Genomic DNA, 72,089 nt, shown 5'->3' with positions numbered 1-72,089 from the left:
AGATTCTATATGGCCTATCTATGGGCTAATCTGTGGAGAATAAGGTAAGTGTTGATGAACCCAAAGAAAGTAGTCCAGTAGAGTCTGAGAAGCTGGATGTTTTTGCTAATATTTCAGAAAAAAAGGATGAGAAAGATGAGGAAGTGGTGTTAAAGAATATCCCTAGACCACCACCTCCCTTTCCTCAATGATGGAGGAAAAAGGTTGATGATGCAAAATTTGGCAAGTTCATGGCTATGCTCAAGCAGTTGACAATTAATGTGCCTTTGGTTGAGGCACTTGAGAAAATGCTAGGCTATGCCAAGTTCATGAAAGAACTCATCATAAAGAAGAGAACGGTCAGCAGGGAGTAGGTGGACAATCTCCACCATTATAGCGCGGTTTCCACATAATTCTTAATGCAAAAGAAGGCTGACCCAGGTGCATTCACTATTCCATGCAAAGTTCGTTCTCTAGATGTTGCAAAGGCATTATGTGATTTAGGTGCCAGCGTGAATCTAATGCCACTGGCTGTATGTAAGATACTGGGCTTAGAAGATCCAACACCTACTAACATGCGACTGGTGCTGGCAGATAGGTCAAAAAAGTAGCCTGTTGGAATTTTGCATGATGTATTGGTGAAAGTACCAAACTTTATTCTTCCTGCTGATTTTGTGGTGCTGGATTGTGATGTGAACTTTGAGGTACCCATTATCTTGGGAAGACCATTCTTTGCAATAGGAAGGGTAATAGTTAACATGGAGTTGAATGAGCTTAAGTTTAGGCTCGGTAAAAACGAGACAAAATTCAAAATGCATCAACCCATGTCACAGAAAAATGATATGAATGTCTTCTTAGTCATTGACGTCTTCTATGAGGATGAAAAAGGTGTGTCAACAGGTTATCTTGGCGAATTCTGAGTAGTCAAGAGAACCCAGTCATGCTGCGATAGTAAAACAGGCGCTAATGGGAGGCAACCCAGAATTTTTATGTTTGAGAAAGTGTTTTATTTTTAAAATTAGGATTTAGCATAGAGAAGGTAGAAAAATGAAAAGGGTTAGCTGGAAGGTCATGACGACATCCGTGACAAACCGTCACAATTATGACAAGCTATCACGAATGCCGTCAGGTAGATCAGACTTGAGAAATTCTCTGCCTACTATTGACGACAATCGTGATGGGCTATCATAACCATGACAAGCCATCACAAATTGTCATCAGCACAAAGCCTAAAATATGAAAATTGGGCCTAATTTTAATCAGATCCAACCCGGCTTAAATTGTGAGTCTTTTCAAATTTCTGCTGATTTCCACTTCTTTTTCTTTAGTTATTTCTTTCCGTAGTAAAAATAGTTTCCATTCTTAGAAAAAATTCTCCAACAAATACAATATTCCTTTGTGTGTGGGTTGCATAAAAAAATTCAAGAAAATCTTTCTCCTTCACTCTTCCTTTGGTGTGTGACTTTAGTTTAAGAGCTCCATCAGGTATACTCTACTCTAAATCTTATTTTCTTATAATATATGATGAATGAAAGTTAACCCAAGTCCCAAAGATGCTTAAACCAAGATCAAGGTGAAAAAGATCTAGAATCGCACCTAGGATTTGCTGTGCAAGCCCAAGGTTTGAAAAATTAGCTCATAATTCAAATTGAAGTGAATCTTGAGCAAAAATTTGATTAAAGGTAAAACTGAGTTCTGGTAAGTGTGATGACATCCATGACAAGCTATCACAATCATGATGGCCTATCAGGAATGTCGTCAAGCTCTAAACAAATTAAAGTTGGTTCTGTCTAGAGCTGACGACATTCGTTATAGGTTATCACGGTTGTGACAGACTATAATGAATTTCGTCACAAAATGGCAAAAATTTGATGGGTTCTTTCTGAGGTTGATGGAAATTATGACAAGCTGTCACAGTCGTGATGGCTTATTAAGAATTGGCTCACACCTGGATCCTGAAACATAAGTGAGCTTAAATGATTAATGTACTTGTGTTGGTGATCTTTAGGATTGACTAACATTCTTGTAATGTCTCCAGGTACTCTAAAATGGCACCTAAAAGAAAGAGTCCTACAGAACCAAAGAAAACGGCCAAAGATAATGTACGTCATAAGATCTTCAATGAGGAATTTGACTACGAGAAGGAGGAACCCTTGCTCAGAAAGATAAAGAAGAAGCAGAGTCCAAAGTAGCAGATCAACCTCTTCTTGTGAGAGTTCAAGTGAGGGGTGTAAGCATTGATATCTCGACTAGAACCATCAACAGGTTCTTGCACGACGTCGACTTTATTTTTCAGGCCACCACACCATTATTTTATGCTCGGATAAAGAATATAGAAAAATAACATCCTTGGTTTGCCAACATCATCGCTGACAGAGAACCGTCTTGGGTGAAAAACCTAAATGAGAGAATTTGTAAGTCCTCGTTAACTCAGGATACAATATTTTGGTGGGGCATAATGCGATTTTGGCTAATGCCTACTGAGGGAGACAATATTCTGGGTCATGAACGTGCTATTTTTGTAGCAATATTTATGGACAAGCTTCCCTTGAACTTCGGTGAAATCATTGCAGATGAGATAAAGATCAGGATGTCGAGGATCGACACTACTTATCCTTTTTCGTGTCTTAATACAGATCCATGCAGAGCTGCTGAGGTGCCAAAGATTATAGTAGTTGATGAAGACATCCGTGCTTGAAAGACTCACAACCCTATTCGGTTTGATGAGATTCAGCTAGGACCTAGACTTGACAGTGGTACAGAGATAGCAGCAGACCCTCCGATTATAGAGACAGGTGTAGCACCTCATATAAATATGCAGAATTCTTCAACACAGGTAACTTCTGTGCCTGAGACTGAAGCCAACCCATTAGTTCCTCCAGCAGTAGCAGGTTCTGCATTTCAGCTGATTGATATTAGGAAAGTGGCTAAGCAAGCCAAGTGGTGTAAGGCATCGCTACATGCCTTCGCCAAATAGGTTGCTGTTGCAATGGACAAAAGAACCAAGGATGCACTAGAGCATTTTGTGACATTGTTTGTGAGAGTTACAGATTTGAAGAATAAATTTGATGCTCGGGCAAAGAAGATGACAAGTGTTAATCTTGTTTCATTCAGGGCTACGTTGAATAAAGTAAAGACAGATTTTGGGGTGCAACAGCAGCACCAAATTATGATGCCAACAGGTCCGGCTGTGGAAAAATTGGAGGAATAAATTCCTATATGTGATCTCACTGCAGACACCTCAAAGAAAAAAAGGAAAAAGAGGAAAAGAAAAGCAAGAATAAGAGAGAAGAGCAGGATAGGGAAAAAGAAAGAAAAGTATAAAAGAAGGAAAAGAAGAAGGCAAAAAAGAAAGAGTTGAAAAAGGCAAGATTGGAGTTCCTGGCTGATAATGATAAATAGGAAGAAGCCATCATAGCTAGGGCTGCAAGTCCTTCATCTATCTAGGTTCCAACCACCGCAAAGCCAGATGCTTTGAGTGGAGAAAAGACTACAGATGAGATAGAAGAAGGGTCAAAGACCCAAGATCCAAGTGCTTGGTTGTCTTCAGGTATACCCCAACCCTTAGTACATTTTATTTTTGATTCTTAAGTTGAGGGTGTAAGGTAAATTATTGTTGTAACATCTTCTGTAGATAATTAGGAGTCGTACAAGCACTTGAGGCAGTTAGCTTATTTTGTGATTTTTGAGTGCCTCTCTAGTGATCTGATCTAATGTGTATTTTGTAAATTGCATCCATTGTGACCACTGTGTATCATTTTTTGGCATTAGTATTGCAAATGAATGGATTATGTTAAGCAAGTGCATGAACCAGATAAGTAGTGATATGCGATATACTTTTGTGCCATGTGCGTGTAAGGTCTTACTCAGTTCTTGTTGTGTGTTGAATCTTAATTTTTCCCTGTTAGTCATTCCATAGTCATCGGATAGGCGTTAGGAAAGGATCATAGGCCATTTTTGCATGTTAGCCCATTTTAGCCCAAATGACCATCCCAATGTGAATAATATCCCTTGATCCCTATTTGAGCCTAAATAGCCTATTTCTTTGTTTTACACCTTTCACCTTCCCGTTACATCACAATGAACCTGTCTTGGCCATAATCCTCCTTAGACACTATGCACCTTGACTTAGGCAAATAACCTAAGTTGAGGGTGGCTATTATAGGGGTGCTTGATGCAATATGTGTATGAAGAGAGGTAGAATAATAAGAATGAATAAAAAGTTGGGTGCGGCGAAAAAGAAAGGAGGAAAGAGAAATCTGTGTGAAAAATGATAAAAATAAAATAGTGACCTGATAATTGAAGCGACAACACCCATCTTAAGTATGCATGACCAATAAAAGAGGGAAGAAAAGAAGGTTAAAAGTTGAAACCCTAAGAGTTAAGGTAGTGCCAAGGAGGCTTAGTCACTCTGAAATACCCATGAATATCATACCAGCCCCTAGCCTATGTTACAAGGTTGACATTAGTCCTATAGTGATCCTAATTGACCTCTCTGAAGACTTAGGTACTGACTATAAGTGTAATCCTATGGAATTTAATGTGCAAGGCTGGAATTTTGTTCTGAGATTGAGTCTTGTATTTATTCATGTGTTTATAAATTCTGATATGAGTGAAAAAGGGATTTCTTCGTTGCGAGGGCACACTAAGTATGTTGCTAATCACTGTCTTGTTCAGGTAATGTGATTTGTGTATATGTTGGGTTGTTATTGCTGAAATTTTTTCCATATCTTAATCCTTGTGAGTTGCATGGGTGTTTTTAAATAATAGACAAAGTTGGTCTTAATTTGACTAATCGTGGAGATAGGGCATGTATTCTGAACTGATATGAGTAGTTAGCTGCCAAATTATACTTTGTATAATCTTAGTTATGTTATGGTTGCTTGAGGACAAGCAATTGTTTAAGTTGAGGGTATTGATGTGTGAGCTCATGCTAACACATTTGAAGCTTTTAACTCTAAGTAATTGCAAAGTCTTGAGCAACTTTAGTCGATTTTGATTATTTTACTTTGATCTTGCAGCAAAAGTAGAAAAGAGGGGGAACCACAAATAAAGGAAAGAAAAATCATAAAATCAGAATCAAATAGAGAGCTAAGTGTAGTCAACGACATCCACGACACACTATCAACTTGGTGATAGGCTGTCACGGAGGCCGTCAACCTCAAACAAAGGATGTAAAGATACAGTACTTTTTATGGTGGCAATCATGAAACGCCATCCAGATGATGATAGGGCGTCACAACGGTCATCAAACTTTGGTAGTAGGAGTTGAATTTGCAGAGAAGTTAACGACGTCTGTGATAGGCCGTCAAGATCATGATAGGTGATCACGGGCGCCGTCATCTAATCCGAAACCTTAATTTTATTTCCTTATTTAGGGTTGACTATTTAAGGGTTTTTTAGGCTTTTTATTATTATTTATTCAAGAATCCATTATCCATCTATCTTACAACATACAACTTTTCTCTCTATCAATCTCAAGAACAATATTTTTGAGTTTAGCCTTGTGATTCAAATACAAGTTCACTTTTTATTTCATTCATCTTTGTAAGTTAATCCTTTCAATTTTGAATTCAACTTATGTGCTTATCTCTTGCATCATGAGTGGCTAAACATCTTTAACCTGGATTGTGGGATCTAGGGTTAGGTCATATAAGGTGTTAATTAATTACTCAAGGTTTAATTGGTGTTAGGATTTCTTTGTAATTCTGATATTATAACTTATGTCTGTTGGTTGCAAACAATAGGCGTACCTAATTTGGTTTGCTTGAGAAAGAAATCATAAATAATAGGAAGTGAATTATCGACAGAGACTCAGAAAGGCTTCGTTTAATAATCAACATTGTAACAAGGTTGATTAACCTGAGGTAAAATCTAGGCAGTGAGTTGTGATTCCCTAAGTTCGAGAGAATTAAGAAATTAGATGCTTGAATAGGTCAAGAGAAATTTGATCATACCATCGATAGAGATAGCTTATCATCCTAACCAGCGTGAGAACCTTAAGTTATTTGTAGCATCTATCATGTACCATAAACCCTAGTTAACATAATCCCAGTTATTTCATAAAATATTGGTTACAAACATTAATTTTAAAGTGACTAACAATTGTATGAGAAATTTAAACCCCCATTTCAGGAAACAGTAAACTACCAGTGAATTATTTCGTAAGCAACTTGAGTTCATATCTATTCCTTGTGTGATTCAACCCCAACCTAGTTGGGTTTTATATTGACAACGATTGCTTACACCCATTCAAGAGTGTAGTTTGAGCGTTATCAATTATGAGGAACATGTCCAAGTAATTCTTGAACAAACATTTCATCAAGTCCATGAAAGCTGCAGGGGCATTGGTAAGACCAAAAGACATCACTAGAAATTCAAAGTGACCATACTGAGTACGGACTACTGTCTTCAGAAAGTTATACTCTCTAACTAGAAGATGATGGTAGCTTGATCTGAGGTCTATCTTGGCGAAATAACTGGCACCCTGAAGTTGGTCAAACAAGTCCTCTATTATAGGAAGTAGATACCTATTCTTGACCATAACTTTGTTGAGCTGACGGTAATCGATACACATCCTAAGAGAATAGTCTTTCTTGTACATGAATAAGACTGGTGCACCCCATAGGGATATACTAGGCCTAATGAATCCCTTATCTAAGAGATCCTTCAACTAATCTTTCAGTTCCTTGAGTACTACTAGTGCTATCTATATGGCGGAAAAAAAATAGGCTGAGTATCTGGGAGAAGGTCTATGCCAAAGTCTGTTTTCTTTTTGGGAGGAATGCCTGGAAGATCTTTGGGAACGACATCTGAATATTAATTAACCATTGGGACTAATTCAAAACTAGGAGATTCAGAACTGGAATCTTTAGCATGCACGAGATGATACACACACCCCTTAGTAATTATTTTCCTTGCCCGAAGGTAGGAAACAAGTTAACCCCTGAAAGATAAAGTACTACCCTTCCACTCTAGGAAGGGCTCATTCAGGAATTGAAACTGGACTATCCTATTTCTACAGTCGACTGTGGCATAGCAGGAATGAAGCCAATCCGTGCCTAGAGTAATATCAAAATCAGTCATCTCTAACTCGACTAAATCTGCTGATATGGCTTTCTAAAACTCATAACCAGACAGTTCCTGTATACTCACTGAGCAATGATGGTTTTACCCACTGGGGTAGAGACTGAAAAGGGCTCTGCTAAAATTTTGAGATTGATTCTGAAATTGCCAGCTATGTAAGGAGTAACAAAACACAAGGATGCACCTAGTTCTAGCAAAGAATAAACATAAACATAGAAAATCTGTAATGTACAATTAATGACATCAAGAGAATTTTCCTGATCCTGTCGGGTCTGAAGAACATAGAGTCTGTTTGGGGGTTGGCCATCAGTAGCATTGGAACTGAGACCCTGCTGATTTGGTCAACCGAACTGGGCTATAGAACAATTTTGCTGACCTTGTAGACCTGAATGTGGAAACTCTCTAATCCTATGTCCTGGCTTGACATAACCAAAATATACATCACTACAGACTTTGTAAATACCCTTATGGTTCTTACCACAAGTCTGACATAGTGGATTAGTTCAGGCACTGCTAACACTGCCCTAAGACTTAGAGCCTGGTGCTCTATCTATGTTTCTATCTCTAAATTTTGGTACTGGGGCACTGGCGAAGAAAGGATCTAGAACTATTGGCTTAGGATGAACCTGTGAACGGTTTTCTCCCTCGTATTTGGATTGAGAAAAACTAAAATTGCCTGATCTTGCTCTCTTGTTCTGCCTCTCCCTATTCCTAACCTTTAGCTCCTCTATTTGCTGAGCATGGATCATCAGCCTAGCTAAAGTCATATCGTTTTTCAGCATTGCAGACCTACACTTATGTACCACGCTATCATTCACCCCTGATACTAACTTGCTCATCTTAGCCCTGTTGTTTGCAACCACATGAGGGGCATATCTAAATAAATGAGTAAATCTGAGAAAATACTCTTTAAAAGTCATATTTCCCTACCTGAGGTTGATGAACTCAAGAACTTTGGCCTCCCTCAGCTCTTGGGGAAAGAATCTGTCTATGGAAGCTGTGACAAATTCCTCCCTCTTTATAGGACATGCATCCTCTAACCTCTCAGACTTCCACTATTTGTACCAAGTGTGACCAATATATTGTAACGTGTATGCGGCTAACTCGGTGCTCTAAACAATAGTAACTCCCATGATGTCTATGACCTTCTGAACTTGGTTAACAAATTCTTGAGGGTCTTCATTAGACTTAGACCCAAAGAAAGATGGAGGGTTCATTCGGGTAAAGTACCGAATCCTAGTTGCTGCGAAATTGGCCAGTGGATTGGTTGAAATAACTAGTGGCCATTCATTTTGGGCTACCACAGACTGAGAAAGTGTGGTGAATACGGCTCTAAACTCTGCATGAGAAACATGCTCTCCCAAAGGATCTTCGGGCTGAGGAGCTAGCTGGTTTCTTCTCACTATCATGACATAAATACTAAAAAAAGGGAAATTGTTCCTAAAACATCTTGTAGCCTCCTACACATAAATATGGCACGCAACACACCCATGTACAAGACTCTACTAGATACGACTTTCAGACTTCCTAGGACTCTATTGAACCTTAGGGTATGATACCAAGTTTGTAACATCTTGATTTTCTAGACCTGAATACTACACGGTGCTTATGACCCCGAAGGACGACAAGCTACCCCATGACTGATATTTGTACCTGTACACTATAATATATGACATAATAATGTAGAAAATATGAACAGTAGGACATAAGGTTCAACTGAATAAAATATCTGACAAAACATAACATCCATATGGGTGACAAGTACCTAAAACAACTGAAATCTAATAAATGTAAAATCCTCTAAATACTTTTTGAAATAAGGAGTTGAAGGAACATGTCTCCAACTAACTTCGTTTAGGAAAACTGAATAGAAAAATGAATGAAATAAAATAGTATCGTCCTCGAATGGATGAGGACTCACTGCAACTCTACGAATTGAATGATACTGATGATCTGGGGCTCGTATCTCTGAACCTATGTTGTAACATAACAAAAGCACCATAGCGTAAATGTGTCAGTACAAATGGAAGTACTGATTATACGAGTGGGGTAGGCTAAATACAAAAGGGTTTACATGCATAAAAATGCTAATTGACTGACTAATATGAACATAAGAGTGCAAGCATGCATACATGATAACTTAGATTGTGATTACGTGATATCTAGGTATGAACACTAATACATGGTTTATTTATAAGTGACATGACTGATTCTATAGTTCTGATAACCTAGGTGACTGTGCCTGACAGTCCTGAATCTGATGGAAATACTTAAGTTCTTTTACTAAGACTTAGTCTAAAACCATGGGAGGTAGTTACTTAATTGACATACCCCAATAATTTATATAGCTAAGTTGGGGTTCATTCTCGTCCCCAACTGAAGGGATGTCAATATCACGCTACTGGTAAGGACAATTGTGAGTGACCCTTCTCTAGTAGGTACTCAAATGAGAACGGTGGAAAATCCAAACTGATAGGTTAAGACACGTCATCAACCCTAATCTGAAAGGTTAAGATGTCTCAACCTACGCTGGCTACGTAGTTCTAGAACGCAAGGATGACTTCTAAGAATCATACCCTAAACTGGCAGGTGAGTTCCCATCCTTGGGTTCACTCGGAGTAAACTTCTAATCCCATATGAAGAGAGTGAACATAATTTAACTAACTGTACATATACTGATTAACTGAATTCTGTTGACTGATGGAATAGTACTACTATCTAAAAATTTACTAAGATCATGAGATTTCTAAGGTTTTCTGAGTCACATGACTGACTGAGTTCTATATATCATGGCTTGACTGATATTATCATGATAACATAACATGGCTCTAGGCACACAGCTATATTTTTTGGGTACGAATACCCCCAGGACTCAATAGAAGGAAACTAACACGACATGACTGACTTGAATACATGACCAACATCAACAATCCATAATATCATAACTTAGGAAATTTCATGAAGTACATGGCTATCATACATCTTGTACATAAGTAGTATTTGCAATAAAGCATAGAATAATATCATAAGACTAGGTCATAAATAATCCAACAATATTTACAAGACACAATATCAACATGAAATTCATTGGAACATAGGGACATCTCATGAATCGTTCATTTAGTCACAATTTAGTTATATTGCATGATTGCTAGTTCCTTAGGAATTTTATCAAACGCCTTGCACGCACTCCTTAAGGCATAGGTGTGTTTCATAAATTTACACTATATTAAGCAACCCAATTCATGTGTTCCAACTAACATGATCATAACCTTCATGAAATCCAATCAAAATACTATTCTATAGAACAAATAGCAAACACCAACATGAGAATGATCATATCACCATAAACAAAACATAATTTAATATTTAAAGATTGGTTCTGAACTCCCCGGACGAAAGAAATCCATGGATGAACACTACACATACCTTAGATTAAGAATCCATGAAAGTTAGTAGTGATAAAGACTTAGAATTTGAAGCCCTTAATTAAACCCTTGACTTGTTCTTGAGAGAAATTCAGCAAAAGCACTATATTTTGGTATTTTGGAGGCTAAATCCCATGTTAAGAAGCTTTTATAGGGGTGGAAAAGGACCAAAATGCACTTAAGAACACGGAGGTGGGATGCTGAAAAACTGGGTACCCACTGGAGTTGCCAGGTGGCGCCTGCTAAGTCCACCATACTAGACTAGGCGGTGCCTACCTTAGAGAACTACTCTAGTTGTAGGCTCGCCTATCGCCCAGAGCTTCTATTTTGGAAACCCAAACACACCCTTACGCTATCCAAAAAATTTTAAAACTTACCCGGGATGTACTATGACCTTGCCCCATCGCAACGCAACTTGAAAATTCAAAAATGAAGATCAGGAAGGTCGTCAAGTAAATCCCCAAAGTTTGGAGGTCTAACATGAGTCTAAGTGTTGAACACTTATAAAAATTTTCTAAGTCTTGAGACTTGTAAAGGAAAATGAGCTGAATTTCGTACTTAGGACTTCACGGGGTATTACACCATCTGAGTATGTTATTTGAATTTTAATATTTGTTTTCATTTGTTTGTCCTACTTACCTTTTTAGTTTGTTTCCAAAAGAATGCCTCTTTCTCCTTTCTGGCTACACTTTAGTTCCAACTTACCATATGATAATTAGTATCATAAGATTAAAGGAAATCTTTAGCTTAAGAAAATAGGATTCCAGAGTCTTCTCTAGTTTCTTAAAATCTATGCCAAATCTAAAATAGAAAAACATATTGAAATTGAGAGAGTAGTTTTTTGTTATTCCTTGTCTTTATCTTGCAAGATATTTTTGTTTTATACAATAAATATGCTTGTGAGAATACATTAATATCATTTAGCAGTTAGTTTTGACTAAAGTGAAATCTCACTTTGTAAATTAGTAAATATAAAAAGAGGAAAAATGTGTTGTAAGAGAAGAATCTTGATCAGTATTCTTATAATGCAAGTCCTGCACATCACAAATATCTTTTGTTCCATCAATTAATTCCAGTGACTCAGAAAGATTCTGCTTCTTTTGTAGGTTTGATTTCCCTGCTATTAACACCTCATACTATGACCTGAGCTTTCATTCGATGAGTTTCATCAGACACTATGAGCTTTACAAGAATTCTAAGAAATTCAAGGGCTATAACTGTGATTCTTTCAAGTAATAGACATCTCTATTATTATTATTTTTGCTTTATCTCTAGGTTATGTAGGTCGTGGCTTTTATCCTACTATATTTTAGGGCTGGTGTTGCACAATATATGGAAATCTAATGGATAGTGGTTAATAACAAAAATCAAAAGACAGTAACATAAAGAAAAAAGACTATGATACGAGCATGGTTAACTTGGAGAATATTAGGAGGAACTTCCATATATGGATAATATCTTGGATCCCAGAGAAAGAACTGAAGAAATAGATACACAAGGTCATAGGGAATAGTTGAGCTAAGAGAGTTTGTTTTCAAGTTGATTGGAGTCGAAGCTTGTTAGTTCACACTATAAGTGTGTGTTTGTGTTAGCTAGTTAGAGGTGACAGCTGTTATTGTACATCTTTCACACGAAGCCAAATTAGTCTATAAATAGCCTGTAGTAGCAGTCAATGTACTTAACAGATTTAGTTATTAAAACTGCTTCTTTCTAGATTCTTCTTCTATCTCTCAGAGTTCTTAGCTCATGTAGCAGATTAATGTTGTGATTAATGCTCAATATCATTAATCACACGTAATCAGTAGAGAAATCTAAAGAAGTTTCGCTCATCTTCTTTTAGAGGCTCTAACCATGGAGATCACACATAATTCTACTACAGAAGCTACACAAACAGTAGCCACACCTGCAACTGTGGATGTACGATTTAGTACAATTGAGATTGAATATGATCATACTTTATATTTGTATCCTAATAACACTCCAAGTAGCTCCCTAATTTCTATTCAACTTACTATTTTTTTAAAATTATTCTCTGTGCAGTTGATTTATGATTCTTAGTCTTGTAGGGAAAAATAAGGTTGAGATAATTGATAGTCGTGATCCTAAGTTTCACTTTGATGAGTCCTTACATGAGAAGTGGGAAAGAGTGAATCCCGTGGTGTTTTCATGGGTCATGAATGCAGTAGGGAATGGCCTTTTAAGCAGCATTATCTGTACTTTTAATGCTATAGCATATGGATAGATTTGAGGAGAGATTTGACAAAGTGAATGGTTCTAGAGTGTTTGTTTTACATAGGGAAATTTTTACTCTTACATAGCAAACTTTATCTCTATAATTATTTTTCTTGATTGAGAACACTTTGGGATAAATTTTATGACCTTATGCCTTCTCTTAGATGCAATTGCTCTTATGGTTCTTAATGAGTCATATTCTCAGTGTAGAAGTCAAATTCTACTGATGTAACCTGTTCATTCTATTAACAAGGTGTACTCAATAATTTTAGGTCATGAGAGTAAAAAAATTATATCTAGTGGTTCTTCCATTTGGAACACAGCTGAAAATTTAGAGTTAGTAGCTTGTTTCACTCACACGTTAGGTGTTAAAGGGAAGGGAGTGTATTTGGGAACTGAAAGTTCTAATGGTGGTTATTCAGCAACTAGTTTGAAGTCCATAGAACGTTAAGAGGGGATATCATCCACTTCTAAGTACAGAAGTACCATACGAAAGAAACCTTTAGTGGTGTGTGAGTTATGTAGTTGTAATGGTCGTATAAGAGACCAGTGTTTTAAGGTCATTGGCTATCCCATAGACTGGCCTAAAACAAAAAGGAAAAAAGGAGGTCAGTATGCACATCAAGTAGGTTATGTTGCTCCATCTTCTAATCATGTTACTGAATACTCTACAGACTTCAAGTCTACTAGTGATCAGGTTTCTCAATCTAGAGTGTCTTCTACTGTACAACATTTTACAAAAGAATAATATAATCAGATTGTCATAATGCTCAACAAAAAGAATGATAAGAAGGACTTTAGTCCACCAATAGTAAATGCTGGTACTACTCTATCTCAAACTATTACAGCTGTAAGTAATAGTTAGATTATTGACACTGGTGTTACAAACCATATAGTTTCTAATCCTGATCTACTACATATTCATGTAATGTCTAACTCTTCACAGAACGAGGTACATATTCAAAATCAGTAGCCAGTATCATCACGAGTTCAGTTACAGATTCTTATGCATGTATGTATTCACACATTTATATCATTTAGCATTGTTCATGCATATAAACCCTTTGCATTTACCCTATTTGTACCCTATGGTGTTTTATGTTATGCCATAGGTTTAGAGGCATGAGTTCCAAAGCAGAAGTAGCACTACAAATTTCAATATTTAGAGTTAGACGTGAGTCGTCATCCTTAAAGGACATTATTATTTCCCTGTTGTCTCACTGATTTGTTTATTAGTTGGAGTTAGCTAGGTACATGTCCCATCAGCTCCTTATTCAGATTGTTCAGATAGTAGAGGCTTTTAGACTAGACGCAAACTAGATTACAGACTAGGTTCGTACTTCAGTATTTCAGTTTTATTTTGGTATTGTGATACAACTTTATTCAGACATTTTTTTTACTCAGATTATGTTCCGTATTGAACCTTATAGCCTTTATTTCATGTTTTCGCATTTATATTCATATATTATGCATTGTACAGGTACAAATATCAGTCATGGGTTAGCTTGTAGTCCTTCAAGGTCATAGCACCGTGTAATATTCTAGTTCAAAAAATTAGGGCATTACATCTTAAGGCCAGGAAATTAATTTCAAAAGGGTGTATTTACCATTTAGTTTGAGTCAAAGATATTAAGTTTGAGGCCTCAATAGTTTAATCAGTCTGGGTAGTCAATGAGTTTACGGAGGTTTTTCCCAAAGATCTGCCAAGGGTACCTCTAGACAAAGAAATTGAGTTATGTATTAATATTCTTCCTAATACTTAGCCCATCTCTATCCCTCTATATTGTGTGGCTCCAGCCAAACATAAAGAGTTATAGGAGAAGCTTAGAGATCTCTGCGATAAGGGTTTCATCAAAGCTAGTGTTTCCCTATGGGGTGCTCTAATTCTATTCAGGCATAATAAGAATGGCACTCTCAGAATGTCCATAGACTATAGATAACAAAACAAGGTTACCATCAAGAATAAGTTCCCCATTCCTAGAATCAACAATCTATTTGATCAGCTTCAAAGTGCCCGATGGTTTTTCTAGATTCACCTTAGGTCTGGGTAGCACTAGTTGAAAGTCAGGGAGCACAACATTCTAAAAACATCTTTCCAAATAAGGTACAGTCATTTTTAGTTTGGGGTTATGTCATTTGCACTAACAAATGCTCCTGCAACCTTTATGGACTTGATGAACAGGGTCTTTAAGCAATACAAGGATATATTCATCATTGTTTTCATACATGACATACTGGTATATTCTTAAAGTGAGAAGGACCATGCGGATTATTTGAGGATAGTGCTACAAACCCTTAAGGATCGTTAGTTATATGCAAAGTTTAGTAAGTAAGAATTTTTGTTAGAGTCTATTACCATCTTATGGCACACCATTTCATGGGCTAGGATTCATATGGATCCTTATATGACTAATGTAGTAAAGCACTGGCCTAGAACCATCACTTATCCGACATCTGGAGTTTTTTGGGTTTGGCTCGGTATTATAAAATATTTTTTGATGGATTTTTCTTCATAGCCACGCCATTGACTAAGCTGATACAAAAGAAGGTGAAGTTTATATGGTTGAAAATATGATAACGGTTTCCAAGAATTGAAGTAAAGAATGACTTTGAAACTAATGGTATCCCTTCTAGAGGTTTTAGATGGATTCGTGGTGTATTTTAATGTTTCTAGGGTCTGATTAGGTTGTGTGTTGATTCAAAAAGGGAGAGTAATAGCTTTGGCCTCTAGGTAACTGAAGGATCACAAAAAAAACTATGCAACTCATGATTTAGCATTAGCTTCTATGGTGTTTGCTCTGAATATATGGAGGCACTACCTTTTTGGTGTGCATGTTGATGTTTTCACTGACCACAAAAATCTTTAGTAAGTATTTTTCAAAGTGAGATAACTCTTTGTGAAAGAAGGTGGTTGGAGTTATTGAAAGATTATGATATGGATGTGCTTTATTATTTGAGTAAGGCTAATATGGTGCTAGATGCACTGAGTAGGCTATCTATGGTTAGTGTGTCTCACGTGATAGAGGAAGAATGGGATTTGGCCAAAGAAGTGCATAGGTTGTCCCATTTGGGAGTATGCTTACTCAACAAGGATGATAGGGTTGTAATGGTTCAAAAGGTTTCTTAATCATCTCTAGTGGTGGAAATAAAGGAGAAGTAATGTAATGATACCATACTTAGCCAAGTATTAGAAGTAGTCCAGCAGTAAAAGGTTGAGGTTATCTCCTAAAGGGGAGATTGTGTACTTTCTACTAAGGTAGTCTTTATGTTCCCATTGTAGATAGATTGAGGGAATGGATACTAGACAAGGATCATGTTTTGAAGTATCTATTTATCCTAGTGCTACTAAGATGTATTGTAATTTGTGAGAATTTTATTGGTGGAATGGTATTAAAAGGGACTTAGTCAAGTTTGTAGCTAGGTCTGCCAATTGCCTGCAAGTTAAGCTCGAACACTAGAGATCGGGTGGTACGCTTCAAAAGATCAGCATCCCTACTTGGAATTAGGAAGTATTGAATACAAATTTCATCAAAGGCTTTCCTCATACAAGACATCAACATAATTTAATTTGGGTTATACTTGATTGAATGACTAAATCAGCTCATTTCCTACTTGTTCGGACTTTAGATACGGTGGAAAATTATGCAAAAATATACCTTCTTGAGTTAGTAAGGTTTTAGGGGATACCCTTGTCCATCATTTCAAACAAAGGCATGCAATTCACTTCTCTTTTTTGGCAATCATTTCAGAAATGACTTGGTACGAAGGTTAAGCTTAGTACTTCTTTTCATCCGCAGACCGATGATTAGGCTGAATGCATAATTCAGACTTTGGAAGACATAATGAGAGCTTGTTTTTTCGAATTTAAAGATAGTTGGGATGATCATCTACCTTTGATAGAGTTTTCTTATAATAATAGTTACCATGTCAGCATCCAGATGGCTCCATTTAAAGCATTGTATAGGCGTAGGTGCGTATCACCCATAGGATAGTTTGAGGTTCATAAAGCGGTGTTTATTGGGAAAAACTTTATTTTTGAAGCTATGGAAAAAGTTTATTTGATTCGTGAAAGATTAAAGACTGATCAGAGCCATTATAAATAGTATGCAGATGTATGAAGCAGAGAGATCAAGTTTGAAGTGGAATATTAGGTATAGTCATAGTGACATCTTACGAGTTGTAGGGTATGACTCGTATCCAAACCAGGGCATACTTTCTTTGTTTCTGCCAAGGTTATTAGTCACTAGGTCAACTTGTAAACAGATGCTATGAGTCATGAATTGACTTATTATGATTAGTGGTGAAGTTTCTATAAGCTCAGATGAGGGACCTTTTAGTCTTTTCCCTCTTAGAATATCTAACCCACAACTTATAACCTAATAATAGGCATTATTTTCCCCTACTTTCAATAGATTAACAAAACTTTTTCTCCATCCATCTTCAAGAACAACAAGACTTGGGTTTTCTTCTAGAAAGACATCTCTCAAGTCTCTAAGTTTAGGTCCTCATCATAAGTCATGTAAATCCAGGTCTGTGGGATTTTGAACAAGGATATTCATTCATCCTTGTGACCAAAAATCTTGATCTTTAAAGTGAATTTATATGTTATATTTAGGGTTCATACCAGTTCTCATATTTTGAAGCATAACATTATCATATGATTTAAGGATTTAAGTGCATAAGAGTTGTCATCTATTCATGTTTTGACTTGCAAGATTGCTATTATGATATGAATTTCATTAGTGTATTTAAAATTCGATGAAAGATTTGCAATGTAAGTATTATTTATGATTCTTTGTCTTAAGTTCTATGTAAGAAAGTATGAATTTCTAAGACTTAAGCATATGCACTGAGTTTACAATAAAGCAAAGTTTTAAGCTTCAGTTACACACATTTCAGCAAGATTAAAGTTTAGCTTGATCTTTTGATACATGACAAGACATGAAATCCATAAGTATTCCTTTTGATTATGATGTAAGTAAAGAGGAGCATGATTGGTTTTCAGTCTATAAACCCTAAAGCTATTTTAGGGTGGATTTCTAAAGTATGAGCCTATATATATTTTTTTGGGGAGTAGCATTTAGTATCGATAAGGGAATGTGGATGAACGTATCCTAAATTCGTAGAAACTACGAGCCACTGTAGGTTTAAGAGACGTCATCCATGAGTGTCTACATTCTCAATATGGATGAAGTATAGTAATCACTTAAGTTATGGTTCTAGTCCAATGGCATGGGTATAACAGCCCTCCCCAATATGGATATGACGTTGGACTCCATGATAGTTTACATGGTTTATTTCGGTTAGAAGAATCTCCCACAAGAAAGACTAAAAGCAAAGATTTTAGAAACTAAGCATAATATCTCATTAAGCTTATTTAGTATGCTTTATTATTCTTGTTTTATCATCTTACAGTTTTCAATTTATTTCATGTCCAAGGTGAGTCATTTACGCTTATCATGCATGATTTTAGAATATATTAAGTTCTTGTTTCCTTATGCATTCACCCCCATATACTCAGTACATTCCAAAGTACTAACCCATACATGTATGTCTATGTGCTACATTGTCTTATAATGTAGGTTGTGGTTCTTGTTTCCAGCAACATGATTAATCACGGGCACCACTTCCTGCATCCCGACATATGGTGAGTCCTCATAGTTTGATGGCACAGTTTATCAGACTCTTAATCTTATACAAAAGTTACTTTTGTTAGTTGATTTCAGTTTATATTCGGGTCAGCTGGGATCTATCCCAGTGGCTCTTTTAATTAGTAGTAGAGGCTTGTCAGGCTACGTATCTTTCATTTAAAGAGTTTATTTTAGATTTCAAAGGTTGAAGTTGAGAATAAGATTTTAAGTGGTTTCTTTCTATATTTATGTATATGTGTTTGTGATACCCCCAAATTTCTTCCTCTCTTACGAGAGAGTAAGCGGTCATTGTCAAATATAGAACCCAACTGGGTTAGGTGTTGAGTCCCATAGGGAATACTATGTTCACTAAGTATGGTGACTGTTATGATGTTGCTGATCTAAGGTTCCTGAGTAAAAAGGGGTTTGGTATGTTAACAATATTCTTTCGTATTTGTATCACACAAATTTCCAGCTAAGATAGTTAATGTAGATGTAATTTCAGTGAGAATGAATTAACCAGAGTTATGCTCACCAAGATGGTCAAATAGTTACGGTTATAAATTTGTGCTCGAATTCTAACTTATGTATTCAATTACAAGATTTATTGAATTCTAAGAATTACCCACGAGTTTCTCAACCTATTGGGTGTTTCACCTTTTAGTTCTCTCAAACTTAAAGGATTTATGCATTATTCAATAACACTCTCATGAGGACTAATCTTTTAAAGGCATCAACTCATTAACCCAAAGGGTAAACCTATGGATTTCATGTGAAACACTTTTTTTCCCAGCATCCATTTTCTTGTCAGACAAGTGGTGTTCAAAGGATCACTTCAAAAGTTTGCAACCAAGAGATGTCATTATAATGAAGAAAGATTCATTACAATTTTGATAGATGTTAGAAATCAATCAGCTTCACAACCCCAAACAATTCTTTACATCAAGGCTCCCATAACCCTAGTTATGGGAGTTTAGCTACTCATCTCCATATAAGAATCAAAGATTTATTAATGTTCATAAATAGCTTCAAGAGAGTACTTACAAAAGTCACAATATATTGTTCTTCTCAATCTGCATTGGAAAATATAAAAACTAATAATCAGATGTCAATCCCTAGATTCCAATCTCAATGAAAAGTGTTACAAAATTCTCAAATAGAGGAGAAAGTATTAAACTAATGACCAAAGATACGGAATAAACCCTAATAATTGGTATTAATATTTTTCTAGAACTAGGGTTTTAAAACTCAAACTCAAATTTTCTACTTCATGGTTGACGGTTCAAGCGATAGTTCATTGCAGGGCCGATGGCGCATCGCCTAGACCGTCGATGGATCTCCAGTGATTCCATTTTTTTATTCTAGTCAACGCGTAGGGCGACGGTTCATCATAGGGTTGACTGTCCATCACCTGTACCATCACATAACTCCCAGTGTTTCCTTATTCTAATTTTTGGCGATGTTTCATTGCATAATCGATGTTCCATCACCTGTACCATCGTATGACTCTCAGTGTTTCCTTATTATATTTCTTGGCAACGGTTTAAGCCGACGGTTCATCGCAGAGTTGACAGTATGTCACCTGGAGCCGTTGCTGATCATTTTTCCTTTGTTTTGCTCAGTTTGTCCAAATTATTCTTCACACTTAGTTCTTAACCTGAAAACACTAAAATACAATTGTAAATACAACAATAGTTGGTTGAAAACACACAATTATGCTAAGAAAAGGGCCTAAAATATTTCGTCAAAAGCCAGAACATCAACACCATCAACTTAAAGCAATTGCTTGTCCTCAAGCAGCTCAACACCAAGTTACATATATGAACAACATCATGACGAGCACTCATAGTCATATCAACACAACTATACAATCATTTAACTGCCTATTGAGCTAAGTGCTCTAACACATAAAGATGTATAACTGGCATCAACTACTACTCAACATATTTATAGCCACATATACATACCCCAAACGAATCAGTAGTCTACAGATAACTGTCATGCCCTTACAGCCAATAAAGTCCACCTCTCATTATATATAATCAATATGGAAAAAACTAATACTCTCACTAATGTTCTCTAATAATTGACTCACCAAGATCATGTAGGACTTGCTAAGGGTTGTAATGAGGTTTTAGGCTCAGTGAACGTTATTTTTTTGGATACGTGGCTTAAAGTACAAAACTTTACGCTCCTTACCCTTTTCGATAGCGATTCACCAGAATTAAATTTCCTTTCACACATTCGCAATTAATATTATCCATCCGCGCCCTTGTCATATCCCAAATTTATTTTTAACAACAACATCAGCCACCCTCAACTTATACTGATGCAGAAAGTTGAGGTGCACAATATCTATTTAGACTTCTAACTAGACTAGGGCCAAATTCTACCTCTCAAATCAATTTCAACTCAACCTTCCAGGCTGCCAACAATCCAATAGTAGCCACCCTCAACTTAGGAAATTTGCCTATGTTAAAGTGTATAATGTCCAAAATTGGACCAGGTCCAAAGCTAAGTACTAACACCTTTTAGAGATTGAATCACTAATTATTTAGGTAGAACAAACATTAACAAGGCTGAACAAGGTTGCAACGAAAACAAAACATTTTTGGTGGGTCATAATTTTGGGTAAACGGACTAACAAACAAGGAGGCCTACTATCTTGTCTTATTGTTTTAAAGACAACACAATAACAAATGAACTGGGCCGCTTTTGGGTGTAGCATCTATGTAAGAATTATACAAACACTCACACACATAAGCACTAATTTAATGCCTATTCTACTAACTCTTGGGATTCGTAACATATGGCTATAATCACTTACATTCGTATGCTAGTTTCAGTGTCACAGATGGTCACACAACACTTTTACCAACAGGAAAAGGAGAATTAATTATATAATAAATATACACAAACACTTTTTCACAGTCACTTATCATTTATATATACAAACTGATGATAACATAAACATCACTTTAATTTGATGGAATAACATTACCAATAGAATATGACTTAGAAAAGAGAAATTTCAAACCTACAGTTAATCTGAGACAAGAAATGAAAATGCAACAACTTAATAATAACCTAGACATGTCGATTCTCCTAGATCACATAGGGGAAAAAAAGAATATCGGCAACATAAACCCCATGGTACAAGCACATCCCACTCCTACAGAAAATAATGCTTTGTCCTCAATGCATATACTTTAAGTAAAAAGAATGGGAAATACTTGTAGTGCCTCTTATTTATTTGAGCCATCTGTGAAGTGTGGTGAGGCTCTAGTGTCCTCACCAGGTGAAATTTTGACCCCCATGGTAGTAGGAGTGCTCACAATCTGTCCCTATAGAATTGGAGGTACCACATCTCTAGCTAGATCTATAGGTTGCCTCCTTGCTGGGGCTGAACTGGTAGATACTCTAGTTGTTTCATCCTCTGCCCTTTTCCTTTTTTTTCCTCATCTCTACTTGATTTATTTTTTGTTTTCTTCATATTATGTTGTTTTTGTTCCTCCAGTGTCATGGCTTCAAACCTCTTTATTTAGGCGGGTTTTCTTGGAACTTTCTTAGCCTTTTCATCTGTGTCAACTGATTTGTTACCCTTATCCTTGATTGGTCTCCCCATTAAGTCAACAAAACCTTCGTCTTCATTACTTTCAATCTAGAATGGATCAAATATAGGCTATTGTGGTTGTTGATTTATCTTTTCTACATCAACCTGGATTTGTCTAACTTTCTCAATCAATTTTGAAAAATCCAGAACGGACATAGCATCTAGCTTCTTGTTGATTCACTCCTTCATGTTGTCCATTCTTAGTTGCATATTCCTGAGAGGCCTCGCTACTTCTTGCATAATTCTTTTAATGAAGGGTTTGAAATCTACCCCCATATAGCCAATTGCTTTTCAAACCTCTTCTGTGCTCAGACTGTCTTTGAGAAATTCTCTTGGTTCAATCTATACTCAAAATATTAGGGTGGAGCTGACATAGAATCTGTGGTTGTACCCATATGCATAAAAGTTAAACCTACAGATATGGTTGAAGGCACGTACGTAGCATGAGGTACTGGCATACTTAAGGGACTTTTGATGACTCAGAAATTAGCATCTATTGATTCTGATGGGCTGGGGGCTATTGACTCGCATGTTGAACTTTGAGTCATCTCTACCCTTTTCAATATTCTGCTTGTGTACTGCCTGGATCTCATTATCTATTCCGCTAATCAAAGGTACCTTTCACCTGCTTGCATAATTCTGTGATAAGGCATTGAAATGGCAGTGCAGTTTGAGTCTTGTATGCACGGTAGAACAACTCGTCAAAAATGATGTGGCCAAAATCCATTTTCAACCCCTCAATCAAAGGAGAAACAATCACAGATCTAGTGAGTTCTAGGTGGTCATCACCGCCTGTTGACATCAACCTCAGCCTCATAATTTCCCACCAGAACATGTCCCTGAAGCTTAGGGATAACTTAGATATCTTTACGCGAGGGGTGTGTATCCATGAAGGCTCTCATCCCTCTGTTAATATTCTGGATAACCATGAATTTTATTGTGTCTGCATAAACAATTGATGCTCCAAGTCCAGTATTACACCTGGTGTCTGATATTCAGCCTTAAACAAGAATCTGTTCAGTGTACACTCTGAGATGTCTATGTCAACTCCATGAACATGAACTGTGTCCAGCTTGTTAATGTCAGCAGCCGACTTTTCTGGGGGACAATTCTTCTCCAGCAATGCCAAGTAATTGGTGAAAAACTTGCATATCATGTTTGGTTGATAGGATTTAAGTGGTCTGCTCATCCATGCCAACTCATATTCATTGAATCGGCGTTCAAGTTTTGGGTACTCGTGCAAGTTTATTGTCACAATCTGATGTTCTTCAAAAATAGACCTCTTTATGGCTACCCTATCTATTGGTGCCAACCCCTTGTAAAAATGCTCTCGAGCATCCCCAACCTACCATTTTATAGCTTCCCGCACTTGTGGATTCTTGAGTTGAACCAAATTTGGGTGCTCTTATTATGGACTCTCCTCTTGGATAGGGTTAGATACTTTAACACCTTCCTCAACTGGAATTGAGCTTGAGCTGATGCTACTGCTGCTGCTTTCACCCTCCTCTTCAGACTGGAAGGATAAAGAAATTACTTGGCGATCTCACTGGGTATTGTGTGCCGGTGCGTCCAAATCTTATGATAGCCTTATTTGGCCGCTTGGCCTCTACCTCTACCTCTTTTGGGTGGTAATTGGTTTTCCATGATACCTGTAAGAGAAATTTTTATCAGTTCACAGCCATAAAATAGAAGATAGGAAAAATCATTGACTAGCAACGACTAGGGAGGTTGTCTATCGGGCCTACGATGGGCCGTCATCATAAACTGTTGGGTTCATTCCAGTAATATTGATTCTTAAAAAGTGGTGATGGTTTAGCCGATGGGTTATCGGGTATTTGACGGTCTGTCGCTCTGACCGTCGCCTGCTATTTTCACTTTTACGCCTCATTTCAGTATTTTATCAAACTCTCTAAATACACTTCCATTAACGATGATTTTTATGGCATTTTTATAGATAGTATATCACCATATTTTTCCATCTTTGGTCCATGGGCTACTCAGACTTCACCCAGGATATTGTTCGCTAAGTGTCAGCTTAACTCAGGCCACTCACAGAACCAAATAAAAATCAAAAGAAGTATTTCAATATTCATAAACTTCACATAGTTTCTTTTTTTCTTAGAGATAAATAAAATGTAGACAATAAAATGATCATACCTGAGTATTGCAATACTTGAACAATATCCTCACTTGCACTCTAAACACTTGACACAAGTTCACACTTTTGCTTCTGAGAAGAGTTCTTGTTGCTTATGTTTGAAAGACTAAAGAGGAGATTAAGTTTAAATAGATGGGGGAAGGGAACATGAGAAGTTTAAGGAGGTAATGAAAAGTCTCAGATTCTTTGAATGAGAGAACACTAAATACCCTCAGATACTTGAACATTTGGGATTTTATTCAACCGCCTTAAATTATCAATTTAAAACCATTTGGGTTGGATAAGAATGAAAAATCTGACAATTTAAACTAATTCGACCTGACCAGCTGAAATAGGGTTTATACAAAGGTTAAAGAGACGGTTCATAGCGTGTGTGACATTCCATTGGTCAAACCATCATCCCTTTCCAGTGAATATACCTGGAGATATACTAGTGGTGGTTGAGTTGACAACCCGTCAAGTATGGACGGTCCATTTGTCAAACCGTCGCTACTCTCGCAGTAACCTTGTTTTGGACTTTGCTGTAAATGCTACAATGACGGTCCATAGGGTAACCCGTTGGTCAACCCCAAGCTTTCTCAGCTTCTATTTTCCTGTACTATCAGACCCGCACACTTACAAAAACCTTTCAACTTCAACGAAACAACAAATAACTTAAACTAATGCTTTATAACAATACACCGTGGGTTGCCTCGCACTAGCGCCTAATTTATCATCGTGGCACGACTCAGTTATCTCGATTAATTAGACTTCATCAATATAGATAGTATCAGTACTTCTTATCGAGTCCATTAGACTTATGTACAGTTTGACTCATTACCCGTTGACCTTGATGATACTTCTGTCTTCATTTTTGAGTTTCTCTACTCTAGATGAGCCCGGCACACATGTTTTGGCCTTGTGTGTCCATAACTCAAAATAGGTGACCTGTGAAACTCATTCTGTCTATTTACCTAAACTCCAAGCGAGTAGAGTTGGTGAACTCTAAATGGGCCAGACCAATTGGATTTGAGCTTACCTGGAAAAATCTTGAGTCGGTAGTTGAAGAGGAGAACTAAGTCACCTTTCTGAAAATATCACGTTTTAATTCTACAGTCATGGTATTTCTTCATTCTTTCTTTGTATAAGTTAGCTCTTTCATAAGCTCCAAGACAGAACTCATTTGTCTCATTCAGTTGCCCCAGCCTCATATTCGCTGCCTTATTCCAATTTAGATTAAGCCGCTTCAGTGCCCATAGTGCTTTATGCTCCAGTTCAATAAGCAAATGACTTGCCTTGCCATAAAGCAACTGCTATGGTAACATGCCAATTGGTGTCTTGAAAGCCATAAGATATTCCCATAAGGAATCATCCAGCTTCCTAGACCAATTTTTCCAACTAGCATTTATGTCTTGGCAAGGATAGCTTTAATTTACTGATTAGAGATCTCAACCGGCCCACTGGTCTGTGGGTGGTATGGGGTAGCCGTCTTATGTTGTTTGACTCCATATTTTTCCAAGGTGGCTCAGAATACCTTGTTGGAAAAGTATGATCCTCCATCTCTTATTATGGTATGTGGTATCCCAAAGCGAGAGAAGATATTTCTCTTTAAGAATGCAACAACTCGCTTTCCTTCATTATCTGCCAGAGCCACTGCCTCAACCCATTTTGACACGTAGTCAACGACCAGTAATATGTACTTCATCCCAAATATGATCACAAAGGGCCCCATGAAATCAATACCCCAGACATCAAATAATTTTACCTCCAGTATTTTAGACATTAGCATCTCATGGTGCTGTGAAATGGACCATTGTCTTTCATATTGGTCAAACCTCCTCACAAAATCATTGGTATCCTTGAAAAAATGAGGGCCAATTATAGCCTCTTTGAAGAACTTTCCTTGTAGTCCAATCACCTGCATGGTGACCTCCAACTAAGGAAGCATGGATCGCTTCTAATATACTCAACATATCTACTTCTGGGATGCACCATCTAATAATACCATCTGCACATCACGAAAAAATATACACCTTATCCCAGAAGTAATGGGTCACATTATGGAGAAACTTTTTCCTTTGATGAAAGGAAAGATTATTGGGTAGCACCTCGCACACCACATAATTTGCGAAATTAGCATACTAAGGTATTTTTTCCATAACAGAAGCCAAGATTTCCTCATCTGGAAATGCATCATTGATCTCAAATTTATGTCTAACTTTTTGTTCACTTTCCAGCCTGGACAGATGATCCGGAACTTGGTTTTTGCAAACCTTTCTATATTTGATTTCAAAGTCAAATTCCTGAAGTAGCAACACCCATCTAATCAACCTTGGTTATTCATCCTTTTACACCATCAAATATCTTAAGTCTACGTGGTCAGTGTGGACCACTACCTTGGTTCCTAGAAAATAAGCCTGAAACTTCTCAAAAGCATAGACTACTACAAGAAGTTTCTACACTGTGATGGTGTAGTTCTTTTGAGCTCCATTCAGCGCATTACAGGCATAATAAATTGGATTAAACAATTTGTCTTTCTTTTTTCCCAGCACAGCTCTAAGGGCAACACCGTTTGTATCATACATGATCTCAAACAGTTTTGACCAATCCGGTGCAACAATAATAGGAGCATCAACCAGTTTTTCTGTAAGGCATTTAAATGCCTTCTAGCAATTATCACCAAATTCTCCGAAAGTTTAAAAAGGGGATTTTTAATCTTTGAGAAGTCATTTATAAACCTCATATAGAAGCCAGCATGACCAAGGAAGCTTTACTTCCCTTCACTGAATATGAGGTGGAAGCTTCTTTATAACCCCAAATTTAGCTCAATCAACTTTAATCCCCTTTGCTAAAATATAGTGTCTGAGAACAATACCCTCTTTTACCATGTAGTGGAATTTCTCTCAATTGAGCATAAAATTGAACTCCTCACACCGCTGTAAGGCCCTACTCAAATTCAGCAAGCAGAGCTCAAAAGAATCATAGACAACCAAAACTTCATTCATAAATAGCTCTAATGTTTCTTCAACCATATCAGAGAATATCGACATCATGCACAGCTGAAAAATAGCAGGTGCATTACAAAACCCGAAAGGCATCCTCTTGAAATAAAATATGCCATATGGGCACATGAATGTCATTTTCTCCTTATCTTTAGGATAAATAAAAATCTAGTTGTAACCAGAATACCCATCTAAGAATCAATACCAACCTATTCCCGCAATCCAATCAAGCATCTGATCTATGAAAGGCAAGGGGAAGTGATCCTTCAGTGTCCACGAGTTGAGTTTTCTGTAATCCATTATAATACCCTGAAAAATCAAAACCAATATTAGGGCCATGTCCCAAGCACATGCATAGTACATCATGGTTATTTTATAGTTTTATGAGTATGTTAGATGTATATTAAGGCTTCAAATAACTCCCAGCTATCAGACGAATGAAAACATTCCTTACCGATTGAATTCTTGAGAAAGATATTGGTATAGTCAACTTCAAATGAGAATATATCTTATTATACTTGGAATTTTTTGAGTTCATGACATATAAATAGATATATAATATAATTATAATTCTAACGATACAAATTTTGCCAAAATTCGATATCAGAGCAAAGAGTTATTCCTATTTTACTCAAGCATGTCAGGCTGGAAATTGTGTGATGACATTCATGGTAGCTTACCACATTTCCGACGCCCTACCACAAAGGTCGTCAGCCTTAGGTAGAATCCAGAACCTATGTGATGACATTTGTGGTAGCTTACCATATTTGTGATTCCCTACAACGAAGGTCATCAGCCTTAGGAAGAAATGAGCTCCTAAGTGACGACATTCGTGGTAGCTTACCGCATTAGTGACACCATACCATAAAGGTCATTAGACTTAGGAAGAAACCATCTCCTAAGTGACGACATTCATGGTATCTTACCATATTTGTGATGCCTTACCATGAAGTTCTTCAGCCTTAGGCAGAAATCAGCTCCTAAGTGACGACATTCGTGGTAGCTTACCACATTTTTGACGCCTTGTCATAAATGTCGTCAGCTATTATTTTCAGCAACTGGGAATTTATTTCATAAGGGTATTTTGGTCTTTTACCTTCACTTCCCATGACTTATAACCCTAAAGAGGCGTAATTTTTCCCATTTATCTTCGGTTAAGCTTCTTAAAATCCCTCTCTTACACTTTCAACCACAATATTAGGGTTTCCTCTTAAGATCATCTCCTCAGGAAAAAGAACATTATTTCCCAAAGGGGTTAAACCTTAGTCAAGAAAAATCAAGGGCAAGCCTAAGGATTTCTTCAAGAACCTTCAGAAACATTACATCTCTTTCAAGATCCAGCTTTAAGGTATGCGTAGTGTTCAACTATGGATTCAATTCGTTCATAGAGCTCAAGAATCATGCTTTTAAATGTTATTTTGTAAACTTTTTGTGGTGATATAAGCATGCACTTGTTGATGATTGTTGTTTAAGTTTCAAGATGATATCTAAAGGTTTTTTCATGGAATATATGTGGTTTTTAGTTGAAAAACATGAACTTTGGGTAGTTTGATATGATGCAAGAATGAAATCCACCTATGCCTTAAAGAATGCATGCAAGGTGTTTGATAAAATTCCTAGGATGCTAGAAATTCATATTTACATGATTCCATGATATCTAAATGACAAGTCCATGTTAGCTAAGCACTCCCTACCATGCTTAATATGTTAAGGAACTACATGATGTATAATATCCTCTGTTTATGGTAATGTGAATTATCGACTCCAATCTAATGATCAAGTTAGTCATATGTGTCAGTTTCCTTCCGTCGAGTCCTGGGGGTACTTGTACCCGAACAATATAGTTGTGTGCCTAGAGCTATGTCATGTTTTCACGATACTTTCAGTGAAGCCATGATCTATAGAAATCAGTCAGTCATGTGACTCAGGAACACTCAATAATCTCAGTAGTTTAGTATTCTTAGTAATCTCAGTGCTCAGTAACCTAAGTAATCGCAATAAATCTTAGTAACTTCAGTACTTTTAATCAGTCCTCAGAACTCATTATATTCTATCCATCATCAAAATCCAGTAAACTCAGTTTTAGCTCCGATAAAAAATACCACTATTATCAGTTCAGTTAAGTTATTTAGTTCAGCTCAGTTATTCAGTTCAGTGTCTTTCAGATGGGAGTAGGATTCACCACCGAGCAAAACTAGGGATGGGGGATCACCCGCTAGAATAGGACTGAGATCCCTAGAAGCAATCCCTAAGTTCCATAACTACTTTTCCAGTGTAGGTACGAGATGTCACCCAGTAGATAAGACTGACATACTCAGGAGTCACCCGTTAGCATATTTATATCTATAGGACTGATCCCAAAAGTCACCCGCTAGATTAGGACTGACTCCACAGTAGATGTCTTTACTGGTAGCGCGGTACTGACACCCTTCCAGTCAGGGCAAAGATTGGACCCCAGTGAGCTTAGCTTGGGGCATGTCGGTTAGACGAAGACATCCTACAGTTTTAGTTATAGATTTAGTACTGTCAGACACAGTCAACTCAACTTAGTAGTACAAATTCAGTACTATTAGATATAGTCAATGCTTATCATTGTAAATAGACTTCAAGATCACCCATTAGCTAGGACTAATCTCAACTATGATTAATTAGTATCAGAGTCATTAGACTTAAAGATAACCCGTTAGATAGGACTAATCTTAGACTAAGTCAAATCATCCTTATTATCAGTATACTCATGAACACCCGCTAGATAGGACTAATCTTAAATTCAGTTACTCCATATAAAACTGAACTCAAATAGTTCCATCAGAACTTAGACTATCAGATATAGTCACTTAGTATCAGTTACATTGGTTAGGCCGATCTTTACAGTTATATTAGTTTTCTGAAATCATGTATCAGTTATATCAATTATCAAAATTCATGATATCAGCATTCAGCTTCAGGACTATCAAACACAGTTAACCAGACCAGTTCTTTATAATTTGAACTATCAAAAATAGTCATTCATCTATTCAGTATCTCAGTATCAGTACACTCATATTGTCAGTAGTTAGACTCAGTAGTCAGTATCTCCACGAGTTTAGTTACAGTTATGTATGCATGTATGTATTCTTACATTCATATTAGTCAACATTGATCATGCATATAACCCTTAGCATTTAGCCTACCTCACTCGTATACTCAGTAAATTTAGACGTACTGACGCATTTGTGCTATAGTGCTTTCTCTTATGTTACCCCATGGGTTCAGAGGCACGAGCTCCAGATCAGTAGTAGCATTCCAGTGTTCAGAGTTTACAGTGAGTCTTTTTTCATTCGAGGACGATATGATTATTTCTTCATTTGCTATTTTAGTTCAGTTGCTAGATGGAGTTAGTTGGGGATATATCCCATCAACTCCTTATTCAGATATTTTAGAGACTTTCCAAACTATAGCGTGTCAGACAGTTATTTCAGATTTGTTTTGGTATTGTTATACCATTTTTAGACATTGTCTTATTAGATGTTTATTCAGATTTGAACCTTATGGCCATTCAGTACATGTTCTGCATTTTCATGTTATATTATACAGTGTACAGGTATAGATATCAGTCATGGGTTAGCTTGTCATCCTTCAAGATCATGAGCACCGTGTAGTATTTTGATTAAGAAAATTGAGGTGTTACAAACTTTGTATCAGAGCCTAAGGTTCAATAGAGTCCTACAAAGTCTGAAAGCTGCATCTAGTAGAGTCTTGTACATTCGTGTGTTGTGCACCACACTTCTGTGCAAGAGGCTATGAGATGTTTTAGGAATAGTTTTCCTTCTTTCAAGATTTATCTCATGCCAGTGAGCACAATCTCAGACTAATTTATTTCTCCCTTTCTTCTACAGACATGCCTCCTAAAAGAAAAAATGGGAATCAGTTAGCCCCTCAGCCCAAAGACCCTTTGGGCGATCATGTTTCTCATGCGGAGTTTAGGGCCATATTCACCACTCTTTCCCAGTCAGTTGCTACCCAAAATAAATGACCAGCTATCGTTCTGGCCAACCTAGTGGGCAATTCAGCTGCAGCTAGACTTTGGGACTTCACCCCAATGAATCCTCCTTCCTTCACAGGGTCTAAGTAAGATGAGGACCCGTTAAAATTCCTAGATCAGGTTCAGAAGGTGATAGATGTTATGGGGGTTACTATTATTTAAAGTGTTGAGTTAGCCACATAACAATTACAGGATATCACTCATACTTAGTAAAACTAGTCCGCTAGAGCTTAGAGAAGCTAAGGTACTAGAGTTCATTAACCTCAGGAAGGTTAGATGATGGTAAAAGAGTATTCTCTCAAGTTTACTCAATTAGCCAGATATGCCCCTCATGTGGTTACAGATGGTAGAGCTAAGATGAGTAAGCTCGTGTCAGGGGTGAATGATAGTATGGTAAATTAGTGCAGATCTACCATATTGAATAGTGATATAACTTTAGCCAGACTTAATACATATGCTCAACAGAAAGAGAAGCAGAAGATTAGGATGAGAGAGAGATAGAGTAAGAGAGCAAGGTCAGGTAGTTTTAGCTTTGCTCATCCTAAGTCACAGGGTGGTAACCGTTCTCAGCATAGTCAGAAATTTTCATTCCTATCTATATCCTCAGCTATTGCATCAGCACCTAAGTTTAGAAATTACCGTTAAGATAGAGTGCCAGGCTCTGAGGCCCAGGGTAGTAATAATAGGGGTCTTACTTATCCGCATTGCGAAGAGTATGGTAAGAATCATCTAGGTTAATGTAGAGTAGAAAGAGATTTATGCTTTAGGTGTGGTAAGACAGGCCATAGGATATGAGAGTACAGATTTCTAGCACAGAGGTTTAAGGAGTTGTGTCAGCAAGGTACAAATAGTGGTCAGTGTCGGAATAAACCCATCCTAATCTAGAAAGTTTCCCTGACTTAGATTCAGGTACGTTACCAGTCTTTCATGTTCATAGTATGCATTGTTAGATATCTTTCTCTTATTCGAGCATATGTTTCAGTATGAATTAGCTAGTAAAGCTAGAAAGTCAGTTTAGCAATCGAGCAGTCAGATTTTTATAGCTTGTTTTCTCATCCTTGCATCTATTTATGCTATCCAAAATCTCAGAGAAAGTAACTATTTCAAGGTAAAACCTCCTAGTAGTTGCAGGTTCAGTTCATCTCATGCATCATGCATAAGTTTCAGACTCCCGAAGTTTTAGTTATAATCTAGTTCATAGATGCCCTGTGCATCACCCAGTATCTCCATAAGGTAAGCGTTCTTAGAGGGACATAGCATCCCAAAGGGGAGATACCCCATTTTCTCTTATTGCTCTCATGCCTTAGATCCTTTAATTTTTCCTTGCATAACTAATTCAGTCTACAATAGAGGGTACTCATAAGTTGACCTTCAAGTTAGACCTCAGCTATAAGTCAATTATTCAGAGGTTCAGTTTAGTTCATAATGTTCAGTCCATATGTCACATAGCAGAATCAGTCATGTTGTCATGTTTCAGTTCAATCTTAGTGACTTTACCATTGCATGTTCAGTTCCATGTTTGTGAGTCAGTTTAGTCATGTATTCACATATTAGATATGTGTGGTCAGCTTACCAGTACTTTCAGTCATGCATTCACATATCATGTCAGTCATATAATTATGCATCAGGTATGCATGGATTCAAATTATTAGTTAAGCATCAGATATTCATTCTCAGTTTAAGAAACTCAGTTTATAGAAACACTCTGTCTTACATTCATAAATCAGCTACCCATGCATCAGATATGCATGTACAATATGATATGCTCAGTTTTTAGTCATGTCAGCCATGAAATCATTATCAGTCATTCATGCTATATATGTGTCATTTTATCTTTTCTCCCCTCTCAAGCAGCCATCATTCGAGGATGAATATTTCTAAAGGGGAGATATTGTAATACCACAAAAAATCCAAACCAATATTGGAGACATGTACCAAGTTTATGCATAGTACATCTTGGTTATTTTATAGTTTTCTAAGTATGTTAGATTTATATTAAGGCTTTAAATAACTCTCAGCTATCAGACGAATCAAAACATTCCTTACCGACTAGATTCTTGAGAAGGATATTGGTATAGTCAACTTCAAATGAGCATGTCTCTCATTATACTTGGAATTTTTTAGTACATCACATATCAAAAGATAGATAATTGAATTATATTTCTAAATATATCAATTTTGCCTAAATCTGATATCGAAGCAAAGATTTATTGCTATTTTACTCCAGTATGTCAGGCTAGAAACTGTGTGACGACATTCGTGGTAGCTTACCACATTTGTGATGCCCTACAACGAAGGTCACCAGCCTTAGGTAGAATCTAGCTCCTATGAGATGAAATTCATGGTAGATTACCACATTTGTGATGCCCTACCACGAAGGTCATCAGCCTTAGGCAGAAACCAGCTCCTAAGTGATGACATTCATGGTAGCTTACCACATTTGTGACGCCTTACCACGAAGGTCATCAGCCTTAGGCAGAAATCAGATCCTAAGTAACGACATTCGTGGTAGCTTACCATATTTGTGATACCTTACCACAAAGTTTGTCATCCTTAGGCGGAAACTAGCTCCTAAGTGACGACATTCGTGGTAGCTTACCACATTTTTGACGCCTTATCACAAATATCGTCAGCTATTATTTTCAGCAACTGGGAATTTATTTCATAAGGGTATTCTGGACTTTTACCTTTACTTTCCACAACTTATAACCCTAAAGAGGAATAGTTTTTCCCATTTTACTTTAGTTAAGCATCTCAAAAACCCTCTCTTACGCTTTCAACCACAAGATTAGGGTTTCCTCTCAAGATCATCTCCTTAGGAATAAGAACATTCTTTCCCAAAGGGGTTAAACCCTAGTCAAGAAAAATCAAGGGCAAGCCTAAGGATTTCTTTAGGAACCTTCAGAAACATTAGATCTCTTTAAGGATCAAGCTTTAAGGTATGTGTAGTGTTCAACTATGGATTCAATTCTTTCATAGAGCTCAAGAATCATGCTTTTAAATGTTATTTTGTAAACTTTTTGTGGTGATATGAGCATGTACTTGTTGATGATTGTTGTTTAAGTTTCAAGATGATATCTAAAGGTGTTTTCATGGAATATATGTGGTTGTTAGTTGAAAAACACGAACTTTAGGTGGTTTGATATAATGCAAGTATGAAATCCACCTATGCCTTAAAGAATGCATACAAGGTGTTTCATAAAAAGCCTAGGATGCTAGAAATTCATATTTACATGATTCCATGATATACAAATGACAAGTCCATGTTAGCTATGCACTCCCTACCATGCTTGATATGTTGAGGAACCACATGATGTATAATACCCTTTATTTATGATAATGTGAATTGTGGACTTCAATCTTATGATCAAGTCAGTCATGTGTGTCAGTTTCCTTCCATCGAGTCCTGGGTGTACTTGTACCCGAACAATATAGTTGTGTGCCTAGAGCCATGCTATGTTTTCACGATACTCTCAGTCAAGCCATGATCTATAGAAATCAGTCAGTCATGTGACTCAGGAAAACTCAGTAATCTCAGTAGTTCAGTATTCTCAGTAATCTCAGTGCTCAGTAACCTCAGTAATCACAGTAAATCTCAGTAACTTCAGTACTCTTAATCAGTCCTCAAAACTCAATATATTACATCCGTCATCAAAAACAAGTAAACTCAGTTTGAGCTCCGCTAAACAATACACCAATAATCAGTTCTGTTCTGTTATTTAGTTTAGCCCAGTTATTCAGTTCAGTGTCTTTCAGATGGGAGTAGGATTCAGCACTGAGCAAACCTATGGATAGGGGCTCACCCGCTAGAATTGGACTGAGATCCCTAGAAGCAATCCCTAAGTTCCAAAACTACATTTCTAGCATAGGTACGAGATGTCACCCATTAGATAGGACTGACATACTTAGGGTTCACCCGTTAGAACCTCTATATGTATAGGACTGATTCTAGGAGTCACCCTCTAGATTAGGACTGACTCCACAACAGATGTCTTTACTGGTGGCGCGATATTGAGACCCTTCCAGTCAGGGAAAATATTGGACCCCAGTCAGCTTAGCATGGGGCATGTCTGTTAGATGAACACATCCCACAGTTTCAGTTACAGATTCAGGACTGTTTGACACAGTCAACTCAACTTTGTAGTACAGATTCAGTACTATTAGATTCAGCCAATACTTATCATTGTAAATAGACTTCAACATCACCTATTAGCTCGGACTGATCTCAACTATGATTAATCAGTATCAGAATCATTAGACCTAAAGATCACCCACTAGATAGGACTGATCTCAGACTAAGTCAAATCATCCTTATTATTAGTATACTCATGATCACCCGCTAGATAGGACTGATCTCAAATTCAGTTACTACATATTAAACAGAACTCAAATAATTCCATCAGAACTTAGACTGTCAGATGCAGTCGCTCAGTATCAGTTATATCAGTTAGGGTGATCATCACAGTTATATCAGTTTTCTAAACTCATATATCTGTTATATCAATTGTCAAAATTCATGATATCAGTATTCAGATTCAGGACTGTAAGACATAGTAAACCAGACCAGTTCTTCATAATTCAAACTATCTTAAATAGTCGCTCATCTATTTAGTAGCTTAGTACCAGTACACTTATGTTATCAGTATTAAGACTCAATAGTTAGTATCTCCACGAGTTCATTTACAGTTATGTATGCATATATGTATTCTCACATTCATATTAGTCAGCATTGTTCATGCATATAACCCTTTGTATTTAGCCTACCTCACTCGTATACTCAGTACATTCAGATGTACTGATGCATTTTGCTATGGTGCTTTCTCTTATGTTACACCATAGGTTCAGAGGCACGAGCTCCAGATTAGCAGTAGCATTCCAGTGTTCAAAATTTGTAGTGAGTCCTTTTTATTCGTGGATTATATGATTATTGCTTCATTTGTTGTTTTAGTTCAGTTGCAAGATGGAGTTAGTTGGTGACATGTCCCATCAACTCCTTATTCAGACAGTTTAGAGGCTTTCCAGACTATAGCATGTCAGACAGTTATTTTAGATTTGTTTTGGTATTGTTATACCATTTTTAGATATTGTCTTATCAGATGTTTATTCAGATTTGAACCTTATCGCCATTTAGTACATGTTTATGCATTTTCATATTATATTATGTAGTGTATAGGTATAGATATCAGTCATGGGTTAGCTTGTGGTCCTTCGGGGTCATGATCACCGTGTAGCATTCCGGTTCAGAAAATTAGGGTGTTACATCCATACACACCCTCCACCCAGTAAAAGTCCTGAGTGCGATCAAATAGTTCTTCTCATTAGCCATAACTATTATGCCCCTTTTCTTAGGCAAGGACTAAATAGGACTTACCTAATTACAATCTGAGATGGGATATACCAATCCTGCATCTAGCCACTTATTGATTTATTTCCTCACTACCTCTTTCATAGGTGGGTTTAGATGATGCTGATGCTAAATTGTTTGGATGCAATCCTCCTCTAGCTAGATTTTATGTGTGCATATTCCAGAAGGAATGCCGATAATGTCTACAATCATCCAACCAAAAGCCCTCTTATATCTCTTAAGAATAGAAATAAGGGCTTCCACCTGTTGTTTACCTAAGTCAGTAGAAATAATAACCGGTAGTGTATTCCCACTTCCAAAGAATACATACCTTAAATTACCAGGAAACTCTTTCTACTCCAAAGTAGGTAGCTCTTCAATTGACGTCTTGGCTAGTGGACTTGGACGATTTTTCAAGTCCAAATCTAGATTTTTGAATGCATAATAATAAGACCCCACGCCTATCAAGGTACATACAGTCTCCTCATAATATTCAATACCATCTTGATCAAAATTCATTAATACGACAGCTAAAGTCTCCACAACAAATTTTTTCTCTATAGGTACTTCTATCTCCACCTTATAATACACATCTACAATAGAAAATACGCTCTCATCTTTATGTTGTTTCATAGACTGGCATACATCAAATTAAACTACTTCATCATTCATCCTGAATAGTAGTTCATTTTCCTTTACATCAATAGGCACACTCCCGATTGGGCGTAAAGGTCTGCCAAAGTTTATAGGCACCTAGAACTTCACCTTGCAATCAACAATGACCAAATCAGCTGGAAATATGAAACTGGCCCTCTTAACTAATACATCATACAGAATCCCCATAAGCCACTTAATAGACCTGTCTGCCATAACTAATCTCATATTTATGGGAGTGGGATCCCCCAAACCTCGTTTCGTATACACAGCAAGTGGCATCAAGTTGATACTGGCCCCCAAATCACATAGAGCCTTTACAAAATCAAGAGGCCCAATAGTGCATAGGATGGTAAATGCTCCCAGGTCGGCCTTCTTCTGCACCTACGACCTTGTGGAAATAGTACCACAGTGATGGAGATTGTCAACCATCTCATAAATAACTATTTGCTTCTTTGTAACATGGTTTTTCATGAACTTTATGCTCCCGTGAATTTGCTACAATGCCTTTACCAATGGAAATTTGATTGTCAATTGCTTAAGCATGGACATAAACTTGCCAAACTTTATGTCGTCGGCCTTCTTTTCTAATCGAAAGAGAAATGGAGAAGGTGGTTTTGGGATTGTAGTAACCCCCACTTTGGTCTCTTTTTCCTTGCTCTTCTCTAACTCATCAACCTGCTGATGGTTGGATGGTGTATTATCATTAACTTCATCTAGTTTCTCAAACTCCACTAAATAAGTTTCTCCATGCTCAATATCCTCTGCAATCATAGCTTTACCCACAAACGGGCATTGTAAAACCTTACTATTCAGTGTGGTAATTGCCATGCAGGAGCCATTATTTCGAAGATTCTAAACTGTATTACTTGGAAAATTTCCTCTCTTCTATTGATTTAATGCTACTAGAAGTTAATTCATCTGCTGCTCCAACTGCTTGATAGAAGTATAGTATGAGTTTACAAACTGACTCATGGAAAACAAATCACTTTTCATAGTAGTCACCCTAGAGTTGGTAGTCTCAACTCCCTTTAATAATTTATACATCATGTCCTCCATAGAAATCTTGCAGAGCTGGTTACAGTATTATCTCTACTTCCATGAGGTACACATACTCCACTCCTATTAGTTTTGCTCTTCCAGTTCCCTTGATCTCTATCCTAGTAACCAGGATTATCATAATAGTTTCGACCTTGATTTCCTTGGATACTACCTCAAAAACCCCCTGATTATTTAGATGGTTTGCCTTTTCTTCCAAATTAAAAAAAAAGCTCTTCCCTAGGATGCAACAACATTCACCTTCTTTATTTTTCCAAAAATAAATGCTTACTCAAAAATCCATCTGTGTCTTTAATATTCCATATGCTGTTCATGTTCTTCCTACTTCTTGCGTTGCTTTGTAGTCATAATACAAGACATAGTAAGGCTTGCTACCATAAAATCCTTGGTAAGCCAAGTTCTACTCTATTTGGTCATCTGATTAAGCATCTCTGACGCATCTAGAAAAGTAAGGTCAACAAATGTCCCTCCTATAGCATTATCCACAATTGGCTTCATAATAGAATTCAAAGCTCAATAAAGAGTCTCTATTAAACAAAAGTCCATCTTGTTATGGTTCGGGAATTGCCTCAGCTTCTTTTTAATCCTACCCCAGGTCTCATAAAGAGCTTCAGTGGGAAGCTGTCGAAAGTTAATAATTTTATCCCTAAATTATACCCTTTTAGAGGGTGGAAATAACCTTTCTTGGAAAGTCTCTTCCAAATGTCTCTAGTTGGTTATAGAGTCAGGAGTTAGTTCGTTTAACCATAGTGTCGCCTCCTTAGATAGAGACAACAAAAACAAACACAAGCAGATAGCATTCTAACCCACTCCTGGATTATTAAAAGACTTGCAAATGGTTATAAAATTTACCAAATGGATGTTTGGATCATCTTCAAGAAGACCACTGAACAACCCCTTACGATAAAGGATTTGAATTATCGTACTAGTAATATTAAATTTAGCTCCTGGTGCTAAAGGTGGAGGAATGATAGCTCTAGTTGCACCTACTCCATCCATTCAATCTTCGTCATCGTTTGGATCAAACTGCACTGGTTGACACTCTTGCCTTGCCCTAAAATAGTAATGCCTATTTACATTTTGATCCACTAGTGTAGCCATATTTTCTGCATGCCTTGGATTAATAGGATCTAAAAAGTAGTTATCCCCTGAAACATCATCATCAGGATTAGGATGACGTGCCCATTGATCGTCATTCTGCTAATTTAGTTTAGCTCTATCCAAAGCGGCTAGTCTTTTAGTCTCTTGGGTATCTACCATTCTTCCAATTAACTGTGGTTTTGGATGTATTGGTAATAATGGTGCACCCGATCTCCTTGTACTTGGCATACACAATAACTCCCCTGCACAAAACAAAAACAATAAACAAAAGTAAAATTTGGGAAACTTGACCAAAAGTCAATTAACAAGCACAAACTTAATTGACAACTGTATTCCCCGACAACGGCGCCAAAATTTGATATGCCTAAATTACACCTCTCTTATAAGGGGGTAAGTGATCGCTGACAAATATAGAACGCAACTGGGTTGGGTGTCGAATCCAATAGGGAATACTGTGTTCACTAAGTATTGTGACTATTATTAGACTATTGATCTAAGGTTCCTGAGTAAAATGGGGTTTTGCATGTTAACAATATTCTTTCTTAGTTGTATCACACAAAGGTCCAGCTAATGAGAGTTAATGTAGATCTAATTTCGGTGAGAATGAATTAACTAAATTTATGCTCACCAAGATGTCCAAACAGTTAGGGTTGTGAATTTGTGCTCGAATTCTATCTTATGTATTCAATTGCAAGATTTATTGGATTCTAAGAATTACCCACGTGTTTCTCAACCTAATGAGTGTTTCACCCTTTACTTCTCTCAAACTTAAAGGATTCATGAATTATTCAATAACACTCTCATGAGAGTTAATCTTGTTAAGGCATCAACCCATTTACCCAAAGGGTAAACCTATGGATTTTATGTGAATCACTTCTTTTCCTAACATCCACTTTCTTGTCAGAAAAAAGGTGTTCATGTGATCACTTCTCAAGTTTTCAACCAAGAGATGTCATTATAATAAAGAAAGATTCATTGCAATTTTGATAGACGTTAGAAATCAAACTGATTCATAACCCCAAACAATTTTCTACATCAAGGCTCCCATAATCCTAGTTATGGGAGTTTAGCTACTCATCTCCATGTAATAAATCAAAGATATATTGATGTTCATAAATACCTTCGATATAGAACTTACAAATGTCACAATATATTGTTCTTCTCAATCTTTAAAGGAAAATATAAAAACTAATAATCAGATCTCAATCTCTATATTCAATCTCAATAAAAATTATTACATAGCTCTTAAATAGAGAAGAAAGTATGAAACTAATGACCAAAGATATGAAATAAACCCTAATACTTGTTAGTTATATGATTTTAGAATTGGGGTTCTTAAATTCAAACTCAGATTTTCCACTTCATGTTTGATAGATCAAGCGATGGTTCATCGTAGGGCCGATGCTCCGTCGCCTAGACCATCGATAGATCTCTAGTGATTCTATTTTATGTTCTATTTTTTTGTAACGATTTAAGCCGAATTCTCATCACAGAGTCGATGGTCCATCGCCTGTACCATCACATGACTCCCAGTGTTTCCTCATTCTATTTCTTACGACGGTTTAAAATGATGGTTCGTCGCAGAGTCATCAGTCCATCGCCTAGAGTCGTCCCTAATAATTTTTCCTTTATTTTCCTCAGTTTGTCCAAGTTATTCTTCAAACTCAGTTCTTAACCTGAAAACACTAAAATACCATGTTAAATACAAGAATAGTTGTTTGAAAACACACAATTATCCTAAGAAAAGGGCCTAATATGTTTAGTCAAAAGCCAGAAAATCAGTTAGTCTACTTTCTATATAAGTTTCATGTTATACAGATCTTAAGCATTAGTTTGGGGAGATTCATAGTCCTAGTTACCTTGTTACGTCCAGGGGATGTTCCAGGGTGTTACGCCTCCTATACAGAAACCTGAGGCTAGTTCTTCCTAATCTTTACATCATTCTAATTCCTCTCAACCTCTTCCTCAGTTCCCCATCCTATCAGTTCTTTCTCATCCTTCCACCCTTAGAAAATCCACTAGAACAAAACATCTTCCCATATGGATGCATGACGTTATTACCTCTAAGTCTACTTCATTTCATTAGTGTTTATATCCTATATCTTCCTATACGTCTTACTCTTGCTTATCACCCTATTACATTCATGCTTTATCAGTGTATTCCTCTATTCCTGAACAATCTTCATTTCTTGAAGCTTCAAAAGATCCATCTTGGATTAAAACTATGAAAGTGGAGATTCAAGCCCTTGAAGAAAACAAAACCTGGTCTATTGTAGATTTTCCTGCTGGAAATGTTCCTAGTGGATGTATGTGGTTGTATAAGGTTACAAATAAAGCCTCTTAGGAAGTATGAAGGTACAAGGCTAGACTAGTAGCCAAGGGCTATAGTCAAAAGGTTGGGGTGGATTACTCAGATACTTTTTTTCCAATTTCTAAGATGGTGACTGTGAGGTCCCTTATTACTCTTGATGCTTCTAGAAAGTATTGCATCTTTAAGATGGATGTCCACAATGCTTTCCTCAATGGTGATAAGATTACATATAGATTCTTGATGGTTTTTAGCATACAATAGGAGACTGAGAAGGTGAACAAACTACACAAGTCCCTATACGGCTTAAGACAAGCCCCTAGATAGTGGAACAAAAAGTTAGCTGACGCATTCTCATAAATGAGGTTTGTTAAAAGTCATTCTAACTATTTTCTGTTCACTCAAAAGTCACGTGTTGACATAGTGGTCATTTTGGTCTATTTGGATGATATATTAGTTACTGGGAACAACACGGTCTTAATAAATCAAGCAAGAATAGACCTATAACACAAGTTCAAAATGAAAGACCTTGGAGACTTGAAGTACTTCTTGGGGATAGAAGTAGCCAGATCCAAAGAGGAAATAGTTTTAAGCTAAAGAAAAGATTTCTTGAGCATATTTCTGAGGTTGTTTTGAGTGGATCAAGGCCTATTGGTACTCCACTTGAAGTAAGCTAGAAGTTAACTTCAGTGGAATATTATGATCATATTTCCAATGGAGCACCAAATAATGCAGTCCCTAAGGATCCAACATTCTATCACAAGTTAGTGGGAAGGTTGCTATATCTTACCATGACTTGACCAAACTTGTCATGTGTAGTATATATTTTAAGTTAGTATATCCACTATTCAAAGACATCATATATGGAAGCTGCTTTAACAGCTATGAGATATATAAAACAAGTCCTAGTCTAGGACTATTTATAACTGCAGAATCCACTAATAAGTTAACTTCCCATGTGACTCTAATTAGGGTGCTTTCTTGCAAACAAGAAGGTCAATTATAGGATATGTATTAAAGTTTGGAAATATTCTAATCTCTTGAAAGTCAAAGAAACATGAGGCTGTCTCCAAAAGCTTGGTAGAAGCATAGCTATATGCAGTGTTAAAGTTACATGGTTACTAGTTTATTTCAAGAACTGAGAGTTCAAATTAAATATCTAATAGAGTTAATGTGTGACAACAAGGTAGCTATACAGATTGCAGTTAATCCTATATTTCATGAGAGGACAAAAAACATTGACATAAATGAACTTTGAGAGTGAAAGAATTAACAAAAACATGATCAAGACTAACCATATGAACTCTAAAGAACAATTTGTAGACATTCTCATGAAAGCCTTGGGAAGAAACCAACATGAGTATTTGCTCAACCAGCTGGGAATGAATTCGTCTTCAAGCCATCAACTTGGGGAGAGTGTTGAGGTAAGAGAGTTTGTTGTCAAGTTGATGGAGTTAAAGCTTGTTAGTGCACACTATAAGTGTGTTTTTGTGTTAGTTAGTTAGAGGTGACAGTTGTCATTATACAACGATCTCAAAGAGCCAAATTTGTTATAAATAGCCTGTATTAGCAACTCAATGTACATAACAAATTTAGTTACTGAAATTCCTTCCTTCTAGATTCTTCTTCTATCTGTCAGATTTATTGGCTCATGTAAAAGTTTAACAGCAATCATGGTGCCATTCGGGAAATCAAGAAGGTACTTTGTGGGTTATTTGTAAAATAGTCACTTTTGGGCTATTTTTGTAATAGATTATTTTTATAAAGGCAATGACTACAAATAGTTCCCTTAGACTTTTTTATCACTTTGATTTTGATGATTGTAACTCACCACTTTTTTAGGCTAGGGTTTGAACTATCCTTCCTATGTATATGGCCACAAACCCAATGAATTCAATTGAGATATAAGTGTGAATAACTATTATTTTAGTATGGAAACATCTTTGCAGATGAATATAAGTCATAAGTTTCTCCTATCTCAAAGTTAAGTTGAGCACTTTCCTATATATTGAATTTTAGTATGAGAATTTTCTTACCATTACTCTTAGAATATAACAGGTTTTGTGTCTCATTAAATTTTATCCAGTCCACTTTCCATCGCGATTGACCATTTGTCTATTTGAGTTCTAAAACAAAAGTTATGAGTATTTTAGTGAGACACTATCCAGGGTTCGTGATCGGGGTGGAGAGGCAATGTTGGATCTTTGTGTTGGGTTCATGAGGCAATGATCCGACACCGCGTTTGGGTTTATGGCACAAACCTCATTTCCTAAACGTTAAAATACATTTTCCTACGTTAAATTAAGGGCAAAAAGGTCCTTTAAACCCCCCCTCCCAAAACCCCTCCAATCCATATTATAACCCTAAGATCATTCCAAAATCAATTGAAATCCCCTGAACCCTCATTCTCTTTCTCTCAAGAACATCAAGAAGGGATTCATCAATTCTACAACTTGTGATTCAAAACTTAAAGTTATTCTTCAATCTTTCTCTGTTAAAAGGTATATGGGACTATCCTAACTCTCATGGGCATAATTTTAATTTTTTAACAAGTTTTAAAAAAGTATATGTATTTATATGTGATGATTTTTGGGAAATTGTTTGAAGAGCATGCATCATGAACCCACTTTTAATCAAATTATAAAATTACTAGGGAGGTTTCCATTAACTTGAGTCATGATTATGTATACATATGTTATGAGTTTTGAAAGGTGATTTAAGAGCATGATTTACGAAATCCCCCTCACATGATAAAATTTATGGTCTTAATAGGTTGTAAAACGTGAAATTTGTTTGAGAGAATGAACTATAAGTACCCTTTTTTTATCATGAGATTTATGTATGACTAGTGTTGGGGCTGTTTTATAAATGATGGTAATTCTTTAGTTTTAAATACCTCTTTACCTTTTATGCATGGTTATTTTACATATTTTTCATAGAGGTGATTGTTATTCTAAATGCTCTTGTTTCCAAATAAGGATTTGTATATGTTTTATGTATGAATTGTCAAACACATGTTAAAGTATTGGAAAGAGAGTGTTTTACATAAGTTCTCACATGCTATTTGAAATAAGAACTCTCATGTGATGTTTAAATCTTTTGGGTGGTCATTAACATACTTTTGAATGAACAGGGATATGGACATAATATGATATGATATGACATGGCTTGCAAGTTTATGTAAGACTATACCAATTATAAAATGCCCTTAAAATTAAATAAAGAATGTTATAAGCACAAAGCATGGTTTTAAAAGGCTAAAACTGGGCTCAAAGAGGGCTAGATGGAAAAACGAGAAGGCACAAGTTCAGATAACTCATGGACTAAAATTGTATTTTATGGATATGAGTTTTTATCATAGGTTGTCCCAAAAGAGAGACGACTATGGTATTTTATCTCAAAAGAGTGATAATTACTGTATAGTAACATGTGTTACGCAAAATACCAATCCTTGCAGCAAACTTTGATTGGAGGCTTGACTGTCGAGTTTAGGGAGAACCCATATAGCCTGTGGGTGATGAGGTCAGGATGCCATCTAGTCCATAAATAACACAAAGAGTTTATTTACATTTTCAAGAATGATCATGGTTTCCATTTTAAATTATGCCCATTTCTTTTCATATATATATATATAAATAAATATATATATATATATGTATATATATTATGCTAAATTATTTTCACAATGCTCTCAATTATTTTACATGAAATATATGTTATTTTCGGATTGTTCTACATACTAATACTTTCAAAGTATTGACCCTTATAATACAGGTTCTAAGTCACAGCCTCGTGGTCCATCACATCCAAAAAATATTTGGGCTAATGATAGAGTTGGTGAGCCATCCATCTTTATGAGGGGATTTATTCATATTTAATTTTTTTAGTTTATGGTCCAGCTGGGGCCTTGTCCCGGCCTAGACAGTTAGTATTCAGTAGAATCTTCATAGATAACATTTGGTTATTGTATTGTCATAATATTATTAGCATAATTTGATTTTAAGATTTGCTTAAATTCATTATATCTTCCACACCTGGGTATGGATTATGCTTATGATAGTCTACTAAGAGGTCTCTCAGGCCTTCATTTTTCGGGATGCTCATCACAGTTAGGGCCTAGGATCAGATCATGATAATATTAGTATCATAGCATGGTTCATGGTCGTAGGGTGTCTACGAAGCCGTGTCTAGTAGAGTCTTGATTATGGGTGTGGTGTGCACCATACTTATAATCAGGAGGCTGTCGAGCATTTGTACGACCCGAAAAAAATTCTAAGCTTAACTCAGTCCATTAAAGTTTGAAAAGAGGTCCCAGACTTACAAATTTAAGCTAAGTGTTTATACTTAGAAGTATTTTAGCCTTCATAAATTGGTGATCCTATTTTGTGATCCTTATGACCTTAAAGTATTGATTTTTAGGTTTATTCATGATCAGGAATATCAGTATGTCACTTATGTGACCCCGTTAGTTGTTGTTAATTTTGAGGTAAGTTCTAAAAAGTTCCCTGAGCCTTTCTTGGTTTCTACTCCAGTAGGCAAGTCAGTTATTACTAAACAAATCTGTAAAAAGGGTCCTATCACTATCCTTCATAAAGTCATGTTAGCAAGCTTGATAGAGTTAGATATGGTTGATTTTTATCTTATACTTGGTATGGATTAGCTTTATTCCAGTAATGACTCTATAGATTGTCGCACCCATGTGGTGACGTTTTAGTTTCCAGATGAGCTTGTCTTTGAGTGGTCAGGTAATTTAGTATCTCCCAAAAGTCATTTCATATCTTATCTCAAAGCCAGAAAGTTGATATCCAAAGGTTGTATTTATCATCTAGTTTGGGTTAAAGACACAAAGTCTGAGACTTCAACCCTTCAGTCTGTTCGAGTGGTCAATGAATTTCCTAAAGTTTTTCTGAAAGATCTACCAAGGGTACCTCCCGATAGGGAAATAGAATTTGGTATTGACCTTCTCTCAGATACTCAGTCTATTTCTATCCCTCCATATCATATAGCTCCCGCAGAGCTTAAGAAGTTGAAAGAGAAACTCAAAGTTCTTTAGATAAAGGCTTTATAAGGCCTAGTATTTCTCCATGGGGTTCTCTCATCCTATTTATGTGAAAGAAAGATAGTTCTTTGCGAATATACTTTGACTATCGTCAGCTAAATAAGATCACAATCAAGAATAAATATCCTCTTCCTAGTATTGATGACTTATTTGATCAACTACATGGTGTAAGTTATTTCTCAAAGATAGACCTTAGATCTGTCTATCATCAGCTCAAAGTAAGAGAATATGATATTCCAAAGACAGCTTTCAGAACCTGTTATGGTCATTTTGATTTTATAGTTATGTCTTTTCGTCTAACCAATGCTCCAGCAGCTTTTATAGACCTCATGAACTGAGTGTTCAAACAATATCTAGGCATATTTGTCATTGTATTCATATATAATATCCTTGTGTACTCCCGTAGTGAGGATGATCATGTAGATCATCTTAGAATTATCTTGTAAACTCTTAGAGATCATCAATTGTTCACCAAATTTAGGAATTACGAATTTTTGATAAGATCAGTTGCCTTTCTTGGTCATATTGTTTCCACTAATGGAATTAAAGTCGATCCCTAAAAGATAGAAGCCGCAAAAAATTGGCCTAGACCTATCTCTCCATCGAACATTAGGAATTTCTTGGGTCTAGCTAGTTATTACTGATGTTTTGTTGAGGGTTTCTCATTTATTGAATCCCCGATGTCTAGATTGACCTAAAAGAAAGTTAAGTTCCAGTGGTCAGATTCCTGCGAGAAGAGTTTTCAGAAGTTGAAGACTCGACTTACCACAACCCCAGTCTTAACGTTACCTAATGGTACGAATGATTTTGTGGTGTATTGTGATACCTATAGAGTTGGTTAGGGTTGTGTGTTGATGCAAAGAGGTAAGGTCATAACCTATTCCTGTAGACAACTTAAACCTCATGAAAAGAACTACCCAGCCCATGATCTTGAATTAGCTGTTGTGGTGTTTGCATTGAATATTTGGAGGCACTATCTGTATAGTATGCATGTTGATGTACTCACAAACCACAAAATCTTGAAATATATGTTTACTCAGAGGGAGTTGAATCTTCGACAGAAAAGGTGGTTAGAATTGTTGAAAGATTATGACATGAGTGTGTTATATCATTCGGGAAAGGCTAATGTAGTAGCAGACGCCCTTAATAGATTGTTAATGGGCAGTGTTGCTCATATGGAGAATGATAAGAAAGAGTTGGCTCAATAAGTTCATCGTTTGGCTAGATTGGGTGTTAGGTTAGTTGACTCAGCTGAATGGAATGTTTAGGCTCATAGTATTTCCAAATCTTCCCTAGTTTTGGAACTGAAAGAGAAGTAAGACATGGATTCTAGTTTTGTCAGACTGAAGGTGTCAGTTAAAGACCAAAAGGTAGAGGTTTTCTCCCAAGGGGTAGATGACTTGATTAGATACCAGAATAGATTATGTGTTCCTTGTGTTGATGAGTTGAGACAGAGAATTATGGCTGCAGCACATGGTGCATATTATTCTATTCATCCAGGTGCTATGAAGATGTACCACGACTTGTGGGAAATATATTGGTTGAGTGGTATGAAGTGAGATATAGCAAAGTTCGTAGCTAAGTGTACGACTTGTTAATAGGTTATGGTAGAGCATCAAAGACCTGGTGGTACATTTCAAGAGTTTGGCATCCCCACTTAGAAATGGGAAGAGGTGAACATGGACTTTGTGACTGGCTTACCCTATTTGCGTCATCATCATGATTTGGTTTGGGTTATTATAGATAGATTGACTAAGGCAGTGCATTTCATGCCAGTTCATACGTCCCATACAGCTGGAGATTATGCTAACTTATATATTTGAGAGTTAGTTAGATTGCATGGAGTTCCCTTGTCTATCACCTCAGATAGGGGTACTTAGTTTACTTCCCAGTTTCGGAAAGCCTTTCAGAAGGGTATTGGTACCCAAGTCCATCTTAGTTAAGCTTTCCACCCTCAGACAGAATGTCAAGCAGAAAGGACCATCCAAACTCTAGAGGATATGTTGAGGGCATGTACTCTTGATTTCAAAGGCAGTTAGGATGAGCATTTTCCTATGATCGAGTTCGCGTATAATAATAGTTATCATTCTAGTATTCAGATGGCCCCTTTTGAGGCTCTTTATGGGGGAGATGTAGATCACCCATAGGTTAGTTTGAGGTGAGTGAGGCCGCTTTTCAAGGGCCTAATATAGTGTATGAAGCTAAGGAGAAATTTAAATATATTAGGGAGAGATTGAAAACATCTCGGAGTCGTCAGAAATCCTATACAGATGTAAGAAGAAGGGACCACAAGTTTGAGGTTGGTGATCCAGTGCATCTGAAGGTTTCACCCATGAAAGGGGTAAAGAGATTTGGAAAGAAGAGGAAGTTTAGTTCCCGCTATGTTGGCCCTTTCAGAATTGTGAGTCGTGTTGGGAAAGTAGCTTATGAGCCTGATTTGCTTGAAGACTTGTCAGTCGTTCATTCTGTATTTCACATCTCTATGCTTAAGTGCATCAGTGACTCTACCATTGTAGTTCCTTCAGAAAGCTCAGATATTCATAATAGCCTTTTATACGAAGAGATGCCAGTGGAGATTTTAGATCATTAGATCTATAGACTAAGGAACATAGAAGTTCCCTTGGTCAAAGTTCTTTGGCTGAATTAATCGGGTGAGGGTGCCTTTTGGGAGGCAAAAGCAGATGTGAGCCAAGTACCCTCACCTCTTCTCTACAAACTTAGATTTAGCCGAAGGTAATACTCTTCCTTTATTCAGTTCTTTTCTAATCATATATTCAGCTATATCATTGTCCTAATGTAAGTTCATGCAATCACCAAACTGCTCAGAAGCTAAGAATGATTTAGACTCAATTTTACAATTTATTTCAGTTGTGCATGCTATCCTATAGCTTCAGATTTTCCTCAGTTCTTAGTCTAACCAGAAACATTCAAGGATGAATGTTTACAAGTGGGAGATATTTTAATACCCCGATACTTTTCTTAGCTTGAATTTGTCTCTAGAATGTTAAGGGATAGCTTTCAAAATGAATACTATTTACTTCATGTGAAATTCTTTAAATACCAAATTGAATAAGCTTCCCATAGATAGCAAATTTGCCTAAATCCGACACTCGGTGAAGGAGTTATGGCCATTTTAAGTTCTAGTCATAAAACACCGTGATTTGGTCCCATAGCACATCACGGAGAAGCATAAAATTATAATTGTCAATTTCCAGTGAGACTCCGTAATTTTGGCGAGTTGTGGAGAGGCCCAATTTTCCGTTTGGCAATTTTCAGTGAGACCTCGCAATACTGGTGCGTCGCGCCTGTAGTAAAAATGATAAACTAAAGGGGCTCCGTGATTGTGACACATCACGGTGAAGGTCTAATTCCCACTTTTCCATTTCCAGTAAGCCAACACGATAGTGGCGCATCGCGGTGGCCACCCAGTTCGTAAAAAGTTCATTTTTCGAAATCCATTTCAAAGATTAAAGAGGGTACTTTGGTAATCCTCCCATCCCCTAATCCTTCTTAAACAATGAACTAAACCACTTCAAAGCACTTTGCTTCCACTTTTCAACAAATCTCTCTCAAGCAAAACCCTAGTTCAACAAATTTTCTCCCTAAGATATCCAAATCCTCCATTAACTCTTTAAAGAAATTCAAGATTGAGGTTTCCCAATACAAGGGCCGTAAGAATTCATCCCCAAAGTATCAATAGGAATCCAAGATTCAAGTTTTTCATCAAAGGTCACCACTTAAGGTATGCGGGGTACGAACAAGGATAATCCTTTCATCCTTGTGCCCAAAACTTATTTTAAATTCAAATTTTACTGAAAGTTATATGATTTTTCATGAAATTCAAGTTAGCGTTTATACCCATTATTGTTATTCACAAGCGTATGAGACTTTTAGTGATTTAGAAGTTTAATTACATGATTATGTTCATATTTTCATGCATATTTTAATAATTTCCAGGTTTTGAATTAAATTTATCAATGTTTGCATTATCAAGCACAAGAATTTTGTGTTTTAACCTTAGTTTGATGCATGGGTCTTTAAGCCCTAGTTAAAGATTGTTGTTTCAAAATTGTCTATGCTATGAGTATCCTAATATAAGACTATTCTCAGGTTTTTCATAAAGATTTGACCTTTTGGTCCAAAGCTAAGATAAAGAATCCACTTTGTTCATACAACTTGAGATTTAAACAAAAGAAAGAGCATAATTGGTTTTCTTATAAACCCTTGTGCTATTTTTGAAGTGGATTTATTAAGATTTTCAGCATAAGAATGGGAGTAGTATTTAGCACCGAGATTGGTATGTTACCAAGGTTTCATACCCTAGAATTACGTGCCACCGTAGGATTAAGATTATTTCCACTTCTATGTAGATGACTAAGATTGTGATCACTTAAGAAGCTCTATTTTAATGGAAAAGGTAGAATAGCCCTACCTTATGGGGGCAAGATGTGGGACTCCACGGATTCTCACATGGTGTATGTCGATTAGAAGAATCTCCCAAAAAAAGATGTCCCGTACTCTTAAAACAGTCTATAGGCTTAAAGCCTTGAGATGAAAGCATGTGTTTTGGAAACTATGGTTTTAAGATTCTTAAAGTCTTGAGATAATTATTCCCCTTATAGTTGACTAAATAAGGTAGTAGTTTTCAGAAAAGAACAGCTTTTAGAACAGAATGTAATGGCTCACAAGATCTATACTATATGCTTTATTTTTCATGAATTATGATCTTAAGTTATTAGATTTCTCAAGCCTTTGTGAGTCATTTACATTTAGCATGCATTGTTTTACAAATTATAATGATTGATACTATGTTTACTTATTGGATTCACCCCCATATACTAGTACATCTTCAAAGTACTGATCCACATATACGTCTATGTTCTACATTGTCTCATAATATAGGTTCAGGTGCTCGGTCTCAGTAGTGTGAGTGATTTTCGAGCATCTCATCTATACCTCTGCAGTTGGTAAGTCCTCATAGTTTGGGGACTCAGTTAGTTATATTTCAGTTATTAGTAGACGCTTTATTATTCATTTCAGACAGTTTGAGTCAGCTGGGGCCTATCCCGGTGACTCTCTAGATTCAGTTAGTTGAGGCTTGTCGGACTACTGATTCAGTTTTAGACTTTTGATTCAGTATTCAGATTTTTTTCAGTATTGTTCTACTAAGACTTGTGAGATTAGTATGTTTCAGATAAGATTTTGGCATTTATTATGTTTTCATATTCATACATTCCGTATGTTGAGATTCAGATGCTATAGAAAAATAGTCAGGGTTAGCTCAAAACTACTTATAGCTCAGAGCACCGTTTGGCATCCTGAAAATCAGATTTCCGGGCTTACATCAATTGAGGGACCTTTTGGTCTTGTTCCCTCTTAAAACATCCAACCCACGACTTATAACCTAAGAAGAGGCATTATTTTCTCTTACTTTCAATCGATCAACAACACTCTTTCTCCTTCAATCCTCAAAAACAACACTAGGGTTTTCTCCCATGAAGACATCTCTCAAGTCTCTAAGCTCTAGTCCTCTTCACAAGTTAAGTAAATCCACATATGTGGGGTTTTGAATAAGGATACACTTTTATCCTTGTGCCTAAAAAACTTCATCTTTAAGTTGAATTTACATGTTTTAGTTAGGATTCATACCCAAGTTATCATATTTTGAAGCATAATATTATCATGTGACTGAAGGATTTAAGTGAATAAGAGTTTTCATCTATTCATGTGTTGACTTTCAAGATTTCTATTTTGATTTGAATTTGATTAGTTGTTGAGTTTCTACTTTTCCCCATACAGATGAAGTACAGTGATCACTTAATTTAAGGCTCTATTCTGATGAAAAGGGTAGAACAACTCTCCCTAATGTGGGTAATACATTCGACTCCATTATAGCTCACATGGTTTATGCCGGTTAGAAGAATCTCCCACAATAAAGACTAAAAGCAAAGATTTTAGAAGCTAAGTGTAATGTCTCACTAAGCTTATTCAGTTTGCTTTATTATTCCTGTTTTATCATCATACATTTTCCAATTTTATTCATGCTCAATGAGAGTTATTAAAACTTATCATTCATGATTTTAAAATATATTCAGTTTTTGTTTTACTTGTGCTCCACCCCCATATACTCAGTACATTCCAAAGTACTAAACACACATATGTATCTATATGCAACATTGTCTTATAATGTAGGTTTTGGTGTTTGTTTCATGTAGCATGATTGATCAATGGCATCACTTCATGCATCTCAACATTTAGTGAGTCCTCATAGTCCAAGGATACAGCATATCGGACTCTTAATTGTTTATGTAGTTTACATTAGTTATTTGATTTTAGCTTCTATTTAGGTCAACTGGGTTTGTCCCAGTGGCTCTCTAGTTAGTAGTAGAGACTTGTCAGACTAGGTATCTTCTAATTAAAGAATTTATTTGAGATTTCAAATTTTTAAGTTGAGAATAATATTTTAAGTTGTTTCTTTCTGTATTTGTATGTATATGTTAGTCCACTTTCCATAAGCATTTCATACTATACAAGTTTCAAGGGTTAACTTGGGGCTATTCGTAGTCCTAGGCAGTGTGTTATGTCCAGGGGGTACTCTTGGGGCATTACTAACTTGGTATCAAATTCTAAGGTTTTAAAGAGACCTAGAGAGTCAAAAAAGCAGTGTTATGTAGAGTCTTGATCATGGGTGTAAAGCGCGCCACACTTATGAGCAAGAGGCTACAGAACGAGTTAAGAATCTTCTTTTATTTCATGACCTATAATTCTTAAAGTGTCTCTATCTTCCCTAATTTATTCTTTTATATGATAAAATATGCCTCCTTACCGATCCGACGCCTACAGAAACGGTGATCAACCACCATTACTTCATACAGATCCTCTAAATAAAAATATCTCATATATGGAATTTGTGTTGTCTTTCAAGAATTAGCCCAAGTGTGAATGCTAATATCTACCAAAACAAACAAGAAGCAATCTCATTTCATCAAAATGGTAAGTTAGCTATAGATAGGATTCGAGACTTTATGAGGATGAATCTACCTGAGTTTCATGGATTAAATATAGAAGAGGATTATCAACTATTTATTAATGAGGTGAGAAAGATTACTCAGATCATGCATATTACTGAAGAGGAGAGTTTGGAATTGGCATATTATTGGTTGAATGATATCACTAATGATTGGGTTATTATGTGGAAGGATAGTAGGGGATAGAATACAACTCCTATGAGTTAGAAGGTGTTTCAGAGTACTTTTTTAGATAGTTTCTTTCCTTATGAAATAAAGGAGGATAGGTTGGAGAATTTTATGAATCTGAGACAAGGCACTATGACAATTAAGAAATACTGCACTCAGCTAGCTAAGTATTCCCCAAGTTGTTATCTGACTCTAGAAGTCGTATGAGTAAACTTTTTACTGGGTTATCATATTTGGTGGTTAAAGAATCTTGAACTTCCACGTTGATTAGACATATGGATATTTCTTAGTTGATGACACATGCACAAAAAACTAAGACAGACAAATTTAAAAAAAGGAGAGGAGGAACAAAAGATCAAGGACTTGACAGTTTGAGTACAATAAACAAAGGTCCATAGGGGGAAGTCATTCATAGTTTCAGGGTCACTCATCATTGCCTACACCATTCTTAGCCAGTTTCCCAGCACCTAAGACCAGAAAGTAGCAGTGGGGTAGGACTTCAAATTCCTGGTCCCAGAATAATATTGTCGGGAGGCCTAGTTATTCGACATGTGCAAAGTGTGGTAGGACCCATCCTGGTAAATGTTTGCTGGGAAAATAAGGTTGTTATGGCTGTGGAAATTTGGGCCACAGGATCAAGTAGTGTCTGTATGCTAAGCAGGGAAATATAGATGTTCATCCTCAGACTCAGGCAATAAATTCAGCAGCTCAGCCAGGCCGCCTAGTCCCTCCAAAGGGTGCATCGTCAAGTACTAGTTGTGTTCAGTGCTAGAATTAGTTCTGATCTTTGCAATCCTGTCAGGAATAGGAGAGTCTACCAAATGTTATCACTAGTATACTTCATTTCTTTCACCTTGATGTATATGTATTGTTAGAACCGAGATCGAAACTCTCATATGTAACTCCACTAGTTGTTGTAAATTTTATGGTAAGCCCTTAAAATCTTCCTAATCCCTTCTCAGTCTCTACCCCAGCAGGTCAGTAAGTCATCCCTAGACAAGTCTATAGGGAGTGTCCTATTACCGTCGTCCATAAACTCATACTAGCAAATTTAATTGAGTTAGATATGGTTAATTTTGATGTCATTCTAGTCATGGATTGACTCCATTCTTGCAATACATTAATATATTATCACACCCGTGTGGTGAAGTTTTAGTTTTCAGATAAAATTATTTATGAGTGAGAGGGTAGTTTTATGTCTTCCAAAGGTCATTTCATCTCCTATCTTAAGGTCAGGAAGTTAATTTCAAAAGGGTTTATTTACAATTTAGCTCAAGTCAAAAATATTAAGTTTGAGGCCCCAATAGCTTAATCAGTCAGAGTACTCAATGAGTTTCTAAAGGTTTTTCCCAAAGATCTGCCAGGGGTACCTCTAGATAGAGAAATTGAGTTTGGTATTGATCTTCTTCCTAGTACTCAGCCCATCTCTATCCCTTCATATCACATGGCACTAGCAAAACATAAAAAAGTAAAGATCTTTTAGATAAGGGTTTCATCAAAGCTAGTAATTCCTAGTGGGGTGCTCCAATTCTATTCAAGCGTAAGAAGGATGGCACTCTCAGAATATCTATAGACTATAGACAACTAAACAAGGTGACCATTAAGAATAAGTGCCCTATTCCTAGAATTGATGATCTTTTTGATCAGTTTCAAGGTGCCTGGTGGTTTTCCATGATTCACCTTAGGTCTGGGTACCATTAGATGAAAGCCAAGGAGAACGACATACCAAAAACATCTTTCTAAACAAGGTGCAGTCATTTTAAATTCGTGGTTATGTCATCTGGACTAACAAATTCTCCTGCAGCCTTTATGGACTTAATGAACAGGGTCTTCAAGCAATACTTAGATATATTCATCATTTTCTTCAAAGATGACATGCTGGTATATTCTCGAAGTGAGAAGCACCATGCAGATTATTTAAGGATAGTGCTACAAACCCTCAAGGATTGTTAGTTATATGTGAAGTTTAGTAAGTGCGAATTTTTGTTGGAGTCTATTACCTTCTTAAGGCATGCCATTTTAGGGGATGGGATTCATATGGATCCTGAGATGACTAATGCAGTAATGCACTAGCCTAGAACCATCACTCCACCCGACATTAGGAGCTTTTTGGGTTTGGCTAGGCATTATAGAATATTTTTTGAAGGGTTTTCCTCCATAGTTACGCCATTGACTAAGTTGACTCAAAAGAGGGTAAAGTTTATATGGTTTAAATATATGAGAAGGTTTTCCAGGAATTGAAGTATAGATTGACTTTGAAACTAGTGTTATCCCTTCCAGAGGTTTTAGATGGATTCGTAGTGTATTTTGATACTTCTAGGGTTGGATTAGGTTGTGTGTTGATGCAAAATGGGTGAGTAATAGGTTATGCTTCCAACCAACTTAAGGATCATGAAAATATCTATCCAACTCATGATTTAGAGTTAGCTGCTATGGTGTTTGCTCTAAATATATGGAGGCACTACTTTTTTGGAACGCAGTTCACATTTTCACTAACCAAAAAAGTCTTTAGTAAGTATTTTCAAATTAATCTAAATCTTTATCAAAGAAGGTGGTTGGAGTTATTGAAAGATTAGGATGTGAATGTATTTTATTATTCAGGTAAGGCTAATGTGGTGGCAGATGCACTAAGTAGGCTATCTATGGTTAGCGTGTCTTATATGATAGAGGAAGAATGGAAATTCGCCAAAGAAGTGCATAGATTGGCCCATTTTGGAGTATGCTTACTCGACAAGGATGATAGGGGAGTAGTGGTTCAAAATGGTTTCGAATCCTCTCTAGTAGTGGAAGTAAAGGAGAAGCAGCATAATGATCCCATACTTAGCCAAGTATTGGAAGTAGTCCAGCAGCAAAAGGTTGAGGTTATCTCCCAAGAGGGAGATGGTATACTTCGCTATCAAGGTAGTCTTTATGTTCCCAATGTAGATAGATTGAGGGAAAGGATACTAGACAAGGATCATGTTTTAAAGTACTCTATTCATCCTAGTGCTACAAAGATGCATCGTGATTTGCAAGAATTTTATTGGTGGAATGGTATTAAAAGGGACTTAGCTAAGTTTGTAGCCAGGCGTCCCAATTATCGGCAAGTTAAGGTCGAGCACTAGAGATAGGGTGGTACACTTCAATAGACCATCATCCCTAATTGGAATTAGGAAGTATTGAATACAGATTTCATCACAGGTTTGCCTCGTACAAAATATCAACATGATACAATTTGGGTTATAGTCGATTGAATGACTAAATTAACTCATTTCCTACTTGTTAAGAATTTATATTGCGGAAGATTATGCCAAACTATACATTCTCGAGTTAGTAAGGATTTAGGGGATACCCTTGTCCATCATTTCAAAAAGAGGCACACAATTCACTTTCTTTTTTTGGCAATCATTTCATAAAGGACTTGGTACAAAGGTTAATCTTAGTAAGGACTTGGTTCAGTTACATGTATTTCAGCAAGATTAAAATTCAGCTTGATCTTTTGATACAATATAAGACAATCCATAAGTATTCCTTCTGATTATGATGTAAGTAAAGACAAGCATGATTGTTTTTTAGTCTATAAACCCTAAAGCTATTTTAGGGTGGATTTCTAAAGTATGATCCTATATATATTTTTGGGGGGAGTAGCATTTAGTACTGAGAAGGTATGTGGATGAGCGTATGCTAAATTCCTAGAAAGTATGAGCCACTGTAGGTTTAAGAGACATCGTCCATAAGTGTCTATTATTCCCAATCTGGATGAAGTATAGTGATCACTTAAGTTATGGTTCTATTCCAATGGAAAGAGTAGAACAGCTCTCCCCTATATGGGTATGACGTTGGACCCCATGATAGCTTACATAGTTTATGTTGGTTAGAAGAATCTCGCACAAGAAAGACTAAAAGAATAGATTTTAGAAACTAATCATAATAACTCACTAAGCTTATTCAGTATGCTTTATTATTCTTGTTTTATCATCATATAGTTTTCAGTTTTATTCATGTCTAAGGTGAGTCATTTACGCTTATCGTGCATGATTTGAAAATATATTAGTTTCTTGTTTACTTATGAATTCATCCCCATTACTTAGTACATTCAAATGTACTAACCTACACATATATGTCTATGTGCTACATTGTCCTATAATGTAGGTTCTGGTGCTTGTTTCCAGCAACATGATTAATCATGGGCACCACTTCCTGCATCCCAACATATGGTGAGTCCTCATAGTCCGAGGGCATGGCTTATCATACTCTTAATCTTTTATAAAAGTTACTTTACTTATTTGATTTTAGTTTATATTCGGGTCAGCTGGATTAATTACTAGTGGCTCTTTAATTAGTAGTATAGGCTTGTCAGACTACGTATCTTCCATTTAAAGAGTTTATTTTAGATTTTAAAGTTTCATGCTGAGAAATAGATTTTAAGCTGTTTCTTCCTGTATTTATATATATATATATATGTTAGTCTATTTCTATAAGAGTTTCATTTAATATAGATGTCAAGGGTTAGTTTGGGGATAGTCGTAGTCCTAGTCACCTTGCTATGTCTAGGGGTATTCCAAGCCGTCACACCTCCTATGCAGAAACCTAAGGCTAGTTTTTTCTCATCTTTAAATCATTCTAATTCCTCTCTACCTCTTCCTCAGTTCTCCATTGCATCAGCTCTTTCTCATCTTTCTATCCTCCAAAATTCCACTAGAACAAAACATCCTCCCATATGGATGCATGACTTTATTATCACTAAGCGTTCTTTAGTTCATCATTGTTTATAGACTATATCTTTCTATACGTTTTACTCTAATTTATCACCCCATTACATTCATGCTTTCTCTGTATATTCCTCTATTCCTGAACCATCTTCCTTTCTTGAAGCTTACAAAGATCCATTTTGGATTAAAGGTATGAAAAGGGAGATTCAAGCCTATAAAGAAAATGAAAGCTGGTCTATTGTAAATTTGCCTCCTGGAAAGGTTCCTATTTGATATATGTGGTTGTATTAGGTTAAATGCAAAGCCTCTTGGGAAGTATAAAGGTATAAGGCTATACTAGTAGCCAAGGGATATAGTTAAAAGGTTGGGGTGGATTACTTAGACACTATCTTCCCTATTTCTAAGATGGTGACTATCAGGTCCCTCATTGCGCTTGATGCTTTTAGACAGTGTTGTATCTTTCAGATGGATGTACACAATGCTTTCCTCAATAGTGACAAGTTTACATGCAGATTCTCGATGGTTTTTTCATACAAGCGGAGACTGAGAAGGTGTGCAAACTACACAAGTCCCTATATGGCTTGAAATAAGCCCCTAGATAGTGGAACAAAAAGTTAGTTCATGCACTCCCATAAATCGGTTTTGTCAAAAGTCATTTTGACTATTTTATGTTCACTAAGAAGTCAATTGTTGACATAGTGGTCATTTTGGTCTATTTAGATGATCTATTAGTTACTGGGAACAACATGATCTTAATAAATCAAGCAAGAGCAGACCTATAACACAATTTCAAAATGAATGACCTTGGAGACTTGAAGTTCTTCTTGGGGATAGCAGTAGCCAGATCCAAAGAGGGAATAGTTTTAAGCTAAAGAAAAGATTCTCTTGAGCATATTTCTAAGGTTGGTTTGAATGGATCAAGCCCTATTGGTACTCCACTTGAAGTAAACCAGAAGTTAACTTCAGTGGAATATTATGATCATATTTCTAATGGAACACCAGATGATGCAGTCCCTAAGGATCCAATAGTCTATCAGAGGTTAGTGGGAAGGTTCCTATATCTTACCATGAGTTGACTAGACTTGTCATGTGTAGTATAGGTCCTAAGTCAATACATCCACTATCCAAAGACCCTATATATGGAAGCTACTTTAAAAGCTATGAAATATATAAAAGCAAGTCCTAGTTTAGGACTGTTTATACCTGTAGAATCCACTAATAAGTTAACTACCTATTGTGACTCTGATTAGGGTGCTTTCTTGCAAACAAAAAGGTCAATTAAAGGAAATGTATTTAAGTTTGGATATGTTATATTCTCTTGGAAGTCAAAGAAACAAGAGGTTATCTCCAGAAGTTTGGCAGAAGCATAGCTATATGCAGTACTAAAGTTACATGGTTACTCAGTCTATTTCAAGAAATGAGAGTTCAAATTAAATAACCAATAGACTTAATGTGTGATAACAAGGCAGCTATACAAATTGCACTTAATCTTATATTTCATAAGAAGACAAAATGCATTATCATAAACTAACTTTGAGAGTGAAAGAATTAACCAAAACATGATCAAGACTAATCATGCGAACTCTGGAGAACAACATGCATACATTCTCACAAAAGCCTTAGGAAGAAACCAACAAGAGTATTTGCTCAACCAGATGGGAATAAATTTATCTTCAAGCCATCAACTTGAGGGAAAGTGTTGAACTAAGAGAGTTTGTTATCAAGTTGATGGGAGTTGAAGCTTGTTAGTGCACACTATAAGTGTGTGTTTGTGTTAGTTAGTTAGAGGTGACATCTGTCATTATACAGTGATTAGAAGGATCCAAATTAATTATAAATAGCCTGCAGTAGAAGTTCAATGGACTTAACAAATTTAGCTACTAAATTTGCTACTTTCTAGATTCTTCTTCTATCTCTAAGAGTTATTATCTTATGTAAAAGTTTAATAGTAATCATGATGACATTTGGCCAATCAAGAAGGTAATTTGTGGGTTATTGTAAAGTAGTCACTTTTGGGCTACTTTTGTAATAGATTATTCTTGTAAAGGCAATGACTATAAATTGTTGCCTTAGACTTTTTCATCACTTTGATTTTGATGATTGTAACTGCCCGCTTTTTCTGGCTAATGTTTGAACTTTCCTTCCCATGTATATAGACACAAACCCAGTGAATTCAATCAAGATATAAGTGTGAATAATAATTATTTTAGTGTGAAAAATCATTGGAGATGAATATAAGTCACAAATATCTCCTATCTCGAAGTTAAGTTGAGCACTTTCCTATCTATTGAATTTTAGTATGTGATTTTTCTAACATTACTTTCAAACGGACATTACTCTTAGAACATAATGAGTTATGTATCCCATTAAATATAAAATTAAATTTTATCGAGTCCACTTTCCATCACGATTGACTATTTGTCATTCCTAAATCAATTGAAATCCCCCAAACCCTCATTCTCTTTCTTTCAAGAACGTCAAGAAGGGATTCATCATTTCTAAAGCTTGTAGAATCAAAACTCAAAGTTATTCTTCAATATTTCTCCGTTAAAAGGTATGTGGGACTATCCTAACTCTCATGGGCGTGAGTTTAATCTTTTAACAAGTGTTAAAAATGTATATATATTTATATATAATGAGTTTTGGGAAACCATTTGAAGAGCATGCATCATGAACCCATTTTGGATGACATTGTTAAATTATTAGGGGGTTTCCACAAGCTTGAGTCATAATTATTTATACAAATTTTATGAGTTTCGAAAAGTGATTTAAGAGCATGATTTATGCAATACCCCTCGCATGATAAAATTTATGGTCTTAATAGGTTGTAAAAAGTGAAATGGATCTGAGAGCATGAAATATAAGTCCCTTTTTTTTATGATGAGATTTATGTATGACTAGTGGTAGGTCTGTTTTATAAATGATGATAATTCTTGAGTTTTAAATGCCTCTTTACCTACTATGCATGGTTATTTTACATGTTTTTCATAGAGGTGATTGTTATTCTAAATGCTCTTATTTCCAAATAAGGATTTGCATGTATTTTATGTATAAATTGACCAACACATGTTAAAGTATTGGAAAGAGAGTCTTTTGTATAAGTTCTCACATGCTATTTGAAATAAGAACTCTCATGTGATGTTTTAATATTTTGGGTGGTCATTAACATACTTTTGAATAAAAAGGGCTATGGACATGATATGATATGATATGGCTTGAAAGTTTATGTATGAATATACCGATTATTAAATTCCCTTAACATGAAATAAAGAATATTACAAGCACGAAGCATGGTTTTAAAAGGCTAAAACTAGGCTCAAAGAAGGCTAGATGGAAAAACGAGAAGGCACTAGTTCAGATAACTCGTGGCCCAAAATTGTGTTTTGCAGATATAAGTTTTTATCAAAGGTTGTCCCAAAAGAGGGATGACTATGGTATTTTATCTCAAAAGAGGGATAATTACTTTATAATAGCATGCGATATGTAAAATACCGATCCTTGCAGCAAACTTTGGTTGGAGGCTTGACTGTTGAGTTTAGGGAGAGCCCATATAACCCGTGGGTGATGAGGTCGGGATGCCATCTAGTCCAGAAGAAAAACAAAGAGTTTATTTACATTTTCAAGATTAATCATGGTTTCTATTTTAAATTATTCCCATGTGTTTTCATATATATATATATATAGAGAGATGTATATTATGCTAAATTATTTTCACAATGCTTTCAATTATTTTACATGAAATATGTGTTATTTTTGGATTGTTCTGCATACCAATACTTTCCAAGTATTGACCCTTATAATATAGGTTCTAAGTCACAGCCTCGTGGTCCATCACATCAAAAAAATATCTGGGATAGTGATAGAGTTGCGAGTCATCCATCTTTATGAGGGAATTTATTCATATTTAATATTCTTTAATATATGGTCCAGCTGGGGGCTGTATCCCAACCTAGAAAGTTAATATTCAGTAGATTCTTCAGAGATGACATTTGGTTATTGTATTGTCATAACATTATTAACATAATTTGATTTTCATATTTCCTTAATTTCATTATACCTTCCGAACCTGGGTATGGATTATGCTTATGATAGTCTACTAAGAGGTCTCTCGGGCCTTTATGGTTCGAGATGCTCATCATGGCTAGGGTCTACACTCGGGTCATGATAAGGTTGGTATTAGAGCACGGTTCATGGTCGTAGGGTGTCTACGAAGCCATGTCTAGTAGAGTCTTACTTATGGGTGTGTTGTGTGCCATACTTATAATATGGAGGTTGCCGAGCATTTGTAAGACCCCACAAAAATTCTAAGATTAAGTCAATTTGTTAAAGCTTGAAAAGAGTTCCCAAAATTAGAAATTTTAGCTAAGTGTTCATACTTAGAAGTATTTTAGCCTTCATAAGTTGGCGATCCTATTTCATGATCCTTATGACCTTAAAGTATCAATTTTTACATTTATTCGTGATCAGGAATGTCAGTAGGTCACTTCGGGCGAGTTTTAGAATTTTTGAACCTCGTTTGAACCATGTTTAGGTGACCAAATTAGTGGGTCAATGTGATCTGGACGCATTGTGTTTGCGATCGTGTTGATGCCATCTATGCGGTACGTCTGTCTATGCATCACTGGACATACTTTCAGTCATTAAAATCCTAAATCCAGAGGGGTATTTGGGTTATTTTCCCACCCTTAATCATCCCCCAAAACATGAAATTCAGTCCTCAATAAGTAAAATACACTTAATTTCTCTCAAATTTTCTCAAGAACAAACCCTAACCTTTCAAAGTCAAGATTAGGATTATAGAAATTCACCATCAATATTCAAGAATTCAAGCACCAAAGTATGTAAGGTGTTCATCCAAGGTTTCCTTCCACCCATGGAGTTCAATAACCTCTTTTAAAATGTCAAGTTTATTGAACTAATGAACTCCATGTTGGGCTTGAATGTATTCATGACTATGATGTTCATTGGGTTTCTAATTCATGATTTATTACAAAATTAGTTTAAATTTATTTGACATATGTGTAGTATTGTGTGAATTCATGTTCAAGCCCTTGAATTTGTAAGTTAGGATTGGAAATCATGATGCCTATATGTTGATTAGTATTATGTGCATAAATTATGTTCCCCACATGTTTGATAAATGGTTCATGTGGATTAAATGGGGAAATCATGACATGCTAGCAGATGTACAAGCTTATATCTTACAAATCTGTGATAAAATGTCTCTATGAATGAGTTATAAATATTATAATGCTTTTAAAGATCATGCTATGTTTTATTTTTCATGTTATTGAGTCCTGGTGGTATCTAATACCCAACAATCTAGTTGCTTACCTAAAATTATAGTAACTTCAGAATAGTCTCATTAGTGTCCTATACAGTAGCATTCAATCAATATAGAACTCAATTTATCCAGTCAGCAAATAGAATTCCTAACATTCAATCAGTTATAGTACTCAGTGAACTCAGTCTAGTTCAATCAGTCAACATGATCAATAACAGTTTAGTCTAGCCTAGAACAGTTTTGAAATTAGTTCAGCGTCTATTCAGTTGGGAGTAGGATTCAGCACTGAGTAAATCCAGGGATAGGGGCATTCCTTTCAGTAAAGGGTTTGATCCTTAGTAGCAATCTCTACATTACAGAACTACGTAGCCAGTATAGGTTGAGATGTCTCCTGTCAGTCTGGGGTTTATACATCTCGTATGAGTTTTCCTACCAGTGAGGGTTGACAAAAGAACTTCCTATCAGAGAGGGTTAAATCATAGCCATTGTTAGTATCCCTTGGCAAGGTGATAACACCTTTCCAACTGTGGTCACTGGTTGGACCCCAAGTCAGTCATACTCGAGGTATGTCGGTTAGATGAGCACTCCAACAATTTCAGTTTCAGACTCAGTATAAAAGCTCAGTTCAGTTTTAGAATTAGGACTGTCAGACACAGTCACCCATCTCAGTATAGAACTCAGTATATTTCGACAAAATTAAGATTGTCAAAAATAGTCACTCAGTATATAGTAATTCAGTATAAGTAAACTCAGATATCAGTCATTCAGTTATTAGAATTTAGTACCCAGTGTTAACATGAATCTTAGTTACAGCATATGTAGTTATAATCATATCATTACATATTCAGTATTTACAGTAATTCCAGATATACCTATATTCTCAATTAGTTATATTTACATCACTCAGTCAATAATTGTTCATGCATATGAACCCATGCATACCAACCTACCTCACTTAGCATACCAGTACATTCTAAGTACTGACGTATACTTTTCTTTTATTCTATTATGTCTTATATTATAGGTTCAGATGCACAGGCTTCTAACCGTACCTAGCAGCCCAGATCATCAGCAATAGATTTAGTGGTAAGTCCTCATAGTTCGAGGATAGAGTTGTTATTTCAGAATTTTTAGTATATTATCAGTAGTCAGAGTTAGTATGGGACTTGTCCCATCAACTCTATTTTGTGATAGTTCAGTTAGAGGCTTTTCAGACTAGATTATTTCAAAAAAACATTCAGATTTTAGTTTTTCATTATCAGTATTTAATTTTCACATGTGAACCTTATGGCAATATCATCTCATTTTATCCATTGCCTTATTATTATTATTATTATTATTATTCAGATATTGCAGCAGGTACCAGTCATGGGTTAACTTCTAGTCCTTCAGGATTATGAGCACCGTGTGACGTCTGTGGTTCAGACTTGGGGCGTTGAAAAATTTGTAAAGAGCCTAAGATTCAACAGAGTCCTAGAAAGTCTGAAAGCCACGTCTAGTAGAGTTTTGTGTATAGGTGTGTAACACTCCACACTTATAAACAAGAGGGTATGGATATTTTAGGAAAAGTTTCCCTTCTTTCAGTATTCAAATCGTGCGAGTGAGCATGAACTCAACTTACACTCTCAGTATAATCATTTTCTTACATCCATTTACAGAACATGCCTCCCAAAAAGATCAACGAAAGAAGAACTACAAATCAGCTAGCTCCTCAGCCCGTTCAGGAAGATCCCCTGGACGAGCATGTTCATCATGCAGAATTCAGAGCAACATTCACCACTCTAGCTTATTCTGTGTCAGCCCAGAATGAACACCCAGCTACTATTTCGTCCAACCCAGTGGCCAATACTGATGAAGCTAGAATTTGGGACTTTACCAAAATAAACCCTTCAGCTTTTTTGGGTCTAAGTCAGATGAGGACCCATAGGAATTCCTTAATCAGTTGCAGAAATTCATAGATATTATGAGGGTGATAGCTAGTGAGATAGTTGAGTTTGCCATATATTAGTTGTAGGATGTGGATCACTCATGGTTCAAACAGTGGAAGGTAGAGAGGATCGTAGATGCAGAGCCCATAGAATGGGAAGAGTTTGCCACTATTTTTTGGGCAAGTTCTTCCACTGGAGTTGAGGGAAGCAAAGGTGTTTTAGTTTATTAATCTAAAGTAGGGAAATATGATAGTTAAAGAGTATTCTCTCAATTTTACTCGTCTAGACAGATACGCTCCTCATATGGTAGAAGATAGTAGATATAAGATGAGTAAGTTTGTATTTTGCGTGGCTAACAATATGGTCAAGGAATGTATGACCGCAATGTTGATTGAGGAGATGTACATATCCAGGCTTATGGTCCATGCTTAGAAGATAGAGGAGGCTAAGAATAGAGAGAATGAGAGGAAGAACAAAAGAGCTAGAACAAGTAGTTTCAATTTCACTCAGCCTAAGTCAGAAGGTGGAAATCATTCTTAGTTCCTCCCAAAATCCTCATTTTCAACTCTGTCCGCAGCTAGAGCTCCAGTGCTGAAATTTAGAGATGACAACAGAGATAGGGCTCCAGGCCCTAAACCTTAGGGTAGTGTTAGCAGTGCCAGAATGAATCTCCTTTGCCAGAAATATTAAAAAAATCACCAGGGTGTCTGCAGGACTGGCGGTGACGTGTGTTTTAGATGAGGTAAGCCAGGATACATGGTTAGAGAGTGTCCTCACGTGGGTTTGCAGAGTTATCATAATCATTTTTCAGCTCATTTTGGTCGCCCGAGTCAGCAGGGTGCCGCTTCTAGTGCCACCAATAGGCAGCGCTTAAATAGGCTTTATGCATTTCAGTTCCGACAAGATCAGGAAATTTCTCCTGATGTGGTCACCGGTACATTACAATTTTATCATTTGCATGTTTATTCTTTGCTAGATCTAGGAGATTCTTTTTCCTTTGTAACTCCTTATATAGTTGTTGACTTCGAAGTTAGTACCGAAATCATAGTAGATCCCTTCTTAGTCTCTACTCTGGTGGGTAAATCTATCATAACCCGATGAGTATATAGGAACTATCCTGTTATGGTATCTCAGAAAGTCATTTCAACAGACTTAGTAGAATTAGAGATGACTGATTTTGATATTATTCTCAGCATGGATTGGCTTCATTCATGCTATGCTTCAGTTAACTGTAAAACTAGAATTGTCTATTTTCAGTTTCAGGATAAACCTGTCCATGAGTCAAGGGGTAGTACTTCAGCACTTAGGGGTCAGCTTGTTTCTTACCTTAAGGCGAGAAAACTGATATCTAAGGGATGTGTGTATCATCTCATTTAAGTTCAAGACTCTAGTTCAGAAACCCCTAATCTTGAGTCAGTATCAGTAGCATATGAATTACAAGATGTGTTTCCCGAAGATCTTCCTAAATTCTCTCCTAATCTTGGGTTTGACTGGCTATTACCAATGGTTTGTCAAAGGATTTTTGTCCATTGCATCTTCTATGTCCAGATTGAATCAAAAGAAATTCAAATTCTAGTGATCAGATTCTTGTACGAAGAGTGTTTAAGAGGTGAAGACCCAACTCACTATAACCCCAGTTTTGACTCTACTAGATGGTTCAGATGGGTTTGTGGTATATTGTGATGCTTCTAGAGTTGGTTTGGGGTGTGTTTTGATGCAGAGAGGTAAGATTATAGCCTATGACTCTAGACAGCTTAATCCCCATAAAAAGAATCACCCCACTCATGATCTTGAGTTAGTAGCTATTGTATTTGCCTAAAAGATTTAGAGGCATTATTTGTATGGAGTTTTAATACCCCTATATTCCCTAGAATAACCTAAGTCCCAGTGAATAAGTATTCATAAATAAAAATTTCAAAACACTCATCATTTTTCAATTTAGAGCCTTCCATAGCATAGGAAATGCAATTACCTTTCCAACAATATAAAATTCGCCAAAATTCGACAACCCATAAGTAGTTATGGAGAATTTAAGTTTCAAACATTAAACACTGTCATTTTAAACCTTAGCGCATCATGAAGTTAGTGTAAATAGCAATTGTTAATTTCCAATGTTACACTGTAATAGTTGAGCATCGTGCCATAGGCACGATTCATAATTGTCTAAATCCAGAGAGGCAGCGCGATCATGGCACGTCACACCAATTGTGAAAATTAAAATCAAAGGGGCACTGTGAGTTCTTCCCGTCGCACCTTTAGCCTAGTTCAAAGTTGTCAATTTCTAGTGACACGGTCCTATAGCACCACATCACGCCATGTGCCCATTTTAGCAAAATTCGACAAGAATTAAAAGTTTTGCCCAAGGGTAAAACAGTCCTTTCCCCTAATTTTAATCTTCCCAGGTGTGATTTTAAGCCCTAAAAATGTTTTCAAAACTCATTATTTTTATTATTTTCCCCTAAAGCAAAAAGCTTTCTCTCCCAAATCAAGAAACCTAGCTTTACAATTTCAAGGCCAATCCTCAAGAACTCACCCAAAACTTTAAGAAATTTACCATCCCAGGTATATTAGATGTTCATCAATGGATTCCTTTCATCCATCGAGTCCAAATATCCTATTTTAACTACCAAGTTATAGTCTTTTCAAACTATTTGATTTTTAAATTATAATTTCACCCATGAACCTCCATGTACTATTGATTTTATACCATGTTACCATGAAATTATTGATATCATTTAATCCTCCATGTTTTTATATTATTATTTATTTAATAAAACCATGATTTAGTACTATTATGTTGAATTCATGATATTTTTATAAGTTCCATGGCATTCCTATGATTATTGTAAAGCCTGAACTACAAGTGTTTGATAAAATACCTACAAGAGTGATTGATTTAAATCAAATCCTTTATGTTTTGTCCTTCTAGCTTTAGTGTCATTTTACTATTAGTGTTTTTGAGTCCTGGGGTATTGAATACTCAAAATCCAAATTTTTTTACTTAGTCTAGTATCAATACATTATTGAATAGTCTTCAGAACAAATTATGAGCATTATCAGAACAATCAGTTACCAGTCAGATAAACTCAGAACAATCTAGTATTTCAGTGTCTTTTAGTTGGAAGTAAGATTTAACACCGAGTGTGTGTAGGGATGGTGGCTTCCCCATCAGATAGGCGGATTCATTAGTAGAAGTCCCTATACTCCAAAACTATGTTGCCAGTGTAGGGTATGATAAGTCACCTATCAAATTAGCGTTAACTATCTCGCAGGGGTCACCCATCAGTTCAGGCTAGACATCCTTAGTCCTTTGGACATTATATCAGTTTATTGGATCCACACAGCCATCATTAGTACCTATGGTGTGGTATTAATACCCTTATAACTGGGTTTATAGGTTGGACCCCGATTAGCTCAAATTGGGGAATATCGGTTAGATAATACCTCCCACAGTCTCAGATGTAGTCTCAATTATAGTGTCAATTCAGTTATGCAGTCTTAGAATTACTTGAACAAATCATATAGATATCAGTATTTTTTAGTATTTCAGTCTACAGATTCCCTATATTTTTAGTATCTACAGATTCTATGTTCTCTACTCAGTACTTCATGTTTTATATGCATATTCAGTTAATTATTAGTTCTATTCATGAAACCATGCATAGCATCCTACCTCATTTAGCATACCTGTACATTCAAAGTACTGATCACATACCTTTCTTTTGCGGTATGATGTATTATATCATTGGTGTTGTTGATGCTCAGTTCTCATACCACGCTTAGACATCACTCTTCAGGCTATCAGCAGTACAGTAGCAGTAGTGAGTCCTCATTATTCGAGGATAGATTATTTTAATTTGTATCACTATTTTAGTATTTAGCAGAGTTAGTTGGGGGCCTGTCCCATCAACTCATATTCAGTCAGTCAGTTTTAGAGGCTTTTTAGACATTAGAGTCAGTTATCCAGTATTGAGATTTTCATTTGACATATTAGTTTATCAGTATTTTATTTGATTCAGTCATTGTTCTGTAGATTCATATTTTATTATTGATTCAATGATACAACCTTATGGACATATCAGATATTTCCTACAATTATAATATTATTATTCAGTTCTCACGACAAGTACCAGTTCATGGGTTAGCTTGTGGTCATTCATGACTGTAAGCACCATGTGATGCCCAGGGTGTACTCTTGGAGCATTAAAAACTTGGTATCAAAGACTAAGGTATTACAGCATCCTAGAAAGTCTAAAAGCCACATCAAATAGAGTCTTGTGCATGGGTATGTAGCTCGCCACACTTATAGATGAGAGGCTACAAGGAATTTAGGAAAAGTTTCCCTTCTTTATGTATTCATTTCATGTGAGTGAGGATGAGCTCAAGTTAAAATCCTTGTCTAATCTATTTCTTTCTTTCATTTACAGAACAAACCTCCCAAGAAGAACGAAAGAAGAACAAGAAATCAGCCAGCCCCTCAGCTCATCCAGGCAGATCCTCTTGATGAGTATCTTTCTTATGTATAATTCAAAGCTATATTCACCACTCTAGCAAACTCTGTAGCAGAACAGAATGAATGGCCAGCTGCTATTTCGGACAACCTAGTGGCCAATACTACTACTAATAGAGTTTAGGACTTCACCCAAATGAATCCTCCTTCATTTATGGGATCCAAGTCTTAAGAAGTGGAAGGTTGATAGGGGTGCAGATGTAGGGCTTATACAATTGGAAGAGTTTGCCACAACTTTCTTAGATAGATTCTTCCCATTGTAGTTGAGGGAGTCCAAAGTGTTAGAGTTTATTAACTTGAGGTAGGGCAGTATAAGAGTGAGGGAGTATTCCCTTAAGTTTACTCAGTTAGCTAGATATTCTCCTCATATGGTATCTGATAACAGGTCCAAGAGAAGTAAGTTTATGTCTAGCTTATCTGATAGTGTGGTCAAAGAGTGTAGGACTATAATGCTTATCAGTGTGATGGACTTGTCTAGGTTGATGGTCCATGCTCAACAGATAGAGAAGAAAAATATTAAGAAGAGGGAGAGAGGAAACAAGAGATCTAGGACCGGTAATTTTAATTTCAATCAGCTAAAGTCAAAAAGTGGTAACCATCCTCAGTTCCATCAGAGGTCTACAGCCCCAACACCCTCTTCAACCAGTGCCCTAGTACCTAAATTTAGAAATGACAATAAGGATAGGGCATCAGGCTCTAAGTTCCAGGTCAGTGTTAGCAGTGCTCGTACAAATCCTCTATGTCAGAAATATGGCAGACACCATCAGGGTGAGTGTAGAGCGGGTAGTGATGTATGCTTTGAGTATAGAAAGCTAGGCCATTGGATTAGGTATTATTGGGTAGTTTCTCAGAAAGGTAGGAATGTGTGCCAACAGGGCCAGTCCCATTAATCATCAGTTCTTTTTGGTAGCCCAACTCAGTAGGGTGCCGCTTCCAGTGCCTCCAGTGGTCAGCATCCGAATAGATTATATGATCTTTAGTCCCGCCAAGATTAGAAAAATTCTCCAGACGTAGTTGTAGGTATGTTACAAGTCTTTCACTTACATGTTAATGCTTTACTGGACTCTGGAGCCTCTTTCTTTTTGTAACTCCATATATAGCCATCAATTTTGAAGTTAGTCCAGAAACACTAGCAGAGCCCTTTTTAGTGTCTACCCCAGTAGTTGTTTCCATTGTTGACAGATAGGTATATTGGAACTGTCTGATCACATTATCTCAAAAATTCACTTTAGTTGATCTCATGGAGTTACAGATGGCAAATTTTCATGTCATTCTAAGCATGGATTGGCTCTACTCATGCTATACTTCAGTTGATTGTAGAAATAGAATAGTTCATTTTTAGATCCCAAATAAACTAGTCCTTAAATGGAGGAATGGTACTATAGCTCTTAGGGGACAGTTGATCTCGTACCTTAGATCCAGAAAGATTATATCGAAGGGGTATATTTACCATCTTGTGCGAGTCAAAGACTCTAACTCAGAAACTTCAACCCTTGAGTTTGTTTTAGTAGTCAAGGAATTTCCAGATGTGTTACCTGAAGATCTCCCCGGAGTTCCTCTCGAAAAGGAAATTGACTTTGGAATAGACCTTCTCCAAATACTCAGCCTATATTTATTCTGCTATACAGAATGGCTCTAGCTGAACTTAAAGAATTAAATGAACAGTTGAAGGATCGCTTAGATAATGGATTCATCAGACCCAGAGTCTCCCCGTGGGCCTTACAAGTCCTATTTGTGAATAAGAAAGACAGTTGTCTCAAAATATATATTGACTACCATCAGTTAAACAAGGTCACAGTCAAGAATAAATGTCTACTTCCTAGA

The sequence above is a fragment of the Capsicum annuum genome, chromosome 1 (assembly GCF_002878395.1).
Source record: "Capsicum annuum cultivar UCD-10X-F1 chromosome 1, UCD10Xv1.1, whole genome shotgun sequence".
Lineage (NCBI taxonomy): Eukaryota > Viridiplantae > Streptophyta > Magnoliopsida > Solanales > Solanaceae > Capsicum > Capsicum annuum.
Note: the sequence above shows the minus strand (reverse complement) of the source record.